Here is a 59999-nt window from a genome sequence, read left to right on the forward strand (position 1 = left end):
TTTCAGTTCAGCTTCAAACTAATCACACCGTGAACAGCAAGGCAATCTGGCGGACGGCAGTGTAGTAACTTAGAGGAACACTGAAAATACACTGCGCTCGTGTTGTTTCCTTCCTTGTCCCGTCTTTGGGCAGTTCACCCAAAAGTTAATGTACCGGCGCTGAAATTTCGGCGCGAAATTCAATACATGGAACTTTGAACTTCCCTTTCTGTTCTAATCATCCTATTATTGCGAAATTACCGAAAGCATAGTTTTTGAAGAATACTTCGTCAGTCCAACAGACTCAATGTTTCTCTTTAGCGCCCCTATAAGCCGGTTATACTCAGGGAGGCAAGCAATAGGATTGCAATCAAGTAGCGATGCATTTAACCTTCTTCGGTTACTTAAACAACCACTCGAAGAACCCAAGGTATATTCTGGGAGTTGTTGCCGTTGGAACTTTCCGACTACTTCATTTGTTCTACAGTCGCAGAGACAAGCAAAGTCAACGAGAACCCACCGGGTGAAATGAAGTGTCATAAATGTGCTCCTCCGAAAAGCCTTTGCCATGATATAGATAGCTAAACATGAGGAAGCATCGTAATTTATGTGTGTTTCCGTTAGTTTCTCAGCTTGATAAATGACGTGGCTGAGTACTATGCGAAAAATCGCATTAAATTATCGACGAATATCGTCGTGGAGTAATGGGTAGGACGAGACAGGGAGACCAAAGGAAAACGGTGAGATTGCGCTTGTCACTGTCACGCTTCGCTTTAGCCATGAACGTCGACTCTCCGTGCTGCCGTCTATAAAGTTGTTGACGGTTCGCTTGTGTGTCGTGCGCTGTTCACAGCGATCAGCAGACCTTGGTGTTGGACTACCTGCTGGTCGCACTGCTGTCGTCGGTCGCCGCCCAGTGGCCCGCAGGCCGAACAGAGGACGGTGCGGCCGCCCCCAGCCCGCCGTGCGCCGTCGATTGGCGCGCGCTGGTGCCCCACATACTTTGGGGACCGCTCATCATCCACGGCTCGGTGTCGTGCATCGGACGTGCCCTGCAGGTACGCATGAAACGGGACGACCATGAGTGGATCGGGGTATAGGCAAAATGCAACGCATAAGGACTTTCCCAGGCGGGCCGACGGCGAACGGGACTGTAGATCCATTCGGTGTTCTTGATTGCGGTCTCATTAAGTGATGTGTCGTAACGTAAACTGCCCGACACACTGAGCGTTCTACCGAGGTAAGTTAGAGGAAAATAGGGAAGTTGAGCAACGCGATTAGCTCCGACAGTCCCTTAATGAATGGCTGCCGCTCTCTTGGCTTAGTGATTGGCAATCAGTGATTGTTCAAAAATGTCTGGCGAGTTGGTGTTGCTTTATAGCAGCGCCACTCATGCTCGTGTATCCTATCCGATTGTGGCCATATATGTCTGCATAGCTGTCGTAATATCTATGAATAGATCGTCTAATCACTGGTGTTTAGGTAATACTTGATTCACACCGGCAACACAGCTGGCGGGGCTTGATTTCCAGTGACAGAAATCCGTCTCGGACCGATCGGCAGGGCGACGGTTTTCTCGGCGAACTTCGCCTTCGTCGAAGCGGGGTTTTGCACGCTATAAGTGCTAAGCTCTCGAGTGTGAAGGGTATATTCGCGTAGAGGAACCCGACAAAAGCGCATCGATGGCCTTGTTCGTCGCAGGTGAGCGGTGCGGCGTATTGGATCCAGGCACTGTTGAACGAGTTCAACCTGTTCCCGCCGACGACAATCCAGATCGTGCTCACCGTGCTTTCCTCCGTGCTCACCGAGTTTGTCAGCATCGACGTCACAGTCGCCACGCTGCTGCCCATCGTCGTTGACCTGGCGAGTACAACCGCAAGACGCGGCGCGCGTCATGAACGCACGTATACACCCATCGCACATGCACACCATGTACGCGCACACACCAGTGATTGACAAAACAGCATTACCTTTTTCGACACGTGGTCAACAGATGAAGCTACGTCATCGATAGACAGCATTCTCCAAGCGAACCCGGTTAAGCGGACCGTCGTGTCGAGAAAATAGCCCTAGAGAAACGAGGGGCATTCGTATACGAACATGTTCTCTGCACCTTAAAGATCCACGCTGCTTCGGAAAGTGGCTGCAGTTATTGAAAACACTGTTGAAAAAAAGGCGAAGACTTGGTTGACGTCTTTAGAATGTTTTTACAAAATATCGATGAGGTTACAACAATTCGCTTTGTGCGTGCACCGGTATGAGTTATTCCGAAGCTTCTGAACACCACGAAGTCACCATGCTCGAGCTACTCGCCTTCTTGTACGAAGCCTTTAGGATACCCTTTCTCTTTCTTCAGCGAGAGGCAACTCTCTGCGGGTCATTCGAAGTTATTTCACGTAATTTGTCAAGGTCCAGTAAGCAAAGAGACTTTGCAATGTGAGAACGCACATGGGTGCCCCTCCCCCATCGTTTACGATGGTATAATGAAAGTAGTCGTAATAAGCGATTCGGCAGTATCGCTTAATGTCTCCAAAAGCGCTATACAGACACGAAAAACCCACGAACATTCCCAAGCACAGAAGGCAGCACCAAGCTTTTGGAGGATCCCACAAGCAAGTTGGGAGAAACACGCCCAAGTTCGCTAAGTACACATGTGCATAGGTCGTTTATATGTACAATCTCCAGAATGGTACATGGTGACGAACGTTTATGGCAGATCAATCCTGCGGAAATCCGCAATGCAAAAGAACTTTCATGAAAGAGAAATATATAATCCGCCCGATAGTAGGTGAAGCTACAAAGGAAACCCACACGCTATTCTCAGAAAGATTCGCGTTTATGAAAAAATGCGGGAACTCCACTGGAGTTGTCTAAGTATGCGTAAGCATACCCCCAAATTTAAGTTGGCCCACCCTAAGTGTTCAAGTTTTTTTTTCTTTCTGGGGTTTTACGTGCCAAAACCAGTTCTGATTATGAGGCACACGGTAGTGGAGGGCTCCGGATTAATTTTGACCACCTGGGGTTCTTTAACGTGCACTACAACGCAAGCACACGGGCGTTTTTGCATTTCGCCTCCATCGAAATGCGGCCGCCGCGGCCGGGATTCGATCCCGCGATCTCGTGCTCAGCAGCGCAACGCCTTAGCTGACTAAGCCACCGCGGCGGGTGTGTTCAAGTTGGCCCATCCCTAAATATAAGTTGGCCGGTGTCCATGCCCATGTTCAAATTTCAAATTGGCCTGCCCTAAATTTAATTCGGCCCATGTCCAAATTTTAAGTTGGCCCACCCCCAAATATAACTTTGCCTACCCCTGATTTATAGTTGGCACACTCTCAAATTTAGTTTGGCCCATCCACAAATTTCAAGCTGGCCCATTTACAAATTTCAAGTTGGCCCTCCCCCAAATTTAAATAAGCCCACCACAACATTTCAAGCTGGCCCACCTCCAAATTTCAACTTGACCCACCCCCAAATTTCAGTTGGCCCACACCTACTATAATCTTCCCCATGCATTTTCTAAGAAGCCCTGTGTATCCCTAAGGGTATTCTCTGTATATTTTTATTTGTTAATTGTTCCTAATCACTTACAATGTGACCAATTATCTACATCTACACTATTATAAGCTCCGCGGAAATCCTCAAAATGGACGAAGATTCACGAATGGTCCAGAGCCATATAGTACAGGAATGGTTTTCCTTTGTATAGCTTTGCGATATACCGTCAGGTCAATGATCCCCTTTCGCCTGTTTGTGCAGGCCCTGAAGGTACCCTGCAACCCGCTGTACTTCGCCATTCCCGTGGCAGTGGCGTCGTCCACGACGCTCGTCCTGCCCACGGCCGCCATGTCGATCGCCATCATCGACGACGTGCTCACTCCGTGCCGGCGCAAGATGGTGAGGCACGTCTCGAGCCCGCGTTCAACCCCACAGCCCTTGCGTGCTCGTTGTATCTGCCTGTGAGGAAATCGGCGTCTTCGCGATATCGCGCGTTTCAGATGTGGCTGTTTCCGTGATTATTAAAAATATGGAATTCGAGAAAAAATCATAATTTTGGACACTAAGGTTCACAGCGATAGCAAACATAATAATTTGCGTTATAATGGTCAATTTATTTTTATTTCAACAAATGCTTAACTTCCAATAAATAATAATAAATAATTAACTTCCAATAAATAACTTTATGGGGCATTTCGTGGCTGCCCCATTGAAGGCTAGTACTTAAAGCATAACCCTTTGCTTAACACCTTGCCTAAGTCCTGCGATTTTGAGAGCACGTAATAAGAAACATGTACAGCGAAATGCACTACTGTTCCTGTTATTATGTTTGTTCTACATCTAGATAAAGTTAGGCGCCAGTGAAGGGTTTGTACTGTGCATCCTACATGTAAATCGCGTTGCATGACCACCATATATTTTAATAATAAATTTTGCGGTTTAACATCCCCAAACTGCACAGTTAGTTATGAGGGACGCTGTACTCGAGTATTCCTAATTAATTTTGACCACCGAGGGTTCTTTAACGTTAACTTCAATCAACACGCAAGATATGTACTATATTATAATAGTGAAATGTCTGCACGCTTGTCTGTAGCTATGGATAAGCAGCTTTCTTTCTCCGTGAAAATGAATAGAAACTAAGAGATGGCTTGCACTGGCGTCATCCTGGGCGCCATGTTGGTGAACAAGAACGGTAAGCAGTTGCGTCCGTTCGCGTCTCGCGCGAATCCAACACTCTCCAACACCGCCGGTAAGGCAGTGGCCTCTCCTACAAGGTTTCCTTCCTCCATGTCAGCAGGTTACTGGCGGCAGTGAATATGGAACACTGACATCATCCTAGACGCCATATTGGAGAACTAAAGCGGGCAGAAGCTGCGTTCGTGACGTCATATGCAAGTTATCTTACAACACTAGAGACGGTTCTCAGATAGCGCTGACTTTTTTGGGGGGGGAGACATGTCTCTGTCATGTGCTCTCGACAACGTATCGAGCTGTTGTCGAAACACTGGCACGGGCGTGAAACTATACAGTCTTCTTTCTTCGCATACCACTCTCAATGCTGCAGCTCATACGGCACGGTGGTGAAGGTGGTGACACTGACGTCGCTCATCTTCTCGATGAACACGGTGGGCGAGACGCTGTTCTCGTGGAGCGAGTTGCCCAGCTGGGCGCAACAGCAGCCGGCGCCCAACGCTTCCTCTGTCGCTGCCATCAGCGGCTACTCTGGGGACTCTGAAACGCTATGCCACTCGCAACCACGCTTCTCTGCGCTGCGCCGTGACAGTCCACGCTGAACGGCCGACTACTTGTTCGCGAAAACTTTACTGCATTTATTTAGTGACCTACGCATGCCTATGCACTGCTATGTGTGACGGCTGTTGCCGTACTATGCCTCTTATTGAGCCTTCTGGAAGACATGATGGCTTCTTTGCGTATGGTGTGTGAGTGGCAAAGGCTGCGCTCCTAAACGAGGCTGCAGCACACTCGGACCTCAGCCGCGCCCTTTTGCCAAAAACATTCGAGCCTTATTATTTCATTCTGCTGGTGTATGTATGTTGAACATATAGTTCTTTTTTAAAGCTATTGCTGTGATCTTTCTACTCTTCAGACTGCCCTCCGAAACGTCAAAAATTAGCAGGGCTGTCAGCTCCTAGAACTCTTTTCCTTCCTATCTCTGTCATCTTCCGTCCCTTCTACTCCTTCCCCACACTGCCGACCAACGTTCAGGTGTCATCAGCGCGCTAGACAGCTACGGTGCGGTCTGCAGGCAGATGCCGGCCTGATGATCTTCTCTGTCAACCAATCTCTCTATCTCTCTCTCTTTGTTTTTCCTTTATCAGGTGTACGTCATAGTTCTACTATGACGTAAAACTGCTATCCTTAATTCATATAGCTGTCTACTAATTTGCTATCGCAATCGATGCTTCGCCTTTCGGGCGAAACTGCGACCTTTTTTAGAAGCAATGAAGGTGCGTCACAGTTCAGTCTGCCAAATGTGATAATTTCGTGAGAGAGAAATAACTCTATTGCCATACGTGTTGATGGTGGGTTTCTTAGTCCAGAAAACTATAATCTCTTTGGGGAACTGGGTATTTCCCGGACAAGCTCCTTGATCAGTGCGAATAGCACTGCCTGAAAGATTAATAAACTCGGCTCGGAGATTACTGAAGCACTTCGGTGCTTTTGCTATTTTGCCGTCCGTTCAGCGTGCCCTTTGTTGTTCTCATTATTTACACATTTTCCTGGTACTCTGATTAACTTTTAGGTAACGATTTTAATATTGTAGTTTACGAGAATTTGCTTAGCAGTAAGTGACGTTTACTTATCGAGGTGTGCCCTTTTCGCATACCCGCCGCGGTGGCTTAATTAGCGGCTATGGTGTTGCGCTGCTAATCACGAGGACGCGGGATCATATCCCGGCAGCGGCGGCCACATATCGATGTGGGCGAAACGCGAAAACGCCGGTGTCCCGTGCATTGGAGGCACGTTAAAGATCCCCTGGTGGTCAAAATTACGGAGTCCCTCACTACGGCGTGCCTCGTAATCAAATCGTGGTTTTGGCACGTAAAGCCCCAGAATCAAATCATTTGTGCATGCACCTGCGAGTTATTCCCGCTAACGTCAATAACCTTTACTGACCGCACAACTGCGCTGCACGTTGCGTGAACGTGTTGCTGGGCAGGTTGGTTATCCTTGTAGGTTTAAAAAGCGTGCATCTTAGACGGGACAGCGAATTAGCGCTTGCCTATACTGCCTAGTTCTCTGACCCATCTAAGACGTTGTACGTTGCTGACTGTTAACACATATAGTCGTGTGCTCCCGTTTATAGTATCAAACTGGAGGCGCACAACAAAGTGTTCGCAGTCTGCCGAGACTTAAGGTTAAATCCGTCACAGAGGTTTTTGGAGTCAAGCTTCGATCTGAAATTTACGATAGCCAACGATGTAGTGCAACACTTAATCCCTCGTGCATTTACAAATGGCCCGTATTGCTCACGCAGATGTAGGTCCTTTTGTTGCAATGGCACGTACTCACTCTTTACCACCCTTATTTATGGTTGATTGATATATACGTGACATGGCTCATGGCACGAAGGATGACAAGCCATTAATCGGGCGGCAGTAGAAAAAACTAAACATAAATTTGTAAAGAAGATATTAAAGTATATGAATAGCACATGATAAATAACCAATTAATAAGCTTAATTTATTGTGAATCATGAGAACGTATTTATTTTTTAAAAGATGCCACTTACGATGAAAAATAAGAAAAGTAGCATGACGATGTCTTTCTCTCTTATAAAATTAAAGAAAGCATCTCAATCTGTCTCGACAATGTGCAATAACGTCGTCTTGTTTACTTCCAGCGAAAATCATCTGGATTTTCACAGGGATCCTACACCCTTCGACCTATATAGTGTAGGACCTATGGAGTCGAGTCTTGAAGCTAGCAGTTTACTCCCGTTCACGCGTACAGAGATTTACAGACTTGACCAGACAATGGAACCCTGGAGACGGAGACCACTGCTTTCTAGCTGGTCTGGGTAATGCGTGTTTCCCTTCACCACAAAAGCCTCCTCCCTTCAATAAAAAAAGCGAAATAACTGATGGTAAATAAAGGGCCGTCTAGCTCAGTGTGCTGAACGGCCGAGCGTGCTGTTCCCTCATGGCAGTCATAGCGAAGCAACATTAAATAGTGCTGCATATGTAAACGCACGCTGCTATTGTTGTGGTCTCGATATACGGCACACATTCATGAAGGGAATTGAACACACAGAGTGAGATAATACATTGCAAAGAAACAAACTAAGTTCCACGATGAGAGAAGAGTGTGATTTCACAGAAGCACCACGCTTGCATCTTCATCTCTGCGTTCTTTCAAGCTCAATAAACGCATTGTTCAAACATCGCTCAATAAATTTCGTCACAGCAGATATCGTTCGTTTTAGTAATCTCCGTGCTGGCATGGCGCGCGTCAGTTGTGCGGGAATATCGTCAGTTACAACAAAGGCGCGCAGCAGCACGGCGACGCACTTTATTAGGAAACAACGCTACAGAAATAGTTCTCGAAGACAACTATCCCTGGCTTGCGTTTTTGCCACAAGCTCGCATTCACCGACACAGGTTAAACCGGAAGCAAAGCCTTATCCCGGAATGCTACGATGCAACAATCCACTGGGCTAAGCACAGGCTGAACGTTTTCGCACCGGCGCCATGCTTCGGGGAGGAAGAGAGCTCGCCGAAATCGCGCGTCACACGCCGTTCAAGCATTGCGGGCATACCAGCGCTGACCACTGGAGCAACTGCTGGGACCACCGCATGTCTCTTCCACAGCGTACGTGCTTGTCATCAAGTACATAACACCGTTAGTTGGCTAGGCGCTAACAATTTTCGAACGTGTGGCACATCAATGCCCAATTCATTGTACTGTCATTTTGCTAGTCCAAGAACTCAAGTAATACGAAGTGTCCCGCCTTAACAAGCTAGCTTGTACTTTGTTGTGTTACCTATGAATTGTCCTATTATGTGCTCTCTTTCTCCGTCTTCTGCAACTGTCCAACTGTCCTTCTGTATCGCACACGGGTCACTAGGTCGCTGAGCGCCGTTATAGTGTTTTGGCCTATCCTATCTTCTGTAATAGAAATATCCTTCCACAGAGGCTTCTTGGGACTAGTTCTGCTGGTAATAAGCCAAAAGAAAACCTTGTGTTCCTAGCTTTTCGTTTGATTCTGATGAATTTTGACAAAGTTTTCAAGTAGAGACACGCGACAAACTTCAGACTAAAGCACCCAAGGATTTGAGCTTGGCGTGCTTTATTTCCGATTTCGCCTCTCGGTGGCAACTGCCCTCTCGGTGGCAGTTGTCAGCTTGCTCCCTCCCTATTTTCTTCGTGTCCTTGTGGTATATTTGTAAACCAAATAATAATAATAATAATAATAATAATAATATATAATAATAATAATAATAATAATAATATAAATAATAATAATAATAATAATAATAATAATAAAATAATTTACTTTCAAGCACTGTGTACTTATTATGATGTACGGCATTCATTGATTTCGTAGCTTTAGGACTTCAACGGACACCACTCTAACGGCGATGAAAAAAATCTCCCAGTCAGACGAATTGGAGCTTTCATTTCATTGTGCGGCCTTGCCAGCGAATTTATTTGTATTTGTCTATTACCTGATCCCCCCTCCCCCTTTATGTAATACCCTCGGAAGAGGGCCTTCAGGGGCATTTTAAAATAAATTATTAAATAAATTACCTTAAATCGGCGACCAGCGTTCAGCGCGAGTCCAGCGAAATCTCGGCCCCCACGGGCGCACGTTCCTACGCGTAACAACAAGGCGACTCCGCTGACAAAAACAAAAAGAAAACAGCGGGTACTGGGGAAAAGAAAAAAAAAAGCGGGGCGGCCAACAGTAACACACATCAAGCTTACTACAAGCACTTACAACTTTCACTCGAGCAATAAATGGTTTCCAGGCTGAAGACTCGGAAATGCGTCGTGCTTGTCTCGAGTGCATGGCAGATGGAAGTGGCACTGGGAAAACAGTACACTCAGCAGGTGTCACTTTCCAGACTCGTCGTACCTACAGGCAGCATCAGGCTGAGCACAATTAACAAAAAAAAAAAGAACGAATCTGAAAGCAAAGTCGGTACCAACCCGCCAACTCGCGCACTCATAAACTAAACCAGTAAACGAGGATAGATTAGGAAATTAGGAGTGGAAGTTAGCGACATTGTTAGGTGAGCATAGGGTGTGAAAGGGAGGGCTCAAGCGAAAACGAAGACGACGCGAGGCGGACGACGGCGCTATTCGAAGACCGCGTTACCATTTTGTGTAACTCCGCGTTGAAAGAGCGTTAAGAACCTTGAAAAATAAAAGCGAAAGACAGGGGAGAAAGGCTCCCCGGCAAAATATTTTTTTTGTTCGTCTAGGGCTCGCGTTACGAAGCGGGCGAACGTACAAATATCTAGACTGTATCGCCTCACTTCGAGTGTGTTCTCTTTTTTTTTTTCGGCCACAGTTGTGCCCCGTTTTGACTCTGCTCACTACAAACAGTAAAGTCTCAAGTCTCTCTTTCACAGCCACGCACTCTCTCATCACTCGTGTCACAGTCCCTTTCAGCAGGTCGAGGATTGGGCTGACGATGTCCAGCTCGCAAGGCGAGCGTGAAGCGAGGGTACCTCTGGTCAGACAAGTCGGGAAGGGCTTCTGGTGGAGCAAGCGTCTTCGGCCGACCGATATCGGCAGGCTCAGTCGTGGATGCGCCGCAGTCGCGGAGCCACCTTGGACATGAGGATGTCAATAGGGAGCTTGTCGTCGAACAGCGAGGGCGCCTCAAGGATGATGCAGGCTGATCCCACGACGCACGTGAACGTGAACAGCAGCAGGAATAGTCGGTCCAGGACCATGGCCACGTAACGCCAGTCTTCTATGACCTGCGCGCACGTTCGGACCAAGTGACATTTTTATCGGGCCAGGGTGGGTGTGTCTGCTGCAGCAGCTATCGCGACGTGTGCAAGAGACGTGTTCCTTCGCAAGCCTTACCTAAAAAAAAAATTCGTCGCTGTTAATTACGAAACCACGTACTACCACCACTACAAAATCTATTTAGCAAAAAAAAAAAAAAAACACGACGTTCTTCAGGCATGCACGTCCTTTGAGACTTTCCTGTCAACGAAAACCGCAGATCTTCGCTATAAGCGAAGTAAGGATCGGCGTGAACTACAGAGAGCGTCCGCAAAAATCTCGATGTGTTACAGGCAAGCAACGTACCGACATTCACTGAAAGACACCAACTTGGACATTCGGCGCACCTGATCAAAGTGGTCGGCATTCTCCATGTGCTGCGCGATGAAGCGCACGTTGAACACGGGTCTGGCCAGGTCCTGGTCGAGCAGGGATCCCGGGTCGGCGCCGCCATCGGGAGGCGAAGGCAACGCCCGGAGAGGCGTCGTCACCGCCGCTCTCTGGCGGCTCGGCAGAGTGGTACGCGCATAGTGTCAGTTCCTGCGCACAACGGCGAGCTTCCTATGACGAATGTTCAATGACGGCGGGAAATGTAGAACAGGTTATCATAGCTGTTGACCGGCGTTGAGACCAGCGAATCAGGAATGGCCCGAACCACCGTCGGTGCCCTACCCACACTGCGGACCCCAGCAGTGCACAAGACAGGTATTGTCTAACTAACTCGCCCCACTCACCCACCAACCACAACAGTAACTGACAACCTGCCGTGCTTGCTTCGTGCTTATGGTGTTGGGCTGCTGAGCACGAGGTCACGGGATCGAATCCCGGCCACGGCGGCCACCTTTCGATGGGGGCGAAATGATGAAAACACCCGTGTAGTTAGCTTTAGGTGCACGTTAAAGAACCCCAGGTGGTCCATACTAATCCAGAGTCCCCAATACGGCGTGCCTCATAATCAGATGGTGGTTTTGGCACGTAAAACCCCATAATTAAAAAAATACAGTAACTGACAGCAACTCTTAAGAAAGAAAAAACGCGAAATACACTTAAACAAAACGTCACCACTTCAGAAAGCTGCTAGAAAACGTTCTGCGAGAGCATAGGCCACGTTTGTATTTTAGTATTATTGTTCTGTTAACAATCGTGAAGATACGTTTCTTTCTCTCTAGGAAAGTCGCTAGATTTCAGGGCAAAACCTCAGGAAAGCCTATGAAACGTTGAGAGTGCCGTAGTGGTCAACAAGTTATGGTGCACTCCGTCGTCTAAATGAAATTAAACCTTGATATGAGACCACACTTGTACCTGCATGCCTCATCGCACATTGTACGTCAAGCATCTTTACGTTGGAATTACCGTAGCACAGGCCGACCATTGACGACTGTGTCGACTTGCGTCAGTGTCCATTTTCGCACACATACATATCGATGTGCGTTAAGGAGCTGGCGCATACAAGGGCTGCTTAGACATCGGTAAATGTCGCCTCGACATAATTTTCATACACCGTGCAAATGCATAGTGTAGACCTTTCACACAGTCCTTCCGCACCGCTTCTTGTCTCCCTGACACGTATGTTCGTATAGCAGGCCAGAGGGTGTTTCAGTTAAGATCGCGGAAGGGCTGAACATTGATCTTGTTGGTATGCATTGAAACTTTTGGAGGGAGCGCTAAACGACATGATAAAGAAAGACAACACTGCACCCTTGCGTTGTCTTTCATTGTCCCGTCGTTTAGCTCTCCTCCAAAAGTTTCAGTGAAGATCACTAGCAGAGAATAAGTAAGCGAGCGTGCCGCGTGCAGAACGTGAATACCTGTAGCGGCGGTGGTGGTGGCGGTGGCGGCGGCGGCGGAGGAGACGGCGGAGCTCGGTTGTCGGCGGACGGCGTGGCATCGAAGCCCATGGCACTGGCATCGTCATCGTCATCATCGTCTTGGGGCCGTTTCATGAGGAGAACGGGGGGCAGGACCTTCAGGAAGACGTGCTTGACCCAGGGCGCCATCTTGTGCGCCGGCGAGCGGAAGTTGACGTTGAGCACGGCGATGGTGACGAAGACGGAGAGGGAGACGAGCACCATGGTGAAGAGCAAGTACTTGCCGAGCAAGGGCACGGCCAGCGACGTGGGCGGGATGATTTCGGAGAGGAGCAGGAAGAAGACGCCCAGCGAGAGCATGATGGAGATGGAGAGCGAGACCTTCTCGCCGGAGTCCGAGGGCAGGTAGAACACCAGCACGGAGAGGAAAGAGATGGCCACGCAGGGGATGATCAGGTTGACGGTGTAGAACAGGGTTTTGCGCCGCAGCGTGATGTTGAAGGTGATGTCCGGAAAGGGCTCCTCGCAGCACGAGTAGAACTTCTCCTTGCGCCGCGCGGGCACCGCCATGATGTCCCACTCGACGCTCAGGTAGAATTCGGACAGGTCGATGCCCACCGCGATGTCGTTGGAATCGTCGCGCTGGTGCTTGTGCTTCAGGTCGACCTGCAAGCGTGTACAGCTGCGAATCAACCTTTTCTTTTACTTATCTGGCATCAAAGGACGGCACACGGTGCCTGTTTTCTGTTCCTGCTTTCTACGCCTTGGGCAAGAACTAAGGCAGCTTCATTCAGATATTTAGCAAATTACGCACCAACCACGCATTTTTTTTTCAAGCTTTTTGTCACTGCTGCGTGCCCACTCTTGCAAGCATCTGTTAGAACAACTGAGGTGAGCGCCAAGGCAAGACACGTGAGCTTCTTTACAGACAGTCTAAACGCTGGTCTGTTCTACATTGGCTAGCTCTAGTAGGCCTGCGCATTTCAGACAGTCGCACTGAGCCGCGCTAAGCGCAATGAACATACTATACTGCCTGTCCGGTGCGTGCAAGGTGTTATAGGCAGACACTGACCGTGTATCCGTCGTAGGTCCAGGATCCAAACTTCATGAAGCAGGTCTGCTGGTCAAATGGAAAATATTGCACGTCTATCTCGCAGGAACTTTTGTAGATTGCGGGTGGTTTCCAGATGACGAGGCCATCCGAATGGAGAATGGCTTTGGTCATGATGGTTACCTCGTAGTTTCCATCAGCGCTGCTCACAGAAAGGTGCACAGTGGAGACAGGAAAATTAAAACGGATGTCATATTGCGGCAATGCATCATAAACACAATGTAAGACATGCTAGGCGAACGGCAGTCTGATATTTGTGAAGTCCAAACTAAGATTTTCGATAGTATCGTCTGTCTGGCATGCTGTGGAGGAAAGCTGTGGCAGGGTAGTCTCGTCGTGTTCAAGGCACTCCAAAGTCATGAAGAAAAACGACAGAGCAGACGTGTGGCAATGCATATTTGAGTCATGTTTATCCTCGTTGTCGACTGTCGTGCTGACTTCCGAAATCGTAAGCTGTCAGACAAACTAGCCGGTAAGATAATGCAAAGTGGATGTGATCGGATTTAATAAGCATGAAGTCCTGAAAAAAGAGAAATTCCAGCAAATATTTGACTGGCAAGTTAGGAAGCAGTTAAACTCAGCGAAGACCAAGCTCAGTATATAAACGCAGAGATGTGTACCAATGTAGAAGTATTCACCTGAATACTTCACCACCTACCCCCACAAATTTTAAATCTCACAGGTTGACAGTATGGTAATAAGGCGAGGGACCTGTACACATTTTACCTTAAATAATTACAACAACAACAGCAACAATAAATATTGCAGCATGAGCACTTTTCTTTTTTTTTTCAATTTCCGTTGTCTGTGATCGTGCCAAATTAAAGGGACGAATAGAACCTGTTAGACGTCCCTCTTCTTTAAATATATCTTGGCAAATTATAATATTAAAAACCAGCAAACAAAAAACATTGATATGATAGGCCTTATCCTCTACTTTCAGAGCTGATTCCATGGACTACAGCACCATTAGCTGCCGCCTTAAACCGAGCGGCGAGACTTAAATTTATGAAGAACATTACAAAGAAACAAAGATATCCTACCATTCTTCATTAAAATTTCCTTTAATTACCTGCATATTACAGTACCTTATTGCGCATTATTTAAATGTGTGCTCTCATTTACGCAACTATAATCACGTATATTTCGAAATATTGTTCTACGCCCCTCCGCTCAGAAATGTATTTACCTTGAGGGCAAAATGAACTAAAATATAAGCAAATAATACGGCGGCGTAGTGGAGTGCTTTCGTCGTGACGGAAAAGAAGAACGGTCGTAGAAGCACTCACTTATTGTAAAGAACAATGTCCGGCAGCCAGATTTGTTCAGCCGGTACGTGGACTTTAGTCACTCCGCCGTACTCTTCGGGGTCCCAGCGGAGCTTATAGTCGTTCCACTCCTGCGGAGAAAGAACAACGAAATGCTGCACTTCGCGCCCCATGCCTCATTACAGTCCTGGTGCATCGGACACATTTATGAATAAAGTTTGTATAGTCAGCTCAGACTGCAATCAAAAAGCATTGCAACGAGAAAGCAAGGCGCATTCCGGTTAGTTGATGCGACTCCTTGCAAGTGATAGAGAACGACATGACAGGCACTATAGGTATGAGGGAAACAAGAACATGGAAAATTTGGCTGATGTATGTTTGAATACGGCTGCCATGCATTACGGCTAGCCGCCATAGCGCATGCGTAGGCACAACTAACACGCAGTCAGACGCTATAGCGACTACAATGTTAGCTAATCGTTGGTCGCCCGCAAAAAGTCAGCCAACAAACAATAAATGCTATCGGATATTGACGCGTAATTCAATGCACACTGAACCTTCTTGCTAAGATGGATGCTTGCGATGAATCACATGCCACAGTAATTTTGCTATTTTAACCCTAGTTTGCTGCACTTTAGCAGCGTTACTGGTGCAGACTTTACAGTGGGGCAGGCCCATGGATATGCACGTCCACAATTATAAGGTAGGTTTCCAGATCTTCCTGTGGTGACCATGTTGCTGAGCTGCCCACGTTTGCTGTTAGGTTGTTACTTTCATAAAAACCACGATTGATCGATCGATGATTGATTGATTGATGATTGATTGATTGATGATTGATTGATGATGATTGATTGATGATGATTGATTGATTGAAACAACTTGCGACAGTACCGGTTAGATATTTTTTCTTCCGGACGCCACTGCATTCTTACTTTCTTCTACATTGTCATACACATCAAACGCACTAAACATGACAATCGAGAGAATTCCTTCAGAGCTGAAGCACTACATTAAAACTAGGGAAAAAAAGGAGGAAAAAAGGGGGAAAAGCGAGCCGCTACGCGTATCGCGTTTCTTTTTTAGCAGAGCAATTAGAAATGAAAGTATTCTCTTACCTGCTACCCATACGTTTGTTGTCATTATTTGATTCTTGAGGTTCTGAAAAGAAGCAAGGCACATCTCTCTCAGGTTTTTGACAACACACTCTCGCCATTTTCCGGAAAGTCGCGAGCACTTGCCGAGTGGCCAGTTAATATTCGGCCAGCCAACAGATCACTTTACTGTGGTGCTGTGCGTGCGTACGCGTGCTTGTGAATGCGTTATAAACATTGAACAGGGCGGGAACTTTTGGTTATCACCACATTTGTCTGCTGCCGACGAGGTGCGAGCCAATAAAGCTTTCGATGCATATAGCGTTTCACCATGAATGCTGCACCCTTCCTCGTTACCGCGAAGTGCATAAAGGTATTTCTCAATGCTTTCTGCGTGATAATATAAATGAATACTCGTACTCAAGTCGACACTAACAACACTGCGTGAAATGGCACTTTCCAAAAAGCCAGCAGTCAGTAATGAATGACCAGTGTTCCGTAAAAGCGGCCATACGAGTGCAGTTCGCCTCACTTCTCGATGTAAGTCTGAGCGCTCTGTCACAAACCCTATTGTTTACAGCTGCGCAACCACCGCACATCGAACCTTAATTATACAGGAGGCGTCCTGCTATGGTTCGTTCGATGGTTCTTCTGAAATCGGGCATCGTACCCGCGACCTACAGCCAGCCGACAGCTCGCCACAGCGCGCGAGATTGCGTTTCGCATGGGGGTCCACACAGCATGCTGCGCTGCAGAGGCGATCGATGGCGCGCTCACCACGTCGATGAGCTGCGACAGGCGGAGGCCCATCTTGACCGTGAGCCGGTCCGAGTTGTTGCCCACGGGCCTGATGAGCGAGCTGTATCCGTTGATGAGGTCGTGGTAGAGGCGCTTGGTGTCCGCGTTGGCCGCGCAGCACGGCGTGCGCCAGCTGAGCAGCGCCACGATGAGCGCCGACAGCCGGAGCCGCCATGCCGGCCCGCCGCCCGCAGCGGCCGGAGGCGGCACGCTCGTGGTCCTCGACGGGGTCTCGCCCATGGCACGCACCACCACCAGCCTACATGCCTCGCCGCATGGCCAGCTGCTGGTGAGCGCTGGGGGGCCCGGCGGCGAAGCTGTCCCCGCGCCGGCGTTGCCGCCACCGCGTCCGCTGCTGCTGCTGCTCCGGCGGCGTGATGTCGTCTCCGCCGGCGACGCCCTCCTTCCTCGGCCAACGCGCTCCGCATCCCCCTTCGGATGAGGCTCCTCTTCCGCGGGGCGAGGGAGAGTCGCGCGCGCGGCCGCCGAGCGATATTGCCAAGCGCCGCGCTGCGGCACGCCGCGGCAGGCGCGGCTGCGAAACAGTGTTGGAAAACGTTTGTTTTCCCTGGTTCGTTGTAGGCGTGTCCGTCTGCGTCTCTACGCATCTGCGTGGACGTGCAAGCTCGTGACAGCACCGTAGGTTTTTTTTTTTTTTTCGAGAGCCGTCGATCACGTGCACAAATCTTAAATTAATGGGGAGGACACCAATGCGGAAAATACTAAACCTTCAAAACCAAAAGTAATGCTTCTGAGGCTGGTATCTTTGCCTCAGACATTGTGTTACACTTTTTTTTTTTTTTGCACGCCTCGCTCTTTGAAATCGATCAGCCTTACATCATAGCGAGCGTTACTGCAAGACAAAATTGTTCTATTTTATCGCTGTAATGCCGTTCATTCTCTCGGCGGTTGTTGAAACCACTTCTACAACTGCTATTACTCAGTGATACCCGGGTTCCTCGGAAATTTTATTTGAAAAGTAAGTACGTAACACTAAAGAGAATAGAAAGCATAGGACCAGTGTATGTCCGTCCCTGTTTTAAAAACGCCGGCACTCTACCGTGCACTACCTATCCAAACGTATTTATGTTATCATGTTAGCCTTAATTTAATATACTAGCATTAGTCTGCTTCTTCCTTTCTTAAATATGTCGGTTCGCTTTCACTCAGAATATTTTCTCTTTGAGATGCCTCATCCAATTTTCATACGGCGTAAGCGTTAATCTGACTTCGTTTTCCTTCGCATTCCCGCACGCTTCCGTATGTCGGGTAGCAGCGCAACGTTCGGTCGCAACTGGTTGTTGTTGGCCGTAATTGGCTATATCCTGGTGCTTCGCTGACCACTCGACTGCCAAGTGCTCTCAGGGTGGGTCTCCCGAGCTGTCATCGCCGCTTTTCTAAATGTTTCCGGTAGACGCGTTGCCGGCAGCCGGCAGAGGCCGATCGCCGCCGGCAAACTCTCCTCCTTTTCCCGAATCCTCTTCCTTCTCCGTCGGGAGATGCGGGAGCAGCGGATCGATGCTCCGGGGGATACGTCGGCAGCGCGTGGACGAAGACGCGGAGCGGAGGAGGGCGGCGATGGCGTCGTGGTCGTTCCCCGGCCGACGGCGCGGCGGCGCACGACGTGGTTCTCCATCCATGGCGGGGCCGGCGGAGGCTCGTCGCGGCTCTGCTAGCGCTCTGCGCGCCCCGCTCCTGCCTGGGGAACCCGGACGCCAAGCGGCTTTACGATGACCTCATGAGCAGCTACAACCGGCTCATCCGACCCGTGAGCAACAACTCGGACCGGCTCACCGTGCGCATGGGCCTCAAGCTCTCCCAGCTCATCGATGTGGTACGTTTCGCGACATGCGCCGCGCCTATACGACGGCTGCGGGATGTGCATCGGCGGCATGATGAGCGCGAAGAACGCACGCCGCGAAAGCCTTCTAGCGTAGCGCGCACGCCACTCGGGCTCAAGAAGTGGACACGCATACGGTGTCCGTGTCCTATACATGTATCGCTGCCCGTTGTCTCTCTGTGCGCGTTAGCGCCTCCCTTGAGTCCGGGTCCGGTTCGCGCTACTCGGAACAAGGTAACTCGATTCCGTATACGAAAATTGTGCATTGCAGCGCTCGCAAAGAACGCAACGACGCTACTCCAGAAAAAAAGAAGCACGAGACAGACGCCCACAAGTGCTCCAGATCCTCCCTCCTTCCATTCATGGCTGCGTTCTTGACGCTCACCATGCCATGTGGTCAGGTTTACCACCATCATGTTCTGGCCGTAACCCTCGCTTGCCGCACCTTGTCGCCAAAATAACAGAGGCTCTGTAGCTGGGCCCAGTGTTGTTTGTTCGACGATGGGCCAACGGCGTTTTCTGACATCTCCCCATCTACTTCGTCTCCGGGTACAGTGAGACGTGCTTCTGGCACGACTACGTTCTGAGCTGCTGTCACCACTTCCAAGGCAAATTTTAGGATATATAGACTAGTTCTTCGGAGCGAAGGTTGCAGCGAATGTCAGTGTCCGGAAAAATGAAAAAAAGTATCCACTGCTGCTCCTAATTTTCCCGAAAATACACAATGACCACCCTGTGGTATTGTGTCTATACCTTTCATTATATAACCAACTAGATATAGCAGCAACCAAATGATAAATACGGCATAAACTGTAATGTTCTTTTGGTTCAGAGCTCTACACGTATTGTTCGTGGAAAGAACCAGCACGCCTCACACTCCAATTTTTCGCTTTTGTTAGTTCACTATCCTTGTCAAACAGCGCACACGCGTCCTCTAAAGCTAAGTAGCGAGGCTTAGAAAACGAACGGTAAACGACCTAAGTGAGGTCGTTCTAACTTTCTGTTAACAGCAGTACGCTAAGACGGAATGAGGAAATTAAGAACGAAGACCTCGGCTGTCTACTATAATGAAGCCGTCCCTAAGCAAAAACAGAACTATCTCGAAAGGCAAGTCACAAAACTGTTGACGCAGGTCGTATTAGCATAATAGGCAAGGAAACGCATTGCATCCGGCATCCGTACGAGCCAAAATTCGTTGTGACAACGCTAAAATACAACAAGCTTTCCGCGTATACATCAAAGGAAGGAAGAGCTATACATATGGGGTAATAGCAAACGACGCGACACAATCGATAGCGAGGCGAAAAAATTAGAGTGCATCTGCTGTTATGTATTTGTTGCGCATCGTTCAATGTGCAATGGGTTATTGAATTTCGTCTTTTTCTATTATTTCTCTTTCTTTGTAGAACCTAAAGAACCAGATAATGACAACCAACGTTTGGGTCAACCAGGTAAGTGCGCACATCACGTTACTCACATCGTACCTGCCTGTGAATTCTCGCTCTGCACGGCACAGAACTTGCCGAACAACTTATTGAGCGCCCATTGAGTACATGTCGGAACAGTATACATCTACAATATAGGTGACAATCAGATGCTCGTTGGAATACACCGTGTACCACAACAGCAATCACGCGCTATACATAACATAGGAACATACTTTTGTTTCTTCTTTTCTTTTTGTCGTTATGCTGCGCGTTATATCAAATTTATACAGTTATATAATACGAATGTCGTAATTCCAAATTAACGACAGAGCTGTAGCACAAGTTCCTCCGAAGTATCTAGCTCTTATGCGCTTCGTTGAAGTATTACGACCGTTTTTTTTTTTTTTTTCTCGCAACATGCATGCAGGTAAAACGTTCAGCTTGCACCGAAATTTGTGGCGATCGACACGCTGTTTGTTTAGAGAAATGGATCGTTATCTGCTGCGTGCGAACACTAAACATGGATTAAAATACATTGGGGCGGACAACAAAAAAGTTCACGTCTAGAGACCGTCACTAACCGTTCGGGCTTTTAAAAAAGATGCTTCAACACCATTTAGGTCGATCAGTCACGTAACTCAGTAACAAAAACCATCTCCAGTATATAGCCTTCCATACGTAACTGTTGTATGCATAATGCAGCATAACACTGGCATGTATTAACTGCATCAATGCTTACAGCCTTTGCTACCAATAGATGGTATAGAAATCCACGCCCCAGCGACGGCTGACTCTTCATAAGTACCAGAAATATATCGCTAAGGTTTTGATTTTACTGGCTGCAGGAGCCGGAAGTGATTGTAGAGCCGGAAACACGTCATGACTACCACGTTTTAGACATTAGCGATTAGCCTTCCCACTCCAGCACTTAACACCCGTAGCGTCAACGCACCATTGAATGGTTTTCCGCAGGAATGGTCGGACCACAAGCTCAAGTGGGACCCGCAGGAGTACGGGGGTCACTGAACTTACGTACCTGCGGAACAAATATGGCTCCCTGACATTGTCCTCTACAACAAGTGGGTCACACATCGCTAACCACTTAGTTTGCCGCAGCCCTGCGCATGCGTCGAATTTTAACGCGTAACGATTTAGCAGCGCACCTTCTCTCATGAACGCTATACGACTGCGCACAGTGGACTTAGTGCGCAATATTTGGAAGTAATCCCTTTGTTCCTTTTTTCTTTCTTGTGATCCGGGGATTTAAACTATAAATCGTTTTCGTTACTCTGTATTTATGGGTTTGTTGCTGCTGTCACAAGGTCTCTGCAGCTAGGTTGTTCCGATCACAATGCCCATCGATTCGTTAATAAAGTATGACGTTCTAGAGTTGGCACATCAACCTCTGTCGATGTGCTATGTCCACAAAAATAGATTTCTTAGAATGCTCAACTCAAAGGCTCGTTTAGAATGCGATTAAACTTGTAACAAATAAGCTCGTTTTAGAATGTCATATGCCAAGAAGGAAAGCCATCTTCCACTCAAAAGTGCCCGCCATAGTTGCATAGTGGATATGGCTTCGCGCTGCTGAGCTCGTGGCCGCGGCTTCGATGGGCGAAACTCGAATCGGGCGAAATGCAACAACGCCCGTGCACTTAGATTGAAATGCAAGTTAAAGAACTCCAGGTTGTCAAGATTAATCCAGAACTATAGGGCATGCCAATCAGATCATTGCTTTGGCACGTGAAAACCCCAGAATTTCATTTTTTTCCCTTCGAAAGGCTCTCTTGTTACATTTATGTCGGTTAGAAATGCCTTTATTTACGTAACTAAGGCGTAATAATATTGGAGCAATTCATTGTACGAGTGTTTTAAGAAAATTAACGTTCATCAAGGGTATGGAGACATGAGCCATATAGACAGTTCGAAGCACCCTTGCGGGTGTAAATTACTTTGCAGTAAAGGGATGGGAATTAGACTATAGGAAAACTCCTTTTCGAAAACGTTACTCCGCGTGAAAGACCCTGCGATAAAGCAAGGGTATGATGTTTCTTTCTTGACACCATTATCACACGGCATTTATGACGATTATTTCATGTGCTAAAATTACGCAATAAAGGGGTGCGCAATTAAAAAAAGTGTATATTAGGTGTGCATAATTTCGACCGAAACTGTCCGTGTTGTAGAGTCGAGCGAATCGTTGGCAGGCGTTTTATCTCCCGCTAATGCGCAGTGCTGACGGCAACTACGAGGTGACCATCATGACGAAAGCCATAATTCACGAGGACGGCCGGGTGGTGTGGAATCCACCGGCCATATACAAGAGCTTCTGCCAGATCGACGTGCAGTACTTCCCGTTCGACAAGCAGGACTGCTTCATGAAGTTCGGATCCTGGACCTACGACGGATTCCAGGTGACCTCAGCTAGTATAGACGTCCCGATTTATTTATTTATTTATTTATTATTTATTTATTTTATTTATTTATTATTTATATTTATTTATTTATTTATTATTATTTATTATTTACAGGATTGGAAATGTTGCCAACAAGCTGGCTTTTCCAAACTATGAGTTGTTAAATGAATGAAGGGTGATGACTGGCGAAGAGAAATATTTCAGCTATTTAGCTGCCACCTGTGATGTCCCAAGACTATGGCGCTCTCGTTTGAAACCACCGCCCCTTCCCTTCCAGTACGGCCGCCGATGAAAAAAGAAGTTCTGGAAGTGGACATAAAAGAAATTTTGGGTTGAGCATTTGCAGTGTAAACGATTAAATCGCAGAAGCGAAGGTATAGTTAACTGCCAAAGTTACCACGTCTGGGCCACTGGAACTTCACTTCCTAAATTATTCTGTATCAAAAATAGAAAACCAATAATCAAAACAAACAGAAAATGTGCGGGGGGTTACGCTCGTTGTAGACGTATGTAACGAGTTGGTACAGGCGGCGGAAAGGCGGCGATGTTGATGGTATCTTCTAGCCTCGTGCCGTACATTGAGAAGGTGTTGATCCCTTCAGCGTACCGACTCGAGGTAGCTGGCCAGAAGCTTCGAGAAAACGGTATTTGATCACATCGACCAATTAATTAAGCAACTGACTTCATCTGATCTCTGGCGATAAGATTATCTTCAATGTCCAAGCGTATGCACGCATGTCCAAACTCTTCCGCGCAACTATCCGGCCCCGAAGCGTGCCGGCCACACGCTCGACCAGTCCCAGCAGCTCCAGCCAAGTTCCCCGACTCCCTTGTTTGATCGTGCGCTTCACCTATTTACCGTGCGCCTCCCTTTCCGCGAATCCCGAGACACGCAAGGCCCATTCGAGAAGAACAAACAAGAACGAAACTCAGCGAGCAATACAGTAACAGAACAGACCCTCTTAACAGGCAGAAAAACAAGAGACCGTTGTGTCAGCGTACGAACTATGCACACGCGAAAAACTGCACACACGTGACGTTGCCCGTGCACGTTGCAACCTTTTCCACGCTTGTGCAATATACAATGCAAGGCCCCCCACCGAGTCCACAGCGGGAGCGCATTCACCTCAAACTAAATGAGCCCCTCGTTAAATAATTGCGCGCCCCGTTAACGCGAACGCTACACGCGAGCCCAGCCTTTGTCCCCAACCCCACGAACTCGTCGCGGTCAACCCGCACCGCAAGAACTGCCTTCGCGCCCACGGATCCACTCGCGTATCGCGCTCTGTGCTCATGGCGCCTCATCGACGTGACAAAGCCGTTCATGGCGGAAAAACCGCGAAAATTAGGACACGGTCACAAGTTGAGACTGAACGGCACAAGTGCTGTCTACCAACTGCTTTATTGAGGCGAAAGCATTAGATGGCTCATGGGTCGAAAATTTGAGCGTCCGGAAAGTTCAATGGCACCAAAATTCAGTGGCACAAAAATTGGGACTCGAACCCTCGACCTTTGGTGGCAGTCGAACCCATGACCTTTTGTGTTAATCAAGGCGATATTAATTAAGGCACAGTTAATAAGATATAGTTAATTAAGGTACTCGAACCAGGGCTTGGTGTTAATTCGAGGCCTTTGGTGTTGATTAGGGCGAATTATTTAGGCACAGTTATTAAAGTAAAGGTAGGTAAGGCACTGGAACCGACGACCTTTAGTGGGAGAAAAGTAATAGGAAGTAACAGCGCATGCGAATTAGAATGTCAAGTAATTTAATGAATGTCTCGTGAGCACGCAGGCTTTGGCCTTCATCCTCTTTAGCGTATGCTAAAGTGACTGTCAACTGTTTGAAGAAACGTAAGGAAGGGCATAGAAAGGGCTCATGCAGGGAACAACTGCTCATGCTCCGTTTGGTTGATACCGTTGACTTCTATCTCGCCTCCGACATTAAACGACTCCTCATACGTGCTTTTTTTCGCTGTGCAGGTGGACCTGAAGCACGTGAGCGAGATTCCGGACACGAACATCGTACCGGTGGGCATCGACTTGACCGAGTTTTACCTGAGCGTCGAGTGGGACATCATGGCCGTGCCGGCCATGCGGCGCGAGAAGTTCTATTCGTGCTGCGAGCAGCCGTACCCGGACATCACTTTCAACATCACGCTGCGCCGCAAGACGCTCTTCTACACCGTCAACCTCATCATTCCCTGCGTCGGCATCTCCTGCCTATCCGTCCTCGTCTTCTACCTGCCTTCGGACTCCGGCGAAAAGGTCCGTCAGTCATTTCATTAAGCATCGTTAAAGGCCGATCACCAGTCGCTTAATTTTGGTGGCTAATGAGAGTGAAGTTAGAAGTTGGAAGTCGGGAAAACGTTAGGGACTGACTGCGATGACACCGTCGTACCGCCAAAACAGTCGTAGCAACGCAAAGATACCTATAATAACTTCAGCGCGCAACTACAATTTCCAATGCAACAGTCCCGTCTCAGTTGTCGCAGACTGAACTACAGCCATCTTTATTGTCAAGTGTTCAGGCAGGAACTTAGGCAGTAGAGCTCCTCTAGATCCAGCGCTAGCCAATGAAGGCGACCTTTGCATGCATTTTAGGGTTAACAAGCAAAGATTTATTTTTTCCGTTTTTCCCCCGCAATAGTGAATCTGTTTCAGTAAAACGCAGCTGTTTCAGTAAACGTGCCACGCGTCTGCTTCGCTAGAACTGCTATAGAAGTTTCGCAGGCGCGGTTCTGATGCGCGTCAGCAGCACACACTTCCGGCGGCTTGTAGCAATAGAACTTCAATGCTCGCGCCTATCCGCTCCGGCGAGCTGATTGGAGGCGCAAAGGCAGATGGCACACCAATACGGCTGCACTTCCGGCTTCAAAAACGTGAAAAACGTGACTCCTATTTTTTCTTTCCCTCCATGGGTTTAGCAAGGCATTAGATAGATAGATAGATAGATAGATAGATATATAGATAGATAGATAGATAGATAGATAGATAGATAGATATAGATAGATAGATAGATAGATAGATAGATAGATAGATAGATAGATAGATAGATAGATAGATAGATAGATAGATAGATAGATGATATATAGATAGATAGATAGATAGATATATAGATAGATAGATAGATATTTGAAGCAGAGGAGGAAGGAGGAGAGGCCGGTCGGAAAAGTGTCTCCCGAAACTGCTACTCCTCACCGCAGTAAGGGGGAAAGACAGGTAAAGGTAACTGAATGTATGTGGTCCGAGCAGACACCGCGTTCTTTGAATGGTCCCCCCAGTGACAGGCTTTAAAACGCAGGTGTCGCTGTCGATATCGATCATGCTGTCGCTGACGTTCTTCTTCTGGTGCTGGCCGAGATCATCCCGCCCACGTCGCTGGCCATGCCGCTACTGGGCAAGTACCTGGTGTTCACCATGATCTTGGTCACAGTCTCGGTGCTGGTGACCATTGCCGTGCTCAACGTGCACTTTCGATCGCCGTCGACGCACCGCATGGCGCCCTGGGTGCGCCGCCTCTTCGTGCACCTCATGCCGCGTCTGCTGCTCATGCGGCCGCCGCAGTACCGCATAGAGGTGAGTGATACGCTCTACAAGGGCCTATTTAACGACGAGTCTTTGAATGTGGGCCTCGTTCATAAGTGGTCCAGAAAGTCGCAGGAGCACGAGTTCTTGCTCGAGCGCCTGATACGCTGTTCCTCCTCGAGTACACGTGAATTTATAAACACTTGCCTCTTCTCTCTAAATATCGCTCTCCTTTAACCTTCCAACATGCTGGGCATCAACTCGACATACCTTTCCACTTACTATATTCACCGGAGATCGTAGATGCAAGTGTGCTACGACGCGAGACATTGAAGAGGACATGCCGAGCACAAACTGAGACATAGCATACACGAGTGCGCACGGCATGTTGCGAAACTTTGTCCACCGCCTCGCGTTTATGTGGCACAAGGTGCACCTACAATGTTCTAGAATCAACCAACTGTACAGTTCTCGTTGTCGGAGCCGTCCAGTGACATGGGCAGTCAATCCGTTAGTTCCACGACTCCGTGCCACGGCGGATTGTTCAAGTGTAACGTTCGCATTAGGGAACAGAATTCTGCGAAGCCATTCGCGCGAAATAACGGTATACGTAATAATATGCAACGACGAAACCTTGAACAAAACTACTCAGTAGCTAGCCTATGCTAATTTCTTGGGAATGAAAAGGTTTATAAATTACGTCCCACCAATGTGGTTCACTAGAGTCTCGTCTTGATAACGCTGCCATTCACGGCTTTTGGCGAACGTGGCAAGTTGGCCTCCATGCTGGTATGATATTGAAGACAATGTCTTCCTTGGCAAGTTACCACCACGTTTCCGTATCGTTATATGTCTGTTTTGACCCGTTTCTAGCTTCCTTCGTGGCCCGATCCAGAAGATCATCATCATCATCATCATCATCATCATCATCATCATCAGCCTATATTTTATGTCCACTGCAGGACGAAGGCCTCTCCTTGCGATCTCCAATTACCCCTGTCTTGCGCTAGCGTATTCCAACTTGCGCCTGCAAATTTCCTAACTTCATCATCCCATCTGGTTTCTGCCGACCTCGACTGCTGCTTCCTTCTCTTGGTATCCATTCTGTAATCCTAATGGTCCACCGGTTATCCATCCTACGCATTACATGAACTGCCCAGCTCCATTTCTTCCGCTTAATGTCAACTAGAATATCGGCCATCCCCGTTTGTTCTCTGATCCACACCGCTCTCTTCCTTCTCTTAACGTTAGTCCTAAGATTTTTCGTTCCATCGCTCTTTGTGCGGTCCTTAGCTTGTTCTCGAGCTTCTTTGTTAACCTCCAAGTTTCTGCCCCTATGTTAGCACCGGTAGAATGCAATGATTGTACACTTTTCTCTTCAACGACAGTGGTAAGCTCCCAGTCAAGACTTGGTAATGCCTGCCGTATGCACTCCAACCCATTTTATTCTTCTGTAAATTTCTTTCTCGTGATCAGAAATAGCGAAGTCTAAATATAAGTGTCACTGGGGCCACTGGGTATGTACAACTGGGGCCACTTAGTACGTGATACTATGATGATGATGACGGTGATTGTGACGATGATGATGATAACTTATGAGAAAATTTTGGAAGGCGATTCAAGCTCTATTTGACGTCGATCAAGCTTCGTCGCTAGAGTGAGGCTTTGCAATAAATCATGCGGTTTATACACTATTCTCATGCCCAACTCGCCCAGGAAGACATTGTCTTCCAACGACTTCAACTAGACATTGAAACGCCTTCCAGCTTTTTTCGATCGATCATCATCTAGTATGCACGTTGTCCCGTGTAGACTTGGCGCACATACGCACTTTTTATAATGTCACTATCTCTTGCGCGCAATTCTTCCTCTCTCACCCCTTCTGCACGCTCGAAGCAGATTTCACTTCATTGTCACGAAGTATATGTGTGCGTTCAGTATTCCTAGTTCAAGTCGTTGACAAAGGACAAGTACACAGAAATAATAAAAAGTTCGCCCTTAATTATCATGACGCCATGCGCGACGCCTTGCTGTATCACCTTTACACGGAGGCTGTCGCTTTCTGCATCTGGTAGGGAGCAACTTCTAAGCAGGGTCCCCCCCCCCCCCCCCCCCCGCGCTTGCGGAAGCGCGGGAGATTTTAAAACGAGCAGGGAACTTCAGTATATGGGATTGTGGCTTCAAGGGGAGTCTGTCATTGGTTCGCAGGTGGACGAAGGTTCCTCGTCGTCGGCCAAGTCGGCACACCAGGGCAACGCGCACGTGGACGATTCTATGATCCTGCCGGAGCCACTGCTGTTGGCGCGGCCGCAAGGGCTGCGCAAGCAGACCCCGTGGTTGGAGATCAGCCGCCTGGGGACATCGAGCGAGCTATCCACAATGCCATGTTCATCGCGCAGCACATTGACAACAACGACGACTTCGAGAGCGTGCGTGTCTTTATATGAACCGCGTGTTTGTAAACGTTGTGACGGGGTTCTTGTTAAACGATGAGGCAGGAAAGTAGATGCCAGATACGCCAACTCTGCTTCTCTTTATACATACATACCTCCCACTTTTAATGATAATATTCGGTAGCAAACCATCGAAAATTTTCCTCAACATGTGCATCTTACTTTCGGATCACGGCTGCTTCGAAGTCAGTGCCGAGAGAGGCGGTATCAAGGCACTGTGCTTCGAAAGCTCGGCTGTCAATGTAATACTCCCGCAACAGCGTCTTCACAGGCACACGGCACAATTTACGTCCAAGGTAACACACACACATAGCCAACTTACCAACTGTTCTGCCACCGCGCGACGGGTTACAATGTTGCACCGAGCGCACGTTAAATCGCACCCGGGTGCGGTGCGACCTGTTCCTCACGCAACGCAACACTTTTGCCTGACTTCAAGTTGCGGATTCGAGGAAGTAGCTGAAAACGTACGAGGTCTGACCCATAAGTTTGTGCAGTACGTTTAAAATAAAAAAAATATTTCACAAATTTTTAGATACATCCGATGTGGTCACCATCTAAATACTCGTAATACACAGCGCGAGAACAAACACGGGGACGAATAGCAGACACGGACAAGCGCTGAACCTTTGTTCTCGCGCTGTGTATTACCAGTATGAATAACCAACTAGCCCAGTCACCCACCTTCTAAATACTCCCCGTTAGAACCGATACACTGGTTCCATCTGTTTCACGGCCTTCCCGAAAACGCTGGACCGACTTGAATACAGTTGTTTCCTTTAGGGCATCCTTTCCCAGGCATTTAGAAAAATTTGATGCATTTCTGCGCCACTCTTTCCCCAATTTCACAAGAAACTTGATATTAATCCTTTGTTCCGTCTGTTCGTCGATCTCAATCTCGACAGACTAAAAAGGGTAGCACAAAAAGTTCACGAATAAATTATACCTTGCCATGCCGAAGTCCGGCTCGTACGAGAAGTCGACCAGGTCCTTTCGAGTTGAAAGAGTGGGAAAGCGGCGCCGCTACACTCCCACTTTTTTGCTGACTCACTGCACGAACTTTGAGACAGGCCTCGTAAGGTGTGCTTCTGTGCGTTGCCCGTTGGCGGCATATCAATACCGTCAAGCCAGCAGCGTTCCATGCTGTAGCGTAACTAAAGGGTCGGCGTCTCTTTTGACTTCTGTACGAACCGTCTGCTACACCCCTTTGACTTTCTTTTGTCCCTCTGTGCAGATCCGCGAGGACTGGAAGTACGTCGCCATGGTCCTGGATCGGCTCTTTCTTTGGCTCTTCACAATCGCCTGCGTTGTCGGCACGGCAGGAATTTTCCTCCAGGCTCCGTCGCTCTACGACCAGACCGACCCCATCGACGTCAAGTTCTCACAAGTGGCTCGCCGGATGAAGAAGGATTATCCCTGGACAGATGTCTGAAGACCGCACGCACTGGGACGACTGGTTAGATCAGCTCACAGTGGGACAACACGACGCACTTTAGAAGACCATACGTGTTGCTTGAAAGCCCATTGATAATAGCATCACGGTGTGACCGACTAAGTTTCAAGAGTGGCGGGACTGACGATTTAGTTCCCACGCTCACCAACTTGACAAATTTATCGATCGTCCAAAAGTGAAGGAGGCCGTGACGACGCCTGACTGTACCTGCTCAAATGTAGTTCTACGTGAGAATCAAATTTGCGAATTTGCCCCCAAAAATAAGAGCAGTGTACTATATATATAGTTGCCCGATTCGCAGAATTCATATTAACATTGTTCATGAAGGAGTGATGTGATGACTTAGATCAGTACCCAATGTTGTGTTAATAAGAAAATATGTCATGCATTGTAAAAGATTGCAGTAACATCCCGCATAAGATCATGTATATGGAAAACAGCAAGGCAGCGTTACCAGAACCCAGATCGCAAGAGAATGGGTTGCTGGATATGCGTGTTGTGACAGTGATTGTTGAAAGAGAACTGCGAGAGTTCCAGACTTGTACATTCTGATCTTTGGACCTGTGCATCTGTAGGTGTCCTACCTTTGGACAGCATATGCTCTACCACTTTTAGTGCTCACTTTTGTGTAAAACAACACCGGAGAAAAAAAATGAATCGTGTTCCTACTGTTTTCTTTTGTATTTGTGCAATTTTCTCATTACACAGCAAGCAGGCTTTTAACTCAACCGCAGAAGCACGTTTCACGGCTCATGACTGAAACTATCACCAACAGTCCTATACCTTTCCCGTTCGTTCAGCAATACATTGGCCGGCATAATTAAGCAACACATTAGGTCTTTTTGATTTACCTATACACTCGAACCTCGCTATAACGAAATGACCTATAACTAAATAATGGATATAACGAAGTAAATGCAATTCCCCTTGACATTTCCAAGAGATACATGTATTTGAAACCATGTTATAACTCAATCAAATTGGCCTGCCAATGGAAAAACGAACTAGATTCGTCTCTGAAACTACAAAATACCAACCGTTGCGTACCGAGCATATCGCTTTTCGCCGGGTTCAGCACTCGTTCGGCGCGGCAGTTCAAAATTACCACGTCGAAAAAGCCGTTGAGCAACACTGGTCTTTCTTATACCGCCGCGCACAAGCTGCGGCGCGTGGCTGGCAATGCTTGGCGTGCCCTCCGAGATCGCAATCTTGGAGGCCACCCTATGCCGCGTCACGTATCGATGACGCTGCGCGAAAACGGTGCCAAGCAGGGGCAGTATTCTAGGGCGATTAATTTCGGGGATAAGTGTTTCTGGAACAAACAGTCACCTAGCCTGCTTGACGCAATCAGGTATGCTATACATGTTTTTCATTATAGCATTTTTGTATACATTTCCTCAACCTTTTTTTTTTTTTTTTCGTCCTCAAAACTTCTCTACCTTGTACCGCTACCTGTTCCTGTAACGGATCCGGTCGGATCAATCTCTCCCCGCATTTTTCCACCAATACTCTACTCTTGGTTTTCTAGAATGCTTACCGGTTGATACTTGCGTCCACTTTAAATCCGAGCGCTTCTGGAAGGCATACATTACCTACTGGTCTCACTGGGTGAATCCTTTTGCATTCCATTAGGATTGTTGAGTGGCCTCCGGATTTTCGCTGCAGCATATACATGCCTCATCTTGTTGCGAATATTTGCTCCGGTATGTTTCTCTCCTTAGGCAACCAGTTCGAGCCTCAAATACCAAGGCACTGCCCTCTGTGTTATCGTACAGGTTTTCCCTTCTAATTTCTTCCCATGCTTGTAATTCTACAAGGCCTTTTTAAGGCGAAAGCCTTAATGGGCTCATACCCACGGTCCAGTCGTACAAAAATTGTCATCATCAGCAATGGCTCATTCCTCTCATAATGCAGAGGCTACAATTACTCAGCAAAGCGAAGCGAACAGTGCGTACATTCATAGGAATCACGCATACAAAGTATGCGTCTAGTCGACTGGTTAAAAAAAAAAAAAAAAAAAAACGTGACCTCAATGGCCCTACCCCCCCCGTAAGCAAGCAAAAATGCAATGACTGATACCCCCGTAAGGCTGAGGCTACAAGCGCTCGGCAAAGTGAAGCGAACAGTGCATACTTTGATTGAAATCACCATACAACACACACAACAGCATACGTACGTTTCGAACCCCTGCTGAGAAAAGTCGTTGGCAGCTAAGCGTCGAAAACAAGCCGAAGAAGCCGAACTGCGAAAGCAGCAACGCGACGATGCGAGACGGCGCATTACCAAGTGTGCAGCAGGCTTTCGCCTTCACGTGTTTACAGGAGTGTAACATGCTGCCGAACTTTCCTCACTATTTTTTGTTTCCACGTTATCACTCGCCACCTAGCGGCCGCGCCGAGAACAAGCCGATCTAGGTTCAGGCTTGAAGCGAAACATGTTCTGTTACGACATGCAGTGAAAAGTTTCCTCGTAGTTCTCAAATCTGCGAGATGCCACAGCGCACAAGCCCGACGAAAAAAAAACCGCATGAAGTACTTTTGATGTGTAAATTATGCATGTTGATGTCGCTGTAGAAAGATAGGAACGCATCGTTTCTCGAAATAAGCAGGCGGCGCGCATCGGAGAGCGACATGGATAAGAACTTGAGCTTGGTCTCCAAATTCAAACATATGCCACCAAGCTGACTAACCAACAGTGGGGCCAAATATGCGACAGCATGCACGATCCGCTTGGCAGTAAGCGAATGCAGCAATTATTACGACACCTCATAGATCCCACCACCTCAGGCACACATCCCAACCACCACATAAGTAAACTCTTACACGCTCAAAAGACAACTTAAAGATGCTCTTTGCCGAACTTCGAGAAAAACACCTTCCCCCCGCACGCCGTTTCTCCACTCCCCAATACACAGGCATACCTAATAAACCGGACCTTACTGCACCGATCACAGAAGCCGAGGTGCGCCACGCGTTGGTTTATCACCGCACGACCTTCGCTCCTGGCCCCGACCACATTAATAACATAATCCTCCCTAACCTGGACGACAATTCTGTCAAGTCACTCATAACATACTTCAACCACTGCTTCAATACTGACACCCTTCCATCCTCGTGGAAGGATGCCAAAGTCATCTTTATTCCGAAACCCCACAAACCCCTCAACACATCCAACCTCAGACCCAACTCAGTCACCTCATGCATTGGCAACATTTTCGAACACATCATCCTCAACCGCCTCAATAAATATTGAGGACAACCTCTTTCCACCAGAGATGGTCGGATTCCACCGGTCCCTATCGTGCCAGGACGTTATGCTTCGCTTGAAGCACGGCTTATCTTGACACCCAGCCCTAGTCACGACACACAAGCAATTCTGGGTCTCGACCTTCACGAGGCTTTTAATAACGTGGATCATTGCGTCACTTCGGGAGCTAAACCTACTAGGGGTCGGCGAAAGGATCCACAATTACATTGCCGCATTCCTCTCCAACCGCACCGCGACAATATTTATTGGCGCGGAGCAATCCCCTACCTATTACCTTGGGAGCTGTAAACACCCCGTTAACGAGGCGCCAACGCCGGGCCAAATTCCAAAGCCGACTTATCAGCTTCCGAAAAAAAAAACCATGAAAACAAGGACAATTAATAATGGGCCCTCTGGTGCGCCTGCGAAGGCCGGTTGCGGTCCGAGTCATAGCCCAGTGTAGTCAAAACACAACATATATTCTTCAACAAGGCAGTTACATACACACGTGCACACTTCGGCTAGACATATCACAATACAATTAAGATGGGTATTAACAAACACAAGAAAATAATTAACGACAAGCACTAAGATCCAACACGTAAAGTACAAAATGAATAGGAACACTAAGTGTCCAATCGTATTCACCCGTGCTGGTCTTGAGCCGGACGATCTCGGCGTAGCTCGAGGCAAATCTCGAAGGAACTTCTTCCGGAAATGCAGACGCTCGATGAACTCGTCGACTAGCTTGCCGGGAATCCCCTTCTTCCGCAGACGGTCAGTCTTCACGTTACATCTCTTCACCGGCGCGGTCTGATCCCCCTTCTGATTACCGCACGGCGCTTTTAGATTTCACCGGAAGTGCTGGAACCTTCGGTTAAAGTTGGATCCCGTAGCATGGCCAAAGAATGGGAATCTTCTAGTCAATTCTCGCATCTCCGACCACCGCCGTCATAGCGTCGTCGAAAGGGGGGGGGGGAGGGTGACTCATCTTGTTGGCGCGCGCTTGGGCTTCTCGCTCTCTCTCTCAACTCGCTGTTTGTTCGGGGTCTGAGAGGGTGTTCCAGCGCGCACGCGCTCTCTCTCTGGTTACCATCGCCTTCGGGTAACTGGTGGATTCTTCCAGATTGCGTCGGTCGCGACGGCTGTTTGAGGCGTATGCGCGCTCCCCCTCTGTTGAAGCTGCCGTGGGGCCGGCGTGCTTCTTTCGCTGGCTTTCGTGACACATGGCGCGTGCTTTGATTACGCGCTTTTTTGTGACAGGAGCTATGGCACGCTCCAGCGGTCCGTGCTATCTCCCCTGCTCTTCAATCTCACCATGATCCACCTTGCACGCTCCCTTAAGGCCATCCCAGAGCTGCATTTCTCCCTATACGCAGACTACATCACCCTCTCGGTCAAAGGTGGTTCAGACGGTGAGATTCAAGTCATCCTACAGGCCGCCGCCGATAAGGTGGTGGCCTTGCGGCGCATGAATCTCGTCTGTTCTCCCGAGAAATCGGAAAACCTTTTCTTTCCCGCCCACACCGGCAAACTTGTACACACCCCACATCCATATCCTCCTCGGCAACACACATGTCCCCAGGGTAGACAAGCTCAGTGTTCTCGGTCTGCTATTCAGAGCAATCGACACAACGCGCACACCCTCCAGACTCCAATCCAGTCTACAACACTCTGCTCCTCGGCCGCGTGTCCAACCGACACGGCGGTATGCGGGAAAATGATCTGAGACTAATACACCCTCGGTCATCACAAGGTCTCTTACGCACGCCGATACTTACACTCAGAAAGGAGACTGATCAGGTCAACACCCTCCTTTGTAAAATCTAAATTCTCCCTAGGCCTCCCACAACGCACATCCACAGAACGGCTCATGAAGACCGGTACCTTGAACACCTCGACTAGCTCGTGGAAGCCCTCTCACCTCCCAATACACCCCCTTTCCAAATCGAAACCGGACCACAGATTCTTAATTCCTTAGACATTTTCCACCTCTCTCACTCACCCTAAACACACCATTCCATACCATATATACGCGATCTACATATACCACCACTCCCTAAAAACATGCACCCTATATATCACATCCCACACAGGAGGCAAAGGCCAAGGCCCTACACAGAAATTCTCATATTCAACAAGACGTGCTCTATGTCGACGCCGCTAAATATAGCACTGGTTCCAAATATGCCCTCTCAGTAACAAATTTGTAGGGCTAGTTAGCTACGGCTGCCTCTGTCCATGCTTCTCCGGAGGCGGCGGCCATAGGCCTGGCTTTCGCTATACCAAATTCCTCCGTCATTGTCAGCGACTCAAAAACAGCCATCGCAATTTCGGAGCGGGCAGGTTTTCAAGGCAAGCCCTTTCCCTAACCCTCTTTCATCCTCCCACCAAGACATAGGCCCGATTTGGACCCCCACAAGCGAGTCTCGGCGGCAACGAGGCGGCTCACGCCAGCGCCTGAGGATTAACGGACCGGGCACAGGCATTAGGCGAGTCGCAAATCGTTGCTTTCGAGGTCGTTTCCGCACCAGATCGCATTCTCACATTGTGCACATTATACACTCGATCGTCTGGCATTTCCTCCCTTGGCGCGTAATTCTCCACGCAAACGCAAGATCCTGTGGTGGCAGCTAGAGACTCGTACCTTTCCCTCTCCTCACTTTCTTCACGTAATTCACCCTCTCTCTCTACCCTTCTCCGGCCTCCCACTTCTGCTCAGCGGCCAAGGCCAACCTCAACCACATTATGTGGGGATGCCCTTAACACCATTCATTACCCCCTCCCCTTAATAAGTGCATTACTATAAGTGAGGAGCAGTACGGGCTGCCTTGCGCAGATCCAGGCCCGACGTTCAAAAGGCTATCCTGCGGGGCTATTCTGTAAGAGTCCACCTAGTGGACTGTCCACTTAGGCTGTCGCCATAGGCTGCCGCTTCACGAGCGCGAAGGTGCCAGCCCACCTTCGCGCTCGTGAAGCGGCAGCCAATGGCGACAGCCGAAGTGGACAGTCCACTAGGTGGACTCTTACAGAATACCCCCCTCCCCCCCGGTGTGGGCTGAGAGGGTGGCGGAGGACTACCTCGAGCAGACCCCTCTACCCCACTGGCCTTTCCTTTTAAAGGGTCCAAACCACGATATGATTATGAGGCATGCCGTAGTGGGGGACTTCGAATTAATGTTAACCACCTAGGATTCTTTAACGTGCCCAAGGTACACGGGCGTTCTTGCATTTCACCCCGACCTAAGTCAGGCCGGGATTTGATCCCGCGCCCTCGGGCTTAGCAGCCACTACGCCACCACGGCGGGTCTGGGGTGCTGCTGGTTCATTTTAAACCCTTCACGAGATGAGTTCTTCCTGGTGAGTAGACCATTGCTTCATATATCATACGGGCGTTTCAAATCGCGGTGCGTACTTTAGTTTAAGCAGGCGCTTGGCAGGAATATTCTCGGTGAAGTACTTTCGTCCGCAGGCATGATAACTGGTAACAGTGAACGATAGCTAACTCAGAAGACCTGAAGTAGGGTCATGACACGTTATGCGGCGAGGCGATATCGTTTGATAACAAGCTTTTAGTTTTGCGGTGTAAGCAGATGATGCTGTTTACTCATTCAAAGCGGCGAGTTATCTGTTCACTTGCTCGCGAGAAATTTAGGAGCAAATGCAAACCGCGCTTGTTCCAGCTTTGAAGCATTCAACCTGCTCACAGCGAAGCTACGAGGGGAGATTAAAGAGTTCTGCAACTTGGCTATAACCAAATATCTGACAGTGATCTCTCTCTACCTTTGTTTAGGTCATCTCGACAGCCTAGCAAGGTCTGAATATCAAGCCTTCCAGTTCGTTACTTGGTCTGCAGCAGTCCGTCAAACATGGCGCCCTACCACGATTTCAAGCTCGAGTACCGGAGCGTTACCAAATTTTTTTGCAAAGAAGGAAGTTCCGCCAACTAAATCCACAGTAGGATGGTGACTGTGTATGGCAGTGAATGTCATTCATATGCTACAGTGACTGGGTGGTTCAATGAGTTTAAATGTGGCCATGTGCACGTGGACGACCCAAGGTCAGGGTGGCCGATCACTTCAAACGATTTGGACCATTCAGCCTCAGCAGAGAGCCTTATCATAAATAATCGCCGAATCAAGGTGCCCGAAGTTGCCGGAGAATTGAACATTTCTTATGGCAGTGCTTTCATTATCATCCACAATGATCTGGGTAGGTCGAAGGTTTCGGCACGATTGGTGCCACGGAACCTCTCAGCGCAAGATCGACACCCGCGTGCCTTCATCAAGGCAACTTTTGCACCGCTATTCAAGCGACCCAGAAATTTTCTGTCCAGCCTTGTGACTGGGGATGAGACATGGCTGTATCATTGGGACCTAGAAACAAAACAGCAGTCTGTGCAGTGGAGGAATTCGGGGTCCCCTCCCCGAAAAAGCTCAAGACCCAACGCTCAGGGAGGAAAGTGATGACACTTTTTTAGAACGCAAAGGAGTATCTTGAAAACATAAGACAGTTACAGGCAAATACTACGCCAACGTTCTTCGAAAACTGCCTAAAGCCATCGTGGAAAAACGCCAAATATTACTGACAAGAGGTGTCCTCCTCCTGCACGACAACGCCCCGATTCACAGGTCTCGTGTTGCCCAGGCTGCCATTCGAAAGTGTGGTTTCGAACAGCTGGATCACCCACCCTACAGTCCCGACCTGGCCCCGAGTGACTTTTATTTATTTCCGAATGTGAAGAAACACCACGACAAGGGAACAAGGTTTGATGACTTCAACTCTCTTCAAACTGCCGCAGAGGAGTGGCCTCGCAACCAGGAAGTTTTTTTTTTTTTTGCAAGGTATCAAAAGCCTTCCAGGAAAATGGGAGAAGTGCATTAGTGTGAGGGGAGATTATGTTGAAAAAAATTTTTTTTCCAAGGTCTGACAGTCTTCCCGATATGCGAGTTGCAAAACTTTTTGATCACCCCCCGTAGTTTGCTTTTAGACACTGTGCACGGAGCTTAATTCCGTTACAACTGGTCAATTCAATTCCAAGTCATGCATTTACACTTATGCAAATGACTTTGTTCAACATTAAACCATCGATAAATTTCGTAAACCTGTTGAAAGAAGCACAACTTCGTCCGATTGGTTGTTATTCCCTTCACACTGTCTCAATTTTCACCGGCCGGGGTTTGAGACTACCTACAGGCAGCGGTGTCGGTTGCATTCTTAAGCCCAGCCCTACTTCCAATACTGCGACCAACAAACAAGAGCCAGTCATCGGACCCAGACGACCTAACCACACGGATCAGCGTACGAAAAGAAAAGGTACACCCCGACTCGCACGCAGCACTCTCATTTGCTTTTATCCCAAGGGACACTGACCAGGTAACTTCACAGTTTTCTCTCGTTCTATCAGTGCACAATATGCATATTTAGCTTCTGAAAGGACAACAGACGTTATCGTTCATATATTGTGGGATGCTATGCGATACACTGCAACACGAGTCGCAGCACAGAATTGCCTATGAAGGTCGAAAATAGTCAAGTATCTTACCTGTAACAGTGCAGCAATGCCGTGCACAAGTGCTTGCAGCTTTTGGAGAGGCCTGATAGGCACAAACACTTGCCTTCTCAATAGCAGGCTTGCTTGAAAGGCTCTTGTCTTTATAAAAATCTCATATGGCTCGCCGAGCAAGCCGCACGTCTGCACGCACAGTGCAATTATTTCTGCGGTTTCATCATTGAAATCCTTCAGACCAATTATTATAAGGTAACTAAGCAAGGATCCTTTCGGCTCACCTCAATTCGACACAATAGAGAAACTTGATCACAGCACCGAGCAAAAGAACCGGCATGACACTGGATATCGTACCCATCTTTGATTTTTTCGACAGTGTTGCCAGCACAAGTTGCTAATGAAACTATCCAAAAGTCATGGAAGTCACTCCGGACCGAGAATAGGCACCGGCGGCCGTCGTAAGGAGCCAGCAGCATGGCGGCGATATGCTGGCGAACAGTGTCGCGAACGGCAGCTGCCAAAGCACTGGCATGTGAAGCAGACAACGGACGAAGGCGCTCGGTGCTTCCAGTGATTTGGCACAGCGGGTTTTAAGGGCTGACGCACCGGAAAACGCATTTTCGTGTGTCTGCTTTTGAGAAAGGTCGTCACTTGTACGAGGCAGATCACATTCGTGGCATCAGGCAGTACATAAAGCAGAAAACGAGCGCAAATTGCGATGCAAATGCACCACGCGAACGGAGCTCACCGTGGCAAGCTAAGACGTGGAACTCCAGCAGTTATATTCCAAATGTTATTTTGCTTTGCGCTTTAACATTACCGCGTATCTGATCATGGAAATATGCGAATGACACAAAAATAATGGACAGAAAAAAAAAGGAGACATACGTCTTCCTTATTCTGTTTCTTGAGCTGCTTCGCCGATCGCACATGTGTCAGTAACTTCCCGCTCTCTGTCCGTTGTAGTTCTTTTATCTTTGCAATGCTTCCCCATTCTTAATTGCTTATAAACTAGCCCAATCTTCAGTCACGGCCCATTTTAAATAGCTTAGCACGACGGGAGCCGTCGGTGGCGGTGAGTGTGAACACGCCACTGCGCTGGCGTTCGCCGTCGATGCACAGCACAGTCGTGTGACGGACGCAACCAGAGTTGGGAATTGCTAGGAACGAAATCTGACACACTGATAAGACGGCAAAATGACTACAAATCTGAGTGTTCGCCTTCGGTACCCAAGCTCCGGAGCCGTTACACTGCGGAGGCGAAGACAGGCAATTGTGGTACACGAAGCTCTTGCATATGAACAGCTCTTTTATTAACGTTAGAACTACATCATAGCACATCAGCGTCGGAAATGTACAGTGCCTAGCGATTGAAGCGCTGACAGCGCGGCTGCCGCCGTTTTTTTTTTCATGCCACAGGTGAGCGCCGTGGGAACAAATGCACTCATAATATGTTGCAAAGGTTCTCGCTTTCACTCTACACCACAATGCTCAGTTTGGTGTCCCCAGCGCTTACAGTCAGTGCAAAAGCGCTGGCGACCATGCGATTCGAGTATCGCGTTTCAATTGCCGAGCATTGAACGCGCTGTTGCCTACAGACTGCACATATACAGACTTTCCGCCTGAAAAAGGCGATGCCGCGATGGACAACGGTTAAATTGAATGGCCTAACCAGCTTAAGTCATGTTTTAGTAACTGTTTGTGCACCCAAAAACGCAACATGTTTGATCATTTTGGGTTCACGGCAGCGCCTGCTGCGTGCGGCCCAGCCGCCACATGTCATTACATTCGCGGCGCCTCCGCATGAAGGCGCCACCGGTCCAAATTCATCCCGCGCCCGGTGCCTATACCGCCCCAGTGGCGTAGTCGGCGCACCATGTTGCATACCACGTACCGCTGACATGACGCCTTGTTCACATCGCAGCATGCTAGCTGTTCCCTTCAACCGCGTCACCATTTTGCCGGTTTCCTGACAATATGAGGGAACCAAAAAGCAGAAGCGAAAGATCACATTGGAACAGGAGGAGGCTATCGTAAAGGCTATCGCGCAGTAAAGGGCAATATTCAATATCGATAATATTGGCTCCCCCTTCAACTTCAATATAAAGAGGTTTGAGTGAACTATCTGAACGAACTTATTTTAAAATCGTGGTGTGGCACCTGCAGGCCTTATGGCCTTTGCAAACTGAGGACTAGTGTACTGTACTTCCTGAATAGTGTGGATTTCCTCAAGACATGAAAGGATAGTCACATTGCAACTATATAAAGCTATTCAGCATATAGTGCTGTGTGGCAAGGACGATAGCAGCCCTTGTTGGATTAAAACTAAGCAGATACAACAATTGCATGAAAAACTGTCATTTGTTTAGGTTGCACTACTTTCAATTTTGAAATGTGGACTCCTAATTGTGTGAAAATTAGGAGTCAATGCATTTTGATATGAATCAATGTCCTTGCTATTAGATTCGAGAATTCACTATTCAAATCTGAAATTCATTTCAATTCCAATGCAAGGGAGGGAGGAAGACCGACACATGTTGGTACTGTTCGGAATGATCCTGCAGCAGGAGAGCTGCACTTGTAGCACAGACCCACAGTTTCTTTAGCCAACCCAAGGGGCAGATAACTTCTGTTGAATTCCCAGTTATTTAACAATTCCTTGCTTTTTGGCAGCCTACAATTTTAGTCTCAATTTACTAGGCAAATCTATTTACTATTTGGCCAGTCACCATGTTTCCATCCCAACAAAACAATGTGCAGTGCTGTAGTATCACATTTTTCTCTGTTGACCATATGCCTGGTAACAGTATAACATGCATGTATCAAGCAATATAATTCATGCTTTCTTAACAAGCAGATTCCATGCAATATGTTATATTTAATTTTGTATTGATTATAGTATTTCAGTATTTGGATATCCCCAATTTTATCCAATGCAATGGGAAGCATGAATGCAAGGGCCACTGGAAGTTTTCATACCACACCTATTAATTGTGCACATTAGCACTACCATGTCGAAAATTCGCCTTGTATGACTATTTTGTCCCCACTGCCATGGTCCTAACTAGCAGAAATTTCTTCGACTCCTTGGCACTGAGGCAGCAATCAATATCAAGGCAGCAAGACTGTCCATATGAATGAAAAAAATCATCTGCTGTTTTGTTCCTGCAGTTAAACACCAGGAAGATTCTTCACTGCTTAGCATAGAGGAATGAACTCATATTTATGTAATTACTCTAATTACTGCCTGAATATTGATCAGCTGTCACACATGCACAGCAAGATCACCTTGTGCGTGAAGCCTGCAACATCAAAAGCCACACCAGCATTATGGCTGAACCAGACACTGTAGGGAGGTTGCACATTGTGCCCAGCATCACCAAATTTTAAGTTCAGGCAGGAAAAAAAAATAGGCTTGTAAATGTACTGTCGCTGTTGGGTTCACCAGTGTGTCAGCAGCAAAGAAATATTTTGTGCAACTGAAAAAAAATGTTGGTTCGTGCTCCAAACCAAGACTCCGAGCCACAGTTTCAAAGCCTGGTATAATTTTTATTGGCCTACTTGACATGGGTGGATGACTGGCTCTGGCTATGAGAAGCGGAGCGGCGTCGACGGATCTTATCCTATCTGCCTCTTCTCTTGGCTTCCTTGGCCCTCTGTGCCAGGAGGCGGGCGTAGTCGGCGCCTCCTCCTTACGCTTTTGGGTGCGCCTCTTCTTGAGAGCTACACGGCGACGCTTGTGCTGCAGCATGGCCGGCGTGATGAGGCGCTGGATCTTGGGCGCTTTGGAGCGTTGCTTCTTGCCCTCCTTCTGGGGCAGTGGGCGGCGCACGACGTACTGCCTCACATCATCCTCCTTGGACAAGTTGTACAACTTGCGGATCTTGCTAGCCCGCTTGGGCCCGAGACGGCGTGGAAGTGTCGTGTCAGTCAGGCCTGGTATTTCCTGCTCGCCCTTCTTCTTGACCACCAAGCTGATGACACTGAGGTTGGAGTCAACAATGCAGCCGCGCACCGACTTGCGCTTGCGCTCGCCAGTACGCCGTGGTCGGTAGCACGAGTGGCCCTTGGACAGGAGCAGTCGCACACGTCCAGCAGTCAGCACACCCTGCTTCATGGGAAATCCCTGCTTGTCGTTGCCTCCAGAGATGCGTACTACGTAACCCTGCAAGCCAAAGGTGCATGAAACTTAGTGCTATTCAATTTCAAAGCCCAACCATGAACCCACAGAATATCACACGATTCACAAGCAATTGGATAGTTATAAAGGCATGCAAATTGTAATGTATTTCTTGAGTGTTAAAAAACAAGTTTGAAACATTCTCAAGAAAGACCATACTGCATCAAAGAAAAGGCTTAGTTATCTGGCTCGTAAAGCAAAGGAATGTGCAAAATAATGTACACAGGCTTTGTGTGTTGTGAAGCCATTCCAAGCAGTTTTTGCAAATTCTGTTATGACCATGTCATGAGCAGCATGTCAAGTAACTTTTAGCTAAATTTGAAGAACTTAACTGGCTTCCTATTTTTCATAAATCAGGTTAATTCCACCACACAAATTCAGCTATGCTAGTTTATTGCAAGGTTGTGTGCAGTGCAGAGATGATTACTGCGTAGGTTTTGCAAGTGATAACTGGGCTGGGATAAGGTAAAAATATTTTATTCCGTTATTCCAAATCCACCAATAGCCCTCCATTATAGGACAAAACGGTTTGGGCCCCACTCATATGGGCTGGGAACGAGCAATTTTGGCCCATCACAGAGGGCTGATGGTGGATTTGGAATAAAAACAGATTGGAAATTTTACATTATCCCGGTACAGGTTTCTTTGCATGGCATTTGGTGGCCAGATACTGTACAATATCCCTAAAGTGATTTCTGAAAAACGATAAAGTCCATGGTTCGACAGCACCATCCCCATATTCAACCCTCCAACCTCAGATATCCATGATAGCACGATCCTTGTGCAGTTCTCAGAAATAGTATTTGCATCCATCGCACATCCAAGAAATTTTCATAAAGGAGACAAACACTGCTCCCAACCATGGTTGCAATTTACAGTGAGACCAACAGTTCAGGTCTGCACCGCTTTTCATACAATCTGGCAGTGAATGTTTGTCTCCTAGCTGCCTGATCAATAAGGTTTAAAGTCACAAAGCAGCACAGGGCTATGTGAGTAGTGGAGGGGTTCGAATTATCTTTGATAAATGGCAGTTCAACACAACCAAATGTTTGACGACATGCATTTTTGCACCCACTGAAACATGACCACAATGACAAGTAATCCAATCTGCGACCTTATGCTGCACAGAACCCCATAGCCACTGAGCAAGTATGCCTTAACTGTTCTCAGGCATAAAAATGTGAAGATGCCATAAACTCAAATCTAAACCCACTTACAGTTGAATGCCTCAAAAATGAAATGTGACCTGTCTAATGAAGGATTCTGTATGTCCTGGCCTAATTATCTTTCACGTGTATTGTGAACACGTTTATAGTGAAGACCAGTACAAATCTGCTTGCACAACGAAAAAAGTTCAGCATCCCTGACGTCGCTACCACTGCTCCAGACTCCACTCGTGTGCCCACACAACACAGACCACACCCGAGGTTTCGTACTCAGCAGTAGATACGCCGCCCTCCTTCACTTAATGCAAAGAAAGAAAATTAAGATGTCACTGAGTGGACGAACAAGCACTGACGAGTGGCACAGCATGGCCAGCTGGCAAAAACAGCCACTTTAGGCACAACGACCTTCCCATTCCCACTTGGCAGCAGCAAGCTATAGGAACTAGCTGTGGAAACCTACACAGGCAATAGTGGCATACAATGCTCTACAGCTGTATGTTGCATAGCTCCTTAGTTACGCTGCATAGTGTGTCGTGAACCTAGATGCCATAAAGTCAGCTGGAGTCGCACATTCTGCTGGACAAAAAATTCCTATTTCTTTCACTAACCCTCTCTAGAATTCATATTAAATGTTTTCTTTTCCTGAACATGCTTAGTCTGCCCTAATGTGAGTGGTACAATGCATGATCTTTACAACGTAACCCGTTTATTCAATTTTCGAGGTCCCAAGCGCGCGGTTACAAAGGCATGCGAATTGTAATATGTATTTCTTGAGTCTCAAAAAATTGAAGTACTAAGAAAATGGTATTCACACAAAAATGGGCACAGCATGGACACTCATGCATAGCTTGGTCCCGAATCAGGCAGAACGAGTCCAACCAAACTACACGAAGTAGCTGTGACATGTACAGGAAGCTGTGGCTTTGACAAAATTTAGTGCACTAGTTACACTGCTAACACTAATGATTGAATGCAATAGTCACACTGTTTACTAGTAGCAAAGCTTGCCGTGGCATCAAAGATGCCACATTGAAGCACCACTCACAGCTTTCACTGCAGTTTGAAGTAAACTGATTATGGAATAACCTAAGGCAAAAGGCTTGCCATGCTAGCAGCACACACAAACAGTTTTGACACCAACATCACATTCCTGCAAGTCATCTGCATCTCTTACATACACATGCACAGCATTTCTGCCATTTATTGAATGTGTTGGCCAATTGCTGATGACCAATCACAATCTTTAAATGACTTATGCAATGCTTTCAGAATGCCTGGCTTTTTTTTTCTTTTTTTAAATTTTGATTTCACCAGGCCCTACTGTGTGTTTTATATGCATTTTGGCTGGGTGCAGCCACCAAAGTTGGAATTCGCAACTTAATCTTTCGAAATGGGGCACTTCCCGTTTCATGTTGCAGCTAATCAATTGCATTCATAGATGTCTGCCAAGAAATCCAAACCGAGGTGATGAATAATAACTTAAACAGGAAAGTATGAGTTGATGCCAACACTGCAGATCATCTAAGAACTGCACTTCCACTTGGCACAGTACTGTACCGATATTCAGCACCTAAAACGCTCTGGTGAAGCTCTAAGTCAAATATCCTAACACTAAATAACGTATTCAATTAGCCTGACGGCGACGTTAGCGTTCACCTTGGTCACAATACTCTATTATAGGCATGGCCGAGCACAACAGTATCAGCGACAATATACAGATACGACGGATTTAATTTCGAGCAACACCCAAATCAGACGAATGTCAGCTGCATATCACATGGCTTAACATTTTGCTCCGAATTGGCTTCGACGGCTCACTGCGAATAAGTTAAAGGTTTTATCCCGCCCAGAACACACTTCCATTAAGCAAACAGCGCAATTTCTGAGTGTGTGAATCGCTTACCTTCCATTCATCGCCGAGAGCGTCGGCCTCAACTTCCTGGCCCATACGCTTCTCGTAGAAAATGCGTACTTTTTTCTCATCGTCAACTTCAATGAGCTTCTGGCAGCCAGTGGCTGGATAGATGTTTGAGCTAAACGGTAGAGGGGGAAAGAAAGAAATAAGCATACAGTCATCAAACATTGGTACGGTACAGTAATGCCCAACAGGTCCCTTACGTCGGCAAGCGTGACACTTAGCTCATCTGAGAAAGACAATCTGTATTCGCTATCGGACACAAATCTCAGTATTTGTTTTGTTTTTTTCGGCAGTAAAGCGACTACCTTGACATAAAAATTCCAAGCATTGCTGGGCTTGCTTAAACCAACGTCAACACACGTCCGGCACTGACCTGTCCGCAATCCGAGGAATCACCGTTTTAAACAACCAAATTCACACACATATTTTCTGCAGTTCAGACTACGTACATCCATGAAAGCACACAGATTAGTATTTCTCATAGAAACAATTTTACAACATTAAAATATTCTAAAGTCTCACCTTCATCTCGCTAGCATTCACGCAGAACGCGAACCCAGACTCGGAAAGGAAAGACCCTGCGTTTACTTTTCAGTTATCAGCACAAAAAAATATAAAGAGGGCGCTAGCAATCTCATAGTTATATAAACAAATACGCCTATGTTTAGGAACTTTGCGTCTTTACTTAAATGTTTTACACAAGAAAATTACTATTCTTATTAAAGACAAGCAATTATTATAATTAGTTTTAAAGCATTATTTGAAACTAGAATTGCTAGAATTGACAAGGAAATGGTTGCACGGTTGCATACAAGACACGTTGATAATAATTATGATTGTAGGTTATGCTATTCATTAATGAGCGAGCGTACTGAAAGTACTGAGAGTTTTTGGTGCAGTTTTATGAGTATATATAATGCCGCTATGCCGCACTCAACTTTTGTTGGCGAGGCGGCTCCCTGGTGGACGCTGCTGCAAGCCTGCAAGTGACAGACTTCCGCTGTCTCGGATGCACGGGAGCGCCGTGTTGATTATTTATGTTGGATGTTCACTGGGGCCGCATTCTGAATCATAGCGCTATTATTTAAGAAGCTGAGTAAAACCCGCGAGCTGCTTTATATAGGTGTCTGTGGCTTTTCATCAGAGTTTCAATTTGCGTTCTCCTTTCGCTCATCGTGACCCGGACGCTGGGAGATCTCGGCAGGGGATCTGCCGAAGTCCATGGTGGTGCTTGCTGAGCTGTTTGCCTCTCCGGTACTCTCGGTTAGGAACGGACCGCGATTCGTATGCGTGCTCCGTTTGACAGCTGATGCTGGACAAAAGGGCGACCGTGCCTTCCGTGACGCGCGGCCGCCCCAACGGTGTGGCCAACAGGTGATGGAGGCTGTCGTGCTGGTCGTCTACGGCGGAGTTGTGGGGTCCTCGCATTGAGGCTTATCGCCATATTGGTGTGCAGCTCTTCTGAGATGCCACTTAGCGCGTCGCGCCATGGAAGAAACTAAGATCATCTATCACATCGACGACGAGGAGACCCCGTACCTCGTCAAGGTGCCCTTGCCGCCGGAGCGCGTGACGCTTGCGGACTTCAAGAAGGTCATCAACAGGCCCAACTTCAAGTCTTCTTCAAGTCGATGGACGATGATTTCGGGTAAGCCAGCTTCATGGAAAGACTTCCGAGTTCAGAAGATTAAAGAAAGCACGCGTGCAGTGCACGTGAGCACCTGCCGCCCATAATTCCGTGACTACGGGCCCGCTTCGGCGTTTGCTTTGTTGTCTGCGCTGCCGCCGTTCGCCCCTGGACGTGTTGTTGCTGCACAAGTCGCGACTTCGGCCGTGCACCTTGGTCAGAATCGATACCTGGTAAACCGCGCACGCGACAAGTTTTACTCGATGCTGGACGATGCAGTGCGGAGAAGCATTCTTGTACATCTGCATGACCTGCTCGCGTAGGCACTTCGAAACTGCCGTCGTGACAAACGGTTCTCTCAGCTTCTATTGCCACAAAATACACGAAAAGGACAGCCAAACTTGCCACGCTTGGCAGTGATTAGCTGTACGTTTCGCCTGTTCCTGTTAATGCAATCGCATTTACCGGTGTCACACGGCCTTTCGATCGTGATTGAGCCCGATCCCGATCGAATTCCCCATCGCGATTGGCTCCCTCCGCAGCTTGCGCAAAGGAGCCAATCACGACCAAAAAAATTCAATCCCGATTGGGCTCGAGCGTGATTCTACTTACTCAGCACGACCTTTGACAGTTAAGCGTTCGCAAAAGCTTGGTCTAGTTTGTGCCTACACGCACAGAACACATTTAAAATGAGGAGTGGGGGAGTCAGTACACGGTCCTGGGGGAGCAGGAGCTGCCCTTTGAGACACTTTCTATTGTCCTCGACCTTAAGCCTTAGAATCACAGATCTTGATTCGAAGCAAGAAAGGTGGACTTGACGTAATATGGCTTTTGCTTCTGTTTCCTGATGCTATGGGTCATACTAAGAAATGACAGAATTTTTGCATAAGAGGTACACCTGCATGTGAGTATACAGAACAAATGTTGACCACATTGGGTCCTCTAAGTAAAATTTTTCTCCAGTCAGATTTTCTTTTTGTAACTTTTTTTTTTCATATATGCATGTTTGTAGAATTTAAAGAGGTTGCTGATATGCAATTCTGCTAACCATGATAGATGAAGGTGCAGTAGCATTTGCTTTTGTGTGACTGACTTATAGAAGGGGAAAGAAATGTATGTGGTGGTGGCATCTAATACGGGTGTCATGCTGCACACTTTTGATCGTGATCAAGGCCGATCTAGATCGAATTTCTTGGTCGCGATTGGCTTCTCTGCTCAATCTGCAAAAGGGAGTCAATCGCGGTCAAGAATTCAGATCGGGATCGAAAGTGGCGGTGTGCCACTGGTATAAGTATACAGTGAAGTGGAACACTGTCATTGAGTCACAGTCGCAGTATTATTCTTGGTTTATGCTGCAATAAAGGAGTGGCCAGTGACCACCTTGGCCAGCGAATTTCAGTGATGGTTTCAGCTCCAAAGTCGAATATAATGACAAATTGATATTTTAGAATGCTCAGCACACCACCATTTCAACTCTAGTCTTCACGCACATGCTTTTTTCGAACAGTTATTTTTGGCCTAATTAGTCTGGTGCAATACCCTAGTCACACAGGGCACTTTTGACCTTGGTTCATTCATTTCCACAGCTTGGGCAAAGAAATCTATCACGATTGCGAGATTCATTTCTGATCATGCTCAATCGCAATTGAAATTGTCAGTCTGACGCCAGTAGAGCAGCAGTGGTGTGTCCTGATGCCCTGTTGTGCCTGTAGTCTATGGGATTCATATATAGTGTAACTGCTAATGTTAACTTTTATGCTTAATTTAACCGGCCCTAATTAAACTGCATTCTTGATGTAGCTTTAGAATTTTAGAAGTGCATATAAGAAGACATGAAGGCATCTAAAAATATTAATCTCAGCAATACTAAATTTGTGCGACCCAATGTAGTTCTATGTCCTGTTAAAATTTGTTGTTCTAAATGTATGCCTCAGTGTGCCTTTAAACCAAGAAATGCAACATCCATTGTTAGCATTAAGCACACAATTGATTATCAGGTTTTGCAACTCACTCGTTCCAGCTTACAAAAATTTTCAAAATGTAAAAAAAAAAAGTATCTGCAGTTGGGGCTGCTGAATTTCACCATAACTAGAAAAATGTTCACTTTGTCACTAAGAGATTTGCACTTTCACCCCGTTGTCGTCATGCACCTGCACTCTTAAACTAAAGATAAAATTGACATTGAATGATTCAGCTGCAAAGGTAGTCTGTATTGCACACAGTCATACTTGCACTTTGCTTAGCTGTGAAAACCTTTCGACCTGTGTTGTTTTTACAGAGTGGTTAAAGAAGAAATTGTAGAAGATGACTGCCGGTTGCCGTGTTTCAATGGCCGTGTGGTGTCATGGGTGAGTTACACAATGTAATATTGTATAGTCTAGAGTAGCGCTTCTGCTTTTGACCTTGTCCCTAGTCATTCACCTGCTTTCTGAGGCTGGATAATCACAAAATGGGTAAACACCAGCTAGCCCAAATTTTCATGTTACTTAGCTACATTATACAACTTCAGCGTCAAAAAACAGCTGATGCTTCTGGTGGCCATTTATACTCCTGTCACAAGCACACTTTCCGTGACCATTGAATCGTGTCAATGTTGAAATCGGCAAGCTCCAGTGTAGCTCATGATCTTCAATAGTCACTAGTTTCAGCGGTTGTTGAAAGTATGTTACAGAGGCATTAACCATTTCCGTGCCATGCTATTACTGTGATTCTGGCCAAACATAGCCAAATTAGTTTTTAAGGACCCCAGTTGTCAACATGTTTTAGCTCAGAAAGAATAATTTCACTTCTTCTTGCACTATCCCATGGAATGTGTGCTGCCATCTATAAAAAGCACGACTAAGCACCGAGACAAAACTAGGCTCGTCCATGGCATTGCCAGAAAATGCAAAGTACTGTTGACGAGCTGAGTTCTTTGGCCATTTTTACTAAATATGCTTGGATGAATCCAGCCCATCCACGGCATGGAAGAGGTTAACTTGGCTGTGTGTGTGTCACCTACAGCTGCCCTTGTTTGCATCCATCATCATTCGTTAGCCTTTATTGATGCATTCACTGTGAAATGCAGCCTTCCTGAATACTCAGCAATGAACTGTACTGCAACACTCACCTGCACAGTTGTTTCTCCAAATTCAAATAGTGTTGATAGTATTTGTGAAAGTCCGCACAACAGTTGATCACTGGTGTTTGCAGGACATTTTGCTTGCTGTTATGCTTGCCAGCTTAATTACAAGCATGTTAGCGCTTATATGTCAAAATATTAAAGGGTCAAAAGTCATCAGAGCATGCAGTTTTTAGTTTACTCATCCAAATTGTCTGAACAATTTCACACAAACGGCATGTATCAACTCATATCTTAAGTTTGAGTCTTGTCTCACAGCTTTAAAAAACTGCTTTGTGACCAAATCCACATAGGCATCTAGTAAACACTCGTTTCACACCTTTATGCAGTATGCTAGCCATGGTCTTGCCTCACTCACTTCAATATCAAGAGTCATTGTTCACCCTCAGGTACCTGTAATGTTATAGTTAAAAAGGGGGTGGGCAATGTTTAACATTTAGCATTATTTGAAATCAAGCACTACTGTTATTTTAAACAGGAGGTAAAAAATATGACACGTGGTGTATAGCCAGTATGCTTCATAAATGCTTTCCATTGGTGTCTCAGAAACATTTGGATTTGAAAACAAGAAAAAGTAAAGCATAAAATGAACTGGCATAAAAAAACAAACTTACATGTGCAATAAGTAGCTTAGGTACACATGACTGAGGTTATTGCTTAGATGAGTGATTTCTGGAGTATGGGCAATGACTTGGGGATAACACAGTGTATTGCAAACTGCAGTGCCCATTTAAACAATATATCTGTGGCCAACACTCTATTTCACATAATTTTGCAGCTTGTATCAGCAGATGGAAGCAGCGTTGTGTCTGAAGGAACTGAGACACACCGGCAACGCCCATTTCCGTAAGTAACTTCACATTGCACAGGCGCTTGTTATTGTCTCAATGAATGAATGCAGTCACAGGAACACTGGATAGCGCAGAACACATACTTTATTGCAAGTAAGCTTGAATGTAGCTTCACTGCTGCATTTAATTAACACTGATCTTGCCCGTATTATTATATTATTAGTAGTAGTAGTAGTAGTAGTAGTATTGTTGTTTGTTATCATGGCAGTGCTGCTGTACAGGTATTCTTGAGTATTTGCATGTCTGTGTATTGTTGCAGGGTATGTGTATTTCCAGATAAGCACATGCATTGGTACAGCTGTTATCAATTACTTTTATATTCATTACAGAATGCATGGTCACTACGGCTGTACAATTTCTATGTATGCCATGAAATGTTTAGAACAGCTAGGTCAACCTCAAAAGCTTTGTGATGCATTAAGGCCCAGCCACATAGAGCGACTTTCCAGCGAAAAAGCTGCGGCCGCCCATGGCCAAAACGTAGCTGTTCACCACCGATGAGGCTGGGCTTGATATTGTCAGCCAGCCGCCCGCCTTTCATCAGTGGCGAACAGCTACATTATGGCTGCTGGCGGCCGGCCACCACTTTTTCGGAAAATCGCTCCATGTGGTTGGGCCTTTACTTCTAAGCATATTAAATTCGTACTGCATTTTAAATATGAGATTTAATTCCCAGAATGGATCTGTAGGTTAATGTCTTTCTCCTAGCAAAGTGAAATAGAAGCAGTGAAATGTTTATTGCAGCTTGTGCCCATCAAAGAAAACAAAAAAAAAAAGAAAACCATCGACATCAACTGGGCAAAATAGCACCAAAATGTGTATGTCTATCTAAACTGGCAATAATTGCTTGAGGGCCATGGCTAATGACAGGTTGAGCTCATCGCAAGCCATTAAGGGGATCATTGTAAGCTGCACATTAGCCTTTATTTACATTTCTTGTGTTCTGTCAGTGTAAATTGAAACATCAGGAGGCAGCATTGAATGAAAAACAGTTCTTACTCAATGCATGCGAGAACAGTCATTGAGAATGAGTGTGGTAAGAACAGTAATTTTCTTTTCTTTTTCTTTCCGTGTGAGTGTTCCTTAACGTTTATTTTTCAAGTGGTGTCCAATTTGCTACATTTCTTATCTTGTTCTATGCAGTGAAACAGCGGAGACCAGCTTTACTGAGTCTGAGTCTGCCATTAGCTCCCACAAAGGTAGGATACTTGCCAAACTGGATGAGATTGTTAATGTTGTTAAATTTACCTGTCAGTAATGTTGGATTGTGCAGAAATGAGAACTCCTGTTTACTCTTTCTGTCTGTTTTGCTATGACTGTTCTTGTTACCTTTGTGTCACTCTAGAAACTAATCTACCTCTGTTTCTATCTAGTTTGGCCGCTGTAAGTATTGCTTGTTTACTTACCTTTCCCTTCTGCAGTCTTGCTCACTGTTTTTGTGCAATTCCTGTTTAGTGTATTGTGCTTGGAGAAACACGCGTAGTATATTGAAGTAAAGCATTTCTGTTTCTGCATACATTGCTGTTAAGTTAGATGTTCAGTTACATCCAGGCAGGCCATGGTGTAGCATTGTTCATTAATGAGCTCATTAAAAATTGTTCCAATGTTTCAAAATGTGGAAGCATTCCTGCTTCTTGGGGTCTTTATTATTTTGCAGCTTCATTGATTTCCAAGTTAATATTTTCACAAAATCTGTATGGTACTGCAGGACACTTGCAATCATCATAAGTTTGGTTGTGTTTTTTAATGGACTTTCTATTTACTCATAACAAATCTTACCCCCCCCCCCCCCCTTCTTTCAACTGCTTGGTGGGAGAAAAACGTTGCATTTCTGAATTCAGCTTTAAGCTTGGGTTTAATAGAAGTGCACTTTTTTTTTTTTTTTTTGCTAGATAATTCTACATATTTAGCGCAAAATGTAATGTAAACCAGCCAGCGGTAGCCGAGTGGTTCTGGCGTCGTGCTGCTAAGCTTGACGTCAATGCAAAAACACTCGGTGTACTTAGGTCTAAGTGCGCTTTACAGAATCCCAGGTGGTCAAAATTAACCCTACCTCATAACCCGATCGTGGTTTTAGTACATAAAACTCCATAATTTAATTTTTAATGTGTTTTTCTACTACTCCTATAGAGCACCACCACCACCATCAACGGGGACCTGGCCGTCATCGAGATAAAGGTGGGTAGGCAGAAGAAGGAAATTCATAAACTCACTGTAACGAGATGTGGTACCTCTTTCACTTGGCTTCTTTTGTAGACCTCCTTTAAATTACTGTTGCATCCTGGAGCCGCACATTTCTTTAAATTTATTGATGGTCTAGATTGAACCAGTTACATGACAGCACTAGCTGCTCAGAAATGTGCCAGGTTTATGGAACAATGTAGAATCAATCCTTTGCCAGCAATGGGTTTCAACCATTAATTCCTCCCACCGTGTTCTAGTGTCTCATTTGGAGACGATGAGGAGGTGCTACAAGCAATTCTAAATCGTCACACTCTTTTGGAGCTTTCTGAACATCTGTGTGGACCTAAAGATAAACCAATAGTAATTTAAAATTGCAATTTAAGGCCAAGCTTCACCTTCTCAATTTTTTTGTTTTTCCCCAAACTTAACACTTTGATGTTGTTGTATAATGTCACAGGCCTCGCAAATTTTTTATCGATTGCAGCCCTTATTTTTTAGGAAAAGCTATAGATATTGCTAGGTTAAATGCTGGTTTCTATGCACTTCATTATTTTTTGTTCAACTAACACTTAATTAAAATCTGTTACCACTCGTTGCAGGAACGGATCTGGGGATGATTACGCATCATCACCACTTGCTTTTCACTTTTCCATTGCGAAAAAATACTTTGCTGTCACTAAATTTACATTTCAAGCTATTACAGAAGTGGGGCCTGCCATTTAGCTTGACGCTACATTTTTCTTTAGTGTCCATGTAGTAGGAGTCTGTACCTGTTTGCCTGCTCTTGTCCCAGATCTGTCAGTTATGTACTGCTTATTGTTATGTTGTGAGGGTCGCTTCGCCTGTTCTACACTGTGAAAAATATAACATCACAGTCTGTACTTCGCCTCTTTTGATTGGCCAATTAGACCCACTGTACCATGAAATAAGTAGATAAGCAAAAACACCGGGTGTGTTCTTTGCAGCCGGTCGTTCCAATGGACATGCAGTAGCTAAGCCCCAGGGGCGCCTCGGTGCTAACTACCAGGTGACATAGAGACCACAAGCTTCCTAGACTCCGAGGATGAGACTACCAGCCGTAAGTCCGGTATCAAGCACATGTACACTCACAGCGGCAGCGTAGTGCTATGGCACTGCACTGCTAAGCTTGGGATCGTGAGTTCATCCTGGCTGCCTGGCCACATTTCAGTGGGGGCGAAATGCAAAAATGATGATGTCCTTAGTTTTATGGGCCCGTTAAAGAACCCCAGGTGGTAAATTGATCCGTAGTCCTCCACTAGGTCATGCCTCATAGTAATATTAGGGCTTTTTCCCGTAAAATCTGGGAATATAATTTTTTAAAGGGGGGCCATCAACCACCCTTTGGGCTTGGGGAAAAAAACGCAGTCCACGGATAGCAAACGCCGCTGTAACATCTCAGCCAAATTTTGCAGTCATGCACGTGTGTGGTGCTTGCAAGCATAGCGCAAGTCGCCTTCTCTCAAACGCTCTCTTTTCAACAGAAGCCTGCTCCTCAATCTTTTCTGGGCACTTTATTTCGTAATAAAGCATCCCGAAACGTGGCTATTGGCTAATAGTGACGTCAATCAGAAGGGTGTTTAGATCAGTGCGCTTCTTCCTGCTGTGGTTGTGTATACTTATTGACCAAGTTTAATAACACACGAAAGTAAGCAAAAATCTGCTTAAAATTTTGATAATATTACGTACTTCGGAAGAAGCTGACTATTGTCTGCTCCCGCTTGGCCACGGCTGCCACGTCGGAATTAAACTTTGGCCACTGCTTATAGGCGTTGTAGCCATGGGGTCTCGCTATTTTCGACTAGATTTGAAAACTTAACTAGCCGTGAACCACGCGAAACTTCAGGTGGGACCACATGAACGCTTGCCAGCACATGCTTGCTCCTGGCTATGATCTATTGATAGCGCTTCAAAATGCGCAAGTTGGATGTGGCTACTATCCATTGGTCAAGCTGGTGCAAGACAAAGCCGGTCCGCACCATGTAGCACAGCCAGACAGGAAGGAGAAAATGAGTGCAAGCGTGCACTCAAGCCCTGTCGTGCACAAAGCAAATGCTGCAGTTGCATGTAGCTGCTGTCTGCTACATAGCGTAGATACCGCGGCCGCCGCGACGAGTCCACTGGCTGAACACACTGTTGCTTGCTGAGGACAACTGCATTCGCGCATTGTAGACACCAAAATCGGAAATACTAGTGTGTCTACGTGAACATCCAAAATCAAATTTGAACTGGTCACGGTGACGTTCAGTAGGGGTATATTTGTGGGCACACCCCGCTCCGCAAATCATTGAAGGAGCGGAAAGACTGTGAGCGGTATGTTTGATTGCCAATAACTCCGCTTCTGCTGAATGCATTAAAGAACTTGTTGCGGCAGTGTATTTCTGAAATACATAGTCTAATTTAACTTCAAATGCAGTTCTCGACTTCAATAAAAAGCATTTCAGGGCCCCTTTAAGCACAGGTGTGCCACGGCAGCATCAGGTGAAACTATTAGGCGCTTCTTTCACAAATTTGTGGATTGAGCCGACATTCATTAACTTCATGCGAAGTGATGTATATTTCTCCGTGTTAGTACCAGTTTACTGTGAAAAAGGACAAGTGTGAAGTTTTGGCCATTCATAAACTAAAACCTGGCTGTGAGGGATGCCAGTGGATAACAAAAGATTTAGTTATAAGCAGCACTTTAAAGAAAGGGGACATAGCATGCGTATGTCTGGTTATGAAGACATTGTCAACACTGTTTAATCGGAGTATGACAGCCTGACTGATGAGTGTCATGTTTGCTTTTGTCTGCTGCTTTGTCAGGATTTCGACCACCACTGAGGAGAGCAGCGTGTCGCGCATTTATGCGAGGCATCGGCGTAGGCGGCGGAAGAAGATGCCTCCCATGAGTCGGGTGAGAAGTCTGTTTGATACTCTGTCTCAGAAAGCCATGGCTTATTGCCTGCTAATATTTCCAATGCATTGCTTCGTGAGGTTCTGTATGGCTCCACTGTTGTTTGGTATTCTGGAACTACGAACTGTAATGGGAATGTAGCTAGATTTGAATCACTTATCCTTGGGCCAGAAAGAATTCGTTTAAAATATTCTATGGGGGGCACTTACAAGCTGGGTAAATATTCACATGCATAATTTTTGCACAAATGAATGTAATTTAAAAATTATTCTTTTATACATAGATCTATATTTCTGAATCATAAGATTAAATAGGATCTCCAACTGAGTAGAAATTGTAGTTGGGCTAGTTGGTGCATGATCGCTTACAAATTACTGTAGGTTTAGCATGAAGCAAGCAACCACACATACAAAGGCCCATAAGACGAGTGCAAATCTGATGGCGCTCATCCTGTGTGCTATCTGTTTTGTGCTAAATCTATTGTAAGATGTCCTACTGTTGTACCATTGCAAGTGTTGCGCACTTGCAGAGGGAGGTTGCTTTTTACTGAATCCATTACAAGAATATAAGTATTGTGTGTGCATGCATGTGTGTATGTGGCTGGGGATTTTAGACATTAAGTGCTTCATACGAGAAGGAATGTATTACTGCATGAATTTAAATTCTAGAGAAGCTTCACCCCAGCCCAACAACACTGCAGTGTTGAGCAAGTAGCAGCAGTAGTCCTGTTTGGCATTTCTGTGCACGCTGTCTGCTTGCGCTGCTCTTATTCAGTGCAGTTGAACCCTCCAGCAGTGTCTTGACTAAGCAGGACTTCATGCAAATTGCATTTTAAGCTGTCAACTTTGCTTTCAAAAACAGCACAAATATCTTGGAATTTTTTCTTCTGTGCTTTCAGCATCTTCGATCAGCAGCATCACAGACAGCACTCTGTCACTAAACATCATCACCGTCACATTAAACTTAGGTAAGTACAAGCTTCTAGACATTGTTTAATTTGCGGCTGTAGAAAATTTGCTGTGACAGCATAAATGTTGACATTTTCGTTGTCTTATTATGGAAAGCCACAGTCACGCATGGATCAGATTTATAAGGGGCGATTTTCTTATTACTTTGGACATATTACGGCAAAACTAATACAGTCTGCATCCAATTTTGCGCACTCCTTAGGGGCCGCGAAAACGTCTGAAAAATTGGACAGTCCGAAAATATAAATACATGCTTTTTACTGCCCCAATGGCTCAAATCGCCACAGGCATGTCTGAAATAGCTCTGAAGGTCTGCCAGTACACTTATTAGGCGTATCGGGGCTCGTACTTTGACAGGAGACGGCAGGTGCATGCATGTATACTGTATAGTTAAGGAACCCATACTGTGTCCCGTTACAATTGCCCCTTCCCACTCTTGGTAGCTTCACTGCATACTTTGTGTATGCTTCACCGCATTGAGGAGAAGCTAACTTTCGGGAACCGGCATTATGCAACGCGCCGTGCTTTCCGAGCTTCGAAGCCATTGGCAAGGATTACAAAGGCAGAGTCGGCACCATTGCTGACAGCAGTGAATTCTTTCAATGAAAAATGGCACTGAACCGCAGGAAGCTTGGTAACAAACGTCGAAGCAGGTATGCCTAGCATTGTCGCAGTGGTGCCTACGGCTGCCAGCTGACCTGCATGCGAGAGCACCTGTTCAAGGCGGCGAAATAATCAAAACAGCGGTGGTGGTGGCTTCAATTAATGCCGTTTCGAACCTGCGGTCATGGCAAAAAGTCTAGGAAATCAGATGGCGAAGGGTTTTTGTCCGAAATTTCAAAAGTTCTTACACCTTGACTCTATGGGTCATGTTGCGGTGCCGCGAAGAAATCGGTCGTTGTACATCTGATGTATACTGTACTTCTGTATCAGATATAGTTTCGAAGGACCAATGCATATAACCAGAAAACAAGTTGCATTGTAATTTAATATACCAAGTAACTACTTGTGATGTAACTACTTGGTTAAGTGGTAGCAACAAGGCCTTGCTGTGCCTCTGATGTTCTAGGATGGTGCGGGCAAGTTTCCAGTCACTATCAGCTGTGTGTCGTACCTTGTGTAGAAGTATATGAAGTTTCTCTGCTGTGGCTTGCAGATACAGTCAACTTCCTTGGCATTAGCATAGTTGGCCAGTCGAACAAAGGTGGAGATGGCGGCATCTACGTGGGCTCCATCATGAAAGGGTGAGTACAGTAGAACGTAATTTCCATCACAAAGCCTATTTTTAGTTACTAAAGGCAAGCTGCACAAATCTTTCACTTTTTTCCTTCCCTGCCCCATTCATTTGCACTACAGTAGAATAGAACCTCGCTAAAGTCATTTCATATACTGCTTAGACCACTTATAACATAACCGCTTATAGTGCAGAACCATCTATGACGCGGCTTTCTCTGACTCTCGTTTACCCTTCCATAGAACTCTACGCAGTAAACCTCGTTAATTTGGCTTTCACAGGAACAAAAGAAACGTCCGAATTAACCAAATGTTGAATTTTGAGGGTATCAAGAAAACAACGAATGCTTGCTACGTGAACACTTTTTATTTACCGATTTAATCACCAAATCCTGTTTCTATTTTGCCCAAAAGCACTGCGGAAGCTGTAATTCTCGTAGGCACGTGACTGGGGCTCTCAGCAGCAAAGCCCTCGCGACTGCATAAGCAGCACGGCCGCAGCGTGTGTTTTCACCCGAGACACTCTTTTCACTTGTGTGCACACCCTGATTATTTTTTTGACAATGTACTGGTCACCACAGATCGTCCATCGCAATGTAGCCAGTGCTCTTCATCCTCGACCACTTGCCGTTTCAATGACTCGAAACAAAACTACCATTTGCCGCAACAGCTGCACGTAAGACCGCAGTCGTTATCGACATGATCATGGTTGGCAACCACGGAGTTCTGAAGGGACGCAGTCGACGCCGCACCAACTTGATACAAACTACCATTTGTTACAACCGCTGTAGACGAAACCATGCTCCCTATCAACACAATCATGGATGGCGGCTACGCAGTTGTGAAAGTATGCGACCAATGCGGTGTTATGCATAGCAGCAAATGCCAGAATAAAGGCTGTAACAGCACAAAGTGTTCCGGCATTTTCATTGCCCAAGTATGATTTCCGCTGATAACTATGGCGATGCAAACTCCACCTCTTCATTTCGGTTGGATGCTAGTGGCCGCTCTTGCTCATTTGTATCACACATTTGCAGTGCTTGTTGAGCTCCAAGGGTTGCCCAAATTAACTTGTGTGTGGCCAAATATGTCCGAATTAACGAGAGTTTGATTCCATTAAGTAATGCATATGCCTGCTAGAGCAAGAGGACGAGTCCAATTATATGATTTTCCGAATTAATGAGTGTCGAATTAACGTTTTACTGTATACGCATACTGCTTATAGTGCAGTCGCACGATACAAAATACCAGTTATAATGTGGCTTCCATGGGGAAATCCTGCACTCAAGCGCAGTAGCGAGTGCGCTTATCAATGAGGTGCCCCGGCTGATGGGAGGGGAGAGCGACGAGAGCAATGCAGAGGAGACATGGAGCGAACGAACAAGGGATGAAAAAAAAAAGGGCAGTAGTGTGATGCAGGCGCAGGGTTG

The 59999-nt window shown here is 46.6% G+C and overlaps 2 protein-coding genes and 2 pseudogenes across 2 annotated transcripts; 2 read left to right on the plus strand and 2 right to left on the minus strand.

Moving 5' to 3' along the window:
- Positions 1-10195: 10195 nt before the first annotated feature.
- Positions 10196-16786, minus strand: LOC119434631 (acetylcholine receptor subunit alpha-like 1; annotated as a pseudogene).
- Positions 16787-17997: 1211 nt separating this feature from the next.
- On the plus strand, positions 17998-29911 carry LOC119434630 (acetylcholine receptor subunit alpha-like 1; annotated as a pseudogene).
- Positions 29912-41907: 11996 nt separating this feature from the next.
- Positions 41908-45851, minus strand: LOC119434628 (40S ribosomal protein S6). Its single transcript, XM_037701730.2, is given in 3 exon segments — positions 41908-42092; positions 42095-42572; positions 45657-45851. Coding segments are annotated over 3 exon segments (720 nt in total). The 5' UTR covers positions 45837-45851; the 3' UTR covers positions 41908-42030.
- A 1123-nt stretch (positions 45852-46974) lies between these two features.
- Positions 46975-56378, plus strand: LOC119434629 (segment polarity protein dishevelled homolog DVL-1-like). Its single transcript, XM_037701731.2, has 7 exons — positions 46975-47319; positions 49577-49646; positions 51198-51265; positions 52414-52469; positions 53401-53448; positions 54420-54532; positions 56277-56378. Exons 1-6 carry the CDS (start codon positions 47303-47305, stop codon positions 54488-54490), a joined length of 330 nt encoding a protein of 109 aa, XP_037557659.1. The 5' UTR covers positions 46975-47302; the 3' UTR covers positions 54491-54532; positions 56277-56378.
- The last annotated feature ends 3621 nt before the right edge of the window (positions 56379-59999 follow it).

Source organism: Dermacentor silvarum, unplaced genomic scaffold (genome assembly GCF_013339745.2).
Source record: "Dermacentor silvarum isolate Dsil-2018 unplaced genomic scaffold, BIME_Dsil_1.4 Seq13919, whole genome shotgun sequence".
Classification (NCBI taxonomy): domain Eukaryota; kingdom Metazoa; phylum Arthropoda; class Arachnida; order Ixodida; family Ixodidae; genus Dermacentor; species Dermacentor silvarum.

Bases quoted from the DNA above. Each gene is read 5' to 3' on its own strand.
- LOC119434629 (XM_037701731.2), top strand. The intron at 49,647-51,197 runs GTGAGTTACACA...ATAATTTTGCAG, and splicing joins ATGGCCGTGTGGTGTCATGG to CTTGTATCAGCAGATGGAAG. The intron at 51,266-52,413 runs GTAAGTAACTTC...TGTTCTATGCAG, and splicing joins CACCGGCAACGCCCATTTCC to TGAAACAGCGGAGACCAGCT.